Here is a 67,284-nt window from a genome sequence, read left to right on the forward strand (position 1 = left end):
CTTGTGGGAATCTCACAGGACCTCCATTTCTGTCGCCACCATCCAGCCAAATGCCACATGGAGCACACCTGTGGTCACACAGAGGTGGGCGCACCGGCCCGTCGCCAGGGCTCCATGGAGCGCCTCCAGAAGAGGGTGTTGGGGGAGGGCTCAAGGAAGTGGAGTGCGCTCTGGACTGGGCACACACTGCAGGCAGGGGCGTCTCTGTGTGCTAACACCCTCACCTGGGAGGGGCGAGGAGCCGAGTGGGCGAACACTGCACTCACGCCAGCCAGAGACACGCAGGGAGGGTTGGCCGTGTTTCCCTCCCCAAAGCCCCAGTGCGTGGTCGTATATTCTAGTTGGAAGTCCTCCCAGTTCTTCTATGTGAGCCCCCGCAGCACAGCAACTGACATACGGGTGGTGTGGTTCTGCACCCGGGAACCGAGCTGGGCCATCGAAGTGGGGGGAGAGCCAAACTTTAACCATCAGGGCTGGCTTGAGGTTTGGCCGTTTTTGTGGCTTGAACAAAGCCCTGTTTTTGTCTGTGGTCACACAGACGGAGGGTTGTTTTCGTCTCACTCCATCCTGGCCAGACTGGATACTGATGTCCCGTGAGGTGATGTTCCACAGGAGGGCACACGGCTCAGCTGTGGACACCAGGCCAACTCCCAGCCGACCACAGTCAGGGCCTGCTTTGTTCTTTCTCGCTTTACACTCACCACCCAGCCTTTGCACATGCTGTTCCCTCTACCAGAACGCCCATCTCTCCCTTTCTTCACCCACCTCTTCTTAAGTGCCACCTCCCCCGAGAAGGCCTCTCTGATCAGGCCGGCTTCCATAACCCACTCTCAATCGAGGCATATCTTCTGGCCACAGTTAAGATCATAATTTTTCGTGGGACTTCCTGACTTTGAGGCCGGGAGACCAGGGACCGAGTCTGTCTCATTTGCCGCTGTGTTCCCAGCACAGGCGTGCAGTGGGTCCCTCATACCTACTTGAGAGTGTGGGCATCTAAGGGCTGTAGAACATCGGGAAGACAGAAGCCAAGAGTCCTCAGGACAGGGAGCCGGGCTGCGGCGGGGGTGCCTGGGACGCGGCAGAAGTCAGCCTGCAGACCTGGCTTGTTCCGGAACGATTCACTTGACCTGCACCCTCAGTTACGTCAATACGAGGCAGAGGCTCCCTCCCCCAGGAAGGTGTGACAAGCCTGGCTCTCTTTTTTATTGTCTTTGTTTACACCTGGCTCCTGACCACTGGAAGGTCAACTAGGTGTTGCCTTTGTCATCTCCTCGCCCCCCGCACCCGGATACTCAACAGCAATAAATGTTTATGTGATCCCCTTCTTCCTGGTGACAAACACCTTTCCAGGCGCTCAGGCTCCATCCTCCAGGCCTCACAGCCACGGCAGAGACAGAAAACAGGCCAATAAACAGACGATGTCAGTGGATGGAAATTAAACAGAGGGCGGGCTGGAGCACCAAGCACCCGCGGAGGCCGGAGGTCTTTCTCAGGAAGGGCCATTGGGGCCACGGCCTAAAGGAGGTGAAGAGCTGACCAAGGGAACAGCTGAGGGCAGAGGGAACAGCACGGGCAAAGGGAACAGCACGGGTGACACCCCTGAGGCAGGAGCTTCCCTGGCAATTTGGAGACAGGAGTCTGGCGTGGCTGGGGCTGAGGGAGAATGGGGAAGAGGGGAGGGGAGATGAGGAGGTGGGGGGAGTCTGCAGGGCAATGGGGACCCACGCTAGTCCCTAGAGCAGGGCAGGTACACGGTCCGACTGAGGTCCCAGCAGTGTCTCCGAGGTTGCCTTTCAGAGGACAGACTGTGGTCAACTCGTCCTGCCTGAACTGCCCCCAAATCCATACCCTGTTCTCTCCCCACAGCCAGGCCCAGCGTGACCATCCTCTGGCCCCTAGTACTGCCATGTTTTCATATGAGGACACTGAGGCTTAGTAAATGCAGAAAATCTAAAGCGTGGTGCCAGGACAAATTGGCCCCCCAAACCTAACTGTTGAACAAAATAATAAAGTGCAGAATATTGCGAGCTGTGTGTGTTGAGGGAAGCAATCCAGGAGGAGGGATCGGCGAGGTATTCGAGCCACTCAAGGTTACATTTTAGCCAAATTCAACTCGTGGTCTGCCTGAGCCTGTCTCCCCACGTGGACGGCGGGGAGTGCCTTCCTTTCTCTGCCCCCTTCCCTGTCCCCCCTCTCCCCAGCCTCGCAGGAGGGAGGCACAGAACGTGGACGAGGAGAGCGCCCGCACAGCGCGGAGCGCGGGCTGCGGCGCCCGCTGGCCGACGCCGCCGGAGCACCGGTGAGGCCGAGGCCGCCAGCCTGCCTCCGGGCAGCGGCCGTCTTGGTAAAGGCAAGGCTCTAGATTGTAGTTTCTACCCGCCCCTCCTGGCTCGCCAATATCTGAAGCAGGCGCAGCGGAGGAGGCTTGATAAATTTTCCGCTTCCTGAAGAGGAAATGAAACGGCTCACGACCCTAGCCCGGGTTGCAGGCCAGCGCAGCGTTTCCTTTACCAAGATGGCGCCGGCGCCGGACGTCATCAGCGGGCGCCGCCGGGAGCGCGCCGCGCAAGCTCCGCGGTGACGTCACGGAGGCGCGACCGGGCCGGCGCTGAAGGCAGGAGGTAGGAGCGGCCGCGGCGCGGGCGGAGCCGGGGGACGGCGGCGCGGCTGGGTGGGCCCGGCGTGGAGGCTCGGCGTCGGACGACCCCCGCAGGAGAGCTGGAGGTGGGGTGCTCGGAGACGGAGGCACTCCCGGCGCCTAGTCTCGCCGGCTCCCTCTGGGGTTGTGCCCATTTACCCGTGCGGGTGACTGAGACCCAGAGGGAGCGTCATGTTCGAGGTCACCCAGCTCCGGCCCTGCCCCTGAGCAGCGTCCAGGCTTGGGGGTGACAGAGATGGATATGGACGCCCCCCGCCTCTTGTAGTGGGATCAGGGTTGGGGAGATGGACGGCGGGCTGGGGGAGCCCAGAAGGGATAGCGGGAGGGCTTCTTGGTGGAGGCGGCGTTGAACGTCATCTGTTTTTTACTTTCACATCCAGTCAACCACTTGCGTCCCGATTCCCCCTTAAATGTACTCTTTGCCCAGCCAGAGCCACTCCCCGCACCCCTGCCTGAGCTCCCTGCTTCTGTCTCTCACCTCGAGTTCACCTCCTCACCAACCCCAGGGGGCTCTGACCTGCAGATCGCCCCCTGGCTCTAACGCCCTCCGCACCTTCCCATCACCCTGGAATACAAATCCCCTCTTCCCAGCCTGCCTCCCCCACACTCCTGGGGGCTCGGGCCTCCCCACTCCTTTAGGCCTTTTCTTAGATGCCTCCTCCAGGAAACCCTTTGAACCCGCCCCCCCACACACACACAGGCTGGGTCAGAAGTCCCCTCCAGGCTTCCCCAGGGCCCTGCGTGTCCCCATGACAGCTCTGATCACGGGTTGTCACTCTCATTGTCTATCTCCCAGCCAGCCTGGGAGTCCCATGTGGGCAGAAGGCCCAGTGGTGCCTCCTTTTCCCCAGAGTCCCACACAGGCTTGGTGCTCGGGGCGTGTGAGTGACTGTGTGTGAGTGTTTGCCACACGGAAAAGAAAGGCTGTCTGTCTTAGTCAGCTTGGACGGCCATAACAGAATACCGCAGCCTGGGCGGCTTAAACAGCAGAAATGTATTTCTCACAGTTCTGGAGGCAGGAAGTCCAAGATCAAGGCGATAGCCAATATGCTTCCTGGTGTGGGCTCTCCCTGACTTGCAGACAGCACCTGCTCACTGTGTCCTCACGTGGTGGAGAGAGGAAGCTCTGACGTCTCCTGCCCTTCTTCTAGGGGCCCACCCTATGATCCCATTTAACCTTTATCACCTCCTCACTGGCCCTGTCTCCAAATACACTCATATTGAGAGTTAGGGCTTCCGTGTGGGAATTTTAGAGGGACATAAACATTCAGTCCTGGCCTCAAGAAGGGGTCAGAGAAACCCTATCAGGCTTTGGGGTGGAGTTGGGGGTCATGAACAGTGGGCGTGGGAGAAGGGGTTCTGGGGAGAGCCCCGGTGAGTGGGCCAGGTCACAGGAGGGGACGGGAGGGTGGGTCAGGCAGAGGCACAGCAAGAGCGAAGGCCCTGGGGTGGGAGAGGGAGGTTGGTGGGAAGAAGGGTGAGAAGCTGAGTTTGGACAGTGCGTGAGGTAAACACTGAGGGAACCCTGGAAATAAACACTGTTCATTCATTTGCTCAAAACAATGATTGAACCCCTACTGTGCAGGGCACTGGGGCACAGTGGTGGCCAAGGCAGTCCCGGCCCTCCTCTCACGGAGCTCCCAGCCTTGTGGGGAAGATGGACATTTGGTGAATCATCATATAAATGAACATAAGATCGCAACTCAGGCGAGTGCCTCAGAGAGAAGTTTGTGGTCAGAGTCAGGGGGTGTCTCAGGGAAGCCTTCCTGGAGGCGGCAACACCTGAGCTGAGCCCTGAAGTTTAAATAGGAGTTAACTGGGTAAAAAGAGGAGTGAAGAGCAGTCAGGTGGAGGGCACAGCAAGTGCAAAGGCCCCGGGGTGGGAACCTGCTTGTTATGTTTGAAAAATGGCAAGGAGGCTAGTGTGGCTGCTGCTGAGTGAGTGTGGGGGACAGGGGAGAGGAGGGTGGGGAGTTTCCTCATCTGTAACTTGGACAGTGACCCCCACTTCTTGGCACTCCCCTGGAGAATCCAGGAGGGGTTTCCCTTGGGGTACGTTGTAGACGCTCAGTAGTGAATGCTTGATTTGGGGGCCATGGAGCAGCTGGGAGGAGCGTGGGATCAGGCTGGCAGAGCCGACCCCACAACAGCCCCAGCATCCATGACTGAAATCAGCCCTACATCCCAGATGAGGACACAGGCTTGAGGGGAGCACTTCAGCTACAACTGCAGAGCCAGGACTCACCCCCGAGGCTCTGCCTGGAAGGGGTGCCCCTCCTTGTGGAGTGCAGGGCCCCGGAGGCCTCAGAGTTCTGATCTGCACTGATGTCACTGAGGGGCCCGCCGGGACCCTGGGGTGGGCAATGGTTAGGAGCACAGAGTCAGGACTGAGGGGCTGGGCCTGTGTGGGAATCCAGGCCCCTCCACTAACCCCCTCTGTGGCCCTGAGCATGTCGCTTACCCTCTCAAAGCCTCAGGCTCCTATCTGTAAACTGGGGCTGAGAGCCCCACCCCTGCCAGGGATGCAGCGGTCAGGATGCCCGTGGCGTGGAGGGCAGTGTGCGTTGGTTATTATCATCGCATGGCTCCATCCCACGCCAGACCTCCTCGGCTCTGCCCAGTGCACCTTCGTAATTCCCAGTGTCTGGCTCCCACCCTCAGCCCACGTGACAGCCAGAGGCGGCTTTGGAGCAGCCTAAATCAGAGTGTGGTTGTGCCCTGCTCGAAGCTGCCTAACAGCTCCCTGGTGCCCACAGAATAAAACCCTTGCTCTTCCTCATCCTGTAAGACCATGCCCTGTCAGCCCCGTGCCCTCCCACCCTCTTCCCCCTCCATCTCCTCCTCACTTACCTACTCCAGCCTCAGTGGCCTCCATACTTCCTATAGCGCATGGCCTCCTGCCTGCCCCGGGGCCTTTGCACCTCCTATGCCCTCTGCCCAGAAATCTCACCTGTGCGTCCTCACAGGGCTGCCAGGACCCATCCTTCAGGTCTCAGCTCAGCTGCCGCCTCCCTGGGTGTGAGTCGTCACCAGCACGCTCTGGGTAAAGCTCTTGGCCCAGTGCATGCAGCTGCTGCACCCGGGAGACGGTGTGAGACTTTCCAGGGGCTCCACAATGCGAGCCCCTGCCCCACGAGTCACACAGCTAAGAGGCTGGAGTGGGAGGTTGCCTGGTGGACCTGAGTCAGGATGGCCCCCACACTCTCTCCCCTTCATTCTTGGATGCTCGCCTGGTTTCTCTAAGGTTCAGCAAGGGGGCTGAGTTGGAGATGTGCCGGGTGGGAGAGAACGGCCCAAGACTGAGGGACACCAGCCCGTTTCCCAGGTGAGGACAACTGAGGCTCGGAGAGCTGAAGGCCCGTGCCCTGGAGCGCACGGCGCGTGCGTCCTCAGTCAGCATTCTGAAGGGTGCTCTCAATTTCTCCGCCGCACAGCCTTCCCTTCCGCTCCGGAAAGGCAGGCTTTCCAAGTGAGACTCCAGGCTCAGCCCCTGCCTCCCGGCCGGGTCCCTTGGCTTCTGCACCTCAGTACGGGAATAAGGACCGTCCGCCTGCTTAAGACTTGGGGGGCATTCGATTGAGTTGGCCCATAGAAAGCATTTAGTGGAGGGCCTGGCGTGGGGAGGGGGCACCTGCCGTCTGTGTGTGTCGTCATTGCCCCCGGCACCCAGCATGGGCCTTGCACAGGCCACCTGCCTGCGGGACAGCAGCATGGCGATTGTTAGAGCATCTCCCCGCCACGTGGCCCTGGGCCGGGTCACTGGGAGCGGTTCACGGCAGCTGTTTACCCAGGAGGAGGGGACTTGGCCTCAGGGCTGGCGGACCTGGGACTAAGGTCTCATGGGTGGCAGAGTGGGAGGGGCCCCACCCAGACTGGCCCGCAGGGGTCCACAGCAGCGTGACTCGTAGGAGCCGAAAAGTGGAGACCACCCGGGTGTCCATCAGTGGACAGATGGATGAACACAATGTGGTCCCTCCACATAGTGGAATAGTGCTCAGGCACAGAGAGGACTGAAGCCCCGACACATGCTACAACATGAACGAACCTTGAAAACCTCACGCTGAGTGAGAGAAGCCAGACACAAAAGGCCACACAGTGTGTGATTCCATGTCTATGAAACGTCCAGAACAGGCAAATCCACAGAGACAGAAAGCGGATTAGTGGGTGCCAGGGGCTGGGGGAGGGGATGGGGAGTGACTGCTCATGGGGATGGGGTTTCCCTTTGGGGTGATGGGAATGTTCTGGAACTAGACAGAGGTGATGGTTGCACAACATTGTGAATGTGCTAAATGCCACTGAATTGTGCACTTTAAAATGGTTCGTTTTGTGTTATGTGAATTTTGCCTCAATAAATTTGTGTGTGTGTGTGTGTGTGTGAGGAAGATCAGCCCTGAGCCAACAGCCGTTGCCAATCCTCCTTTTTGCTGAGGAAGGTTGGCCCTGGGCTAACATCTGTGCCTGCTCTTCCTCTACTTTATATGTAGGGACACCTGCCACAGCATGGCTTGATAAGCGGTGCCTGGGTCCATGCCCGGGATCTGAACCCGTGAATCCTGGGCCGCTGAAGCAGAGCACGCAAACTTAACCACTAAGCCAGTGGGCCGGCCTCTCAATAAATTTTTTTAAAAAGAGAGAACACCAAGTCCGAAGCCCTCATTTTACAGACACGGCCATTGAGGCGTCAAGGGAGTCTTGGCTGTGCAGGTGTGAGTCTGGGGGTGCTCATGGTGGATGCCCCCGCTCACTGGTCCCCGCCCTCCTCCTGCAGCCTGCTGAGGGATGCCCAAGAAGTTCCAGGGCGAGAACACCAAGTCGGCAGCGGCCCGGGCACGGAGGGCTGAGGCCAAGGCGGCAGCTGATGCCAGGAAGCAGAAGGAGCTGGAGGATGCCTACTGGAAGGACGAGGACAAACACGTCATGAGGAAGGAGCAACGCAAGGTGGGTGAGCCCTGGGCTCCCATGCCTCTGGGCGAGGCAGGCAGTCAACATGGAAACAGGGTGGAAGGGGGCCGGGGGATCCTAAGGCTTTGGCCGGAAGGGCCTCAGACATGGAGCAAGGGCAGGAAGGGGGGGCAGAAGCAGAGGCAATGGCTCGTGCAAAGGCCCTGGGGTAGCCAGGACTTGGCATGTTGAGGGGATAGTGAGGCAGCCACCGCCCTCCATGGGCTTGTTTCTCTCCTTTGTGTAATACCAGGGTTGGGCGAGACTGGCAGTTCTCACCCTGGAGTCACTCTGCACCCAGGGGACACTTGGCAAAGTCTGGAGACAGTTTGGTTGTCACAACCGGCAGGTGGAGGGTGCTACTGGCATCTGGTGAGTGGAGGCCAGGGGTGCTGCTCAACTCCCTAGAGTGTGCAGGATGGCCCCCAGCACAGACTGAGTGGGCCCCAGACGGCAGCAGTGCCGAGGTTGGGAGATGCTGATTCGAGCTTCTAACCTGGGGCTTCCAGGCGCTTCCAGAAGTGGGCAAGGATGGCTGGCTGTCCCCTGATGGGCCCCAGTGCCAGGCACACAGTGGGGGCATAATTGGTGTCTGGGGAGTAGTTCAGGGCTGATGCTGAACAGCTGGGCCCAGTAGGTGACACCAGAGACTCGTCTTAGCCCACATTCCTGGTTCCCTGGGTGAGTCACACACCGCTGCCTGGAGCCCAGGGGCTGCTCCCTGACCCAGGACATGACAGAAAAAATCGGTTTCTCCATTGGGAAACTGACAAAGGATGCGGAAAATCTTGGTGGCGATGCCCCGTCCCTGCCCGCCCAGTTATGGGGCACCTGGGTGCGTCTGCATGCGAGGTTTTCCCACTGTCTTTCTGTGCTGGATCCTGCCTTGTTCTTATTGGACACGTCACTGTGCACCCCGCCCCCCCCAGTCCATGGGGGTCTTTAAATTGTCTTTATGACGGTCAACATTTTGACAATATGGGAAAGTTGAAAACCCAAAAGGAAAAACAATGTCCACCAAAGATCCATTACCCAGACAGAAAAGCCAGAGAGCTTTTGACAGTCCTAGAGGCAGAAGCCCAGCCCAGGCCTGGGACCCTGGGGTCGTCCCCCTCCTCCAGGTGAGGAAACCGAGAGAAGGCAGGAAGCCGGGTCACAGGGCTGGGGGAGGGCGGCACTGGCCTGAGCCCTGGCTCTGCTCCGGGCTTGTGAGCTTTGAGGGCGGCCAGGCCCCAGGCTGGGGCTCAGAGAGCACCTGTGCGCTACAGCGAGCAGAGGCTGGTGCGCAGCAGGGGCAGCCGGCTCACAGCGCTACCTGGCCTGCACAGTAGCCCAGAGCCACCATTCACAGACGGGCTAAATGGCCAAAGCAGGTGGAGGGCCAGAGTTGGCCAGCCTCTGCTCTCTAGAACACTCCCGGCCCCTGCGCCCTCCCAGGCAGGCCCTCTTGACTGTTTTGCATGCAGCAGCTGATGGTTCTTCGTCACCGTTAGTGGTTTCCTGGGGTTTGTCTCTCTCTCCTGCTGACAGGCACGCGGGGCCCGCAGTCTACGCCGTACACCTGGTCCCCCTTTCTTTTCTTACATGAGAGCTGCTTTAGAAAGATATTACTGGGCCGACCCGGTGGCACAAGTGGTTAAGTGCGTGCGCTCCACTGCAGCGGCCCGGGGTTCGCCGGATCGGATCCTGGGCGCACACCGACGCAGCGCTTGGCAAGCCATGTTGTGGAGGTGTCCCAAATAAAGTGGAGGAAGATGGGCATGGATGTTAGCCCAGGGCCAGTCTTCCTCAGCCAAAAAAAAGACGAGGATTGGCAGATGTTAGCACAGGGCTGATCTTCCCCACAAAAAAAAAAAAAAGGATATTGCTTCTATTAAAAAAGCAACTCCATGCTTGCTCCAAAACACTAAAAAACAATACACCTCCCCCCTGTAACACCAAAGGCCTTTCTCACCCGATGCCTGAAGCCTGTGCCCTCCATTAAGTGGGGTCCCACAGCCATATTTCCCCCAGCCGACGGGCAGCAGCCACAGGCTGGGCCATAATTCAGCGCCCGGCCCCAAGGTTGGCATTTCGTCTCACTTGTTCCATATTAAGCAGTGCAGCGATGAGCACCTGACTCTCTGGATTCCATCTCCATTTTTTATGAGGCTCATTTTTGATGGCTCCAGAATATTCCACCAAATGGACTCATCCTTCACCCATCACCAGAGGCTGCCAGTCGCTAATTGCCCTTTTTTAAAAACTGCAAGTAACTTTTTATTTATTTTTCCCCCCAAAGCCCCAGTAGATAGTTGTGTGTCACAGCTGCACATCCTTCTAGTTGCTGTATGTGGGACGCGGCCTCAGCATGGCCCGAGAAGCAGTGTGTCGGTGCGTGCCTGGGATCCGAACCTGGGCCGCCAGCAGCGGAGCGCGTGCACTTAACCACTAAGCCACGGGGCCGGCCCCTGCAAGTGACTTTTTTAAAAAATGTTGCTGAATGTCACAGCATAAATGCCTGTGCTCCCTCCTCAGTCCCATGTCCCTAGAGACTCATGGCTGCATGCTGCATGTCCTTCCTGAGTTACTGGAGGCTTCTGGAACTCATTCATTCATTCCACACACTTTCACCAAGCACCTGCTGTGTGCTGAGCTGGAAGGCAGCTGTTCACAACCCCAGCCAGGGCCTGCCTCCTGCCTTCGGGAGGAACCAGATAATGGGAAGACCAGAAAATGGGGATTTTCAAAACACAAGAAAGAGCTGTGTGGTGGAGAGGGTGGATGGGGAGCCAGGAGCTCAGGATGAGCCAGAGTTAACCAGGGGAGGAGGCCGGCAAGGGCACTCCAGGAGGCAAGAAGAGCTAGTGCAAAGGCCCTGAGGCAGGGCCATGTGGGGGCAGAGTGAGCACGAGGTGTGCTGCACCACGGAGGCTCGGGGAGCCTTGGGAGCATGTTCCCTCTGACCGACGGGGCAACAGGACTGTCCAAGGTTCCTGAGTACAGAAGTGGGAGCCTCGCAGCTGTCCTCGCACACCTTTGACCTTTAACCACCCCCCACTTTCTTGCCTTGCAGGTGAAGAGGAGGTAAGAGGCCCAGTGGGTGCCCTCAAGCACAACATCCACCTCTCTTCTGGGACACTTAGACCTGCTGTGACAGTGTCACAGGGGGCACTGCAGGCACAGGGGCCGTCCCCGAGGCCTGGGAGGCAGAGGGCAGAGTTTCGGGCAGTGGGAGGGTAGGCAAGGGTACCTGTGGTGGAGGGCCCGTGGGAGCACTGGGTGGGAGGCGCCAGGACCTTCCAAGCCCACAGCCGAACTGCCATAAGGGAACCAGCACCTCGCTCTGTCCCCCGGAGTGGTGGAGGGGCAGTGGCCAAGGACAAGTCCTGCAGGCGAGATGTCTCCTTGTCCCGCTGGCATCAGGGCCTCCCTGGGGAGCCAGGGTGGAGTCAGGCCCAGCCCCTGTGACACATGGCTGGGGACTCCGACCGTGCCTCCCCCAAAGTCTCCTGGCAATCAGGGCAAAACCCCTGCCCCAGCTGGTCCAGAGCCTCCTGTGGCCCCTGTGGCCTTTGGAATCCAACAGAGACCCTCCCCGGGGCCTTGAGGCCCCCTGTGGCCTGGCCTTCGCCCACACCGCCTCTTCTCCCTCCCTGCTCCCTCTCCCCACTCCAGCCACACCAGCCTCTGTGCTGCTTCTCTGTCGTGCCTTTGCAGTCACCACTGCCACCACTAAGGGCTCTCCCGTGCCCAGCTCTCCCGCTGGCTGGCTCCTCCTGCAGCCCAGGCGGCACTTTTCCGCCCACCTGCCCTGGCCCAGGTTCCTTGTTGTTCCCACAGTCATGTGGGATGGGAGGCCCGTGGTGCACCCAGCACGGGGTCCAGCACACAGCAGGGCTTCAGTCTACGTTGGCTGAGGTGAAACCTGGATGCCGAGGCGGCAGGGAGGGGTCCGAACCTGACCACCCCGTCCCCCAGGAGGAGAAGGAGAAGCGGCGCCTGGAGCAGCTGGAGCGCAAGAAGGAGACGCAGCGCCTGCTGGAGGAGGAGGACTCTAAGCTCAAGGGCGGCAAGGCCCCCCGGGGGGCTGCTCCCAGCAAGGTCACCCGCGCCCAGATTGAGGAGACGCTCCGCCGGGACCACCAGCACAAGGAAGCCCCGGACCCAGGTGGGGCCGCGGCGCACTCTGGAGCTGCCCTTTTACCCGCTAAAGGATAGGCGGTGGGCCCCACCCTCGCCCCCAGAGAAGCTGCCTGGGCTCTGCATGGGGCAGGGTGGGTGGGCGGCGTCCTGGCAAGCCTGGCTCTGAGCACGGGCAACACGGGTGTACACACGCATGTACTCACCTGCTCTGCACCCGACCCCAGCTTGTGCCCCCCGGGGTCGCCAGGGCATTAATGGGGTGCCCCTAGGCTGAGGAGACAGCAGCCACGTCGGGGGCGCCTCTTGTGTGCTCCGCTGCAGGGAAATTAGGAGGGCAGCACCGGCCACCCAGTAGGGCTGTCGTGGGAGAGCTTCCCAACTCAAGGGGCGTTTCTCTCCTCCCGGCATCATTCTTTGCCTGCCCGCTTCCCTCCCTCCCCTCGCTTCTTCCCTCACCGTGTCTCTATCATCTCCCTGGAACTCTGCATATCTGCGTATCTCTCTCTGTCTCTGTGTATGATTCTGTCACCCGCCCGCCCCCAGCCGAGAAAGCCAAGAGCCACTTGGAGGTGCCGCTGGAGGAGAACGTGAACCGTCGGGTGCTGGAGGAGGGCAGCGTGGAGGCGCGCACCATTGAGGATGCCATCGCCGTGCTCAGGTAATAGGGCGGGGCGGGGCTTTGGACCTGGGCGGGGCTAGCCCCCCGGAGGTGGGGCCGGGCCTCCAGGGGGCGGAGCTAGTCCTCTGGGGGCGGGGGCGGAGCCGCCCCCCAGACCCCTGACGCAGGTGTCCTGCCCCAGCGTGGCGGAGGAGGCGGGCGACCGGCACCCCGAGCGGCGCATGCGGGCGGCCTTCACCGCCTTCGAAGAGGCGCAGCTGCCGCGGCTCAAGCAGGAGAACCCCAACATGCGGCTGTCGCAACTGAAGCAGCTGCTCAAGAAGGAGTGGCTGCGCTCGCCCGACAACCCCATGAACCAGCGGGCCGTGCCCTTCAACGCCCCCAAGTGACCCCGGAACTGAGGGAGCCGCCCCGCGGGCGGTCAGCGTCGTGACCCCACATGCCCTCCCGCTGGGGCATCTCCGAGGGTGACAGAGAGGTTCAGGGCCCCGGTGCGTGTCCTGGCGGCGATGTGGCATCATCGGCCACTCCTGCTCAAGGGTCCCTGCTCCGAGTGACACCTCCCTTCTCACGCGCGCAGAGCCCTGGGCTGAGTGCCCAATAAAGGCTGTCGGTGAGGCAGCGTGTGCGCTTGAAATCCACGTGCGCAGGCGGGGGGTGGGGAGAGGAGAGCTGGAGTGAGGGAGTGCCCTGGCACAGCCAGAGAAGTCACGGGCCCCCAGGGTCCCTCCTGGCGCAGCAAGCTAGCTGAGAGCCGTGGCTGGCTCCCATGGCGCCCCCTCCTTTGGGGGCGCTGGCCCTTTGTCCAGTGAGGGGCCTGTCCCACTATCCACTGAAGCCTTGCTGGGTTGTTGCAAGTAGGCAACTCAGAGAGGTTGAGGCACTGGCTCCAGCTCACACAGCATTTCAGGGACAGAACTAGAGGAGAGCTGGAGGCGAGTTGTTGGCATCCTGACATTCTGGTTCAGAGTCAGGGCCAGGTCACATACTGCTTGGGGTCAGGAAATGCTGGCTGCTCTGCTGTTATTCCAACCAGGAGGCATCTGGGGGAGTCTTGGCAGGCTTCCTGGTGGAAGAGTTCTTCAGAGTGGGTCTTTGTGGGCGATGAGTCAGATTCCATCACAGAGGCAGGGCACGGGGCAGGCAAGGGCCTGGGGCTGGAGCAGGCAGGTGGGTCCGGGTAGGAATGAGCGTCCCATCAGAGGCCAAGTGTCTGGGGAGGGTGGGGTGCCATCTGAACTGGGTGCCAGCTTCCTAGAGCTTGGTCAGCCTCACAGAGTGGGCAGAGAGGGCCGCCTCTGGGGGTGGGCCCACATGTGTGGGTGGGGTCCAGGCATTTACCAGGTCACTGCTGTGGCTGCCACTCAAGTGACACCTTCCCTGTGCCCACGAGGTTGTCTCTCCGGCCCTTGGCCCCCATTCTCCCCACTCTCCACTCCCCTCTCAGCTTCTCCAATACAGTAGGCTTGTTCCCCCTCGGGGCCTACACCCTCTTGGTTCCTCCTGCCAAGAACACTGTTCTCCCTGATCTCAGGTCTCAGATGCAGACCTTCTCAGATGGCCTCAGCTGTGTGGGGCCAGGCTCTGCCCCAAGGGAGGAAGGTAGAAGGAATCGTGGAGGGAGGCCTTGAAGGATGCATAGGAATTCTCCCTGCAGACACAAGGGACAGAAGAGACCAAAGGAACCACACGTGCAAAGGCCTGGAGGTCACAACTCTCCTGTTCAAGGAAGGGGTGCCATTAATAATTGCGTACAGCTGAAGTGCAGTATGGAGGGGCCTGAAACAGTGGTAGGTGGCATAAAACTAACCAGCATGTCCTGAGTGCTGGCTTAGTGTGGGGATTCCCCCAGGAGCCCACGCTGAGACAAGGACCAGAGGCCATGTGAGGCATGCAGGAAGGGCTCCATGGGGGTTAGGGAAGTGAGATGGAGGAAAGGAGCCCCGCAGAGTCCCTGCCAAGGAGTGGGGGATGGGAGCTGTGAGAAGCGTCTGCTGGATACTGAGTGCTGGCCTGGCACATGGTACTATCATTTCACTGAGCCCTGGGGCAGCCCTGTGACATACTGCTTCCCTTTACAGATGGGGAAACGGAGCCACCTGCCTGGGGCACACAGCTAGCAAGCGCCCAGAGCTCGGGGGAAGCCAGCAGGGGCAGTGGTAGGGCCCAGAATCAGGGCCGAAGGTGTCAGCCAAATAACAGGAGCAGGAGCCCAGATGGCTCCTCCCAAACGGAGGCCTCGGCCTCTTACCTCTGGGGCCTTCGGCCAGGGCTTTAATGGGTCTGAGCCTCAGTTTTGTTTTATATAAAATGGGACCAAAACCAGTATCTAACCCTATGCTATCTCAGGAATCAACGGAGATGGTGCCTGGGAAGGGCGTATCCTGAAGAAGGGCTTTGTGCCGCCAGCCCGTGGCTTAGCGGATAAGTGCGCGTGCTCAGCTACTGGCAGCCCGGTTCCGGATCCCGGGTGCGCACCGACGCACCGCTTGTCTGGCCATGGTGGCGCAGCGTCCCACATACAGCAACTAGAAGGATGTGCAACTATGACATGCAACTGTCTACTGGGGCTTTGGGGAGAAAAAGGGAAAAAAAAAAAAAAAGGATTGGCAATAGATGTCAGCTCAGGGCTGGTCTTCCTCAGCAAAAAGAGGAGGATTGGCATGGATGTTAGCTCAGGGCTGATCTTCCTCAAAAAAAAAAAAGGGGGGCTTGGCAAAGGAGCCTCCTGCAAGGCCACGTTGGGGTCTTTGTGGCCGGGAGAGGAGGGGGATTAGGGAAGGTCGGGGACCAATGGTGATGAACTCGAGGGAAGAAGCCATCTGGGCTGAGGACGCCAGGCCGAGGAATGGGGCTTCATCCCAGGGCAATGGGGAGCCAGGGCTGGTGTGTGAGCGTCATAGGAAGGGTATCACAGCTGCGCGTGGCAAGCTCTGCCGGGAACCTGTAGAGGGATGGCTGGTGGATCAGAGTGAAGAGGACGGGTTGAGAGCACCGCCTTCAGTCCTGAGACACAAAGACGTTGGTAGTAACGTTTGTTCCCTTCCACAGAAAAGCCCCTTCTCTCTCCGGCCCCGCCCCCGCGGAATCCTGGGCTCGCGCTTGCGCGCAGGCGGCAGGGAATCCCCAGCTCCGAAGCAGCGCGCGGGAGGGGGCGTGAGACGGGAGTTCCTTGCGCTCCCAGTCCTCCACGCGCGCGTTGCCAAGACGACCTCGCGGGACCGCGGGGGACCCCCCCCCGAGCGCGCACTGCGCCTGCGCCTGCGCCGGGGTGCTCTCTTCCCGCGCCAAGGCTGTCCCGTCGCGCGCGAGCCAGGCAGAGAACGCCGCGCTCAGCGCGCGTGCGTGGACTCCCGCCCTGTGGGCCGGGGAATCCTCACCCGCCGCAGGGCGCACTGGGGGCGGAGCGGGGAAACCGGCTCAAACCCGGGTGGGGTTCGCTGAGGAGGTGGCGGGGGTGGGAGCGAGAGCCGGGTCTTTTCGAGCTTCCCGCTCCCGCCCTCGCCATCGCCTTGGCAACCCAGCGCGCGGGCCGCAGTGCGGGGGTGGCGCGGGCCTCGGGGAAGCCGGGCCGCTGTGCACCTTGCGTGGGGCTCCGCGCCTGCGGCCGGGGTTCCCCCTCGAGGGCCCCGGGGATCGGCTGGGGAGGGTGTGGAGAGGCGAGGAGAGGGTCGGCGCCGAGGGAGCCTCCAAGCACGGGGAGAGGGCTGTGGGGGAGGGGAGAATGGGGAGAGAAGAGGAGGAGGGGTGGGTGCCGGAGAAGGTGGGGGAAACGCGAAGGGTCGGGATGATAGGGAGAGGGGGACAACAAAGGAAGAGAGGGGAAACTTGGGGAGCAGCCAAGGGACACGGACAGTGTGACGGGGACAAAGAAGCCCATGAAGGGGACACTGCGGGTGTGGGGGTGACGGGAGGGGAGGCTGGGAAGAGGGCAGGCACCTTCAGGACCCCTCCTTCCGCAGTTTGGGCTGGGGAGGAAGGGAGTTTGCTGCCCCAGAAGATCGCGGGCTAGAGTTTCCGGATTTAGAAAAGAAAAAAGACACCGAGTTGAAGTGGACTTTCAGATAAACAAGGAGTAATTTTTAGAAGTATGTCCCATTCCGTGCCCTGCCTTTTGTCTGGCAGTCCTCATCTTGGTCGCCTACCCCCACACCGCCTGTCCCTTGAGCCTTTCTGAAAGCCGTGGGGACCTCGCCGGATGATGCCTTTGTCTCCCACCTCCCTGGTGCCCACAGCCTTGCGCGCCGCGTGCCTCCTATGCCATCTCCCCTCCCCCTGGCCTTGAACACCAGCCTGAGGGCGAGTCCTGGCCAGGCAGTGAAGTGCGCAAAAGCGCGGCACCCGCTTACGCCTCCAGGGGCCTTCTCTCTCCCATAACCCTCCCACCCCACCCAAACTCTCCACCATGGGCATGGCCCTGCTGAGGTGACATGTCCCTGCCTGTCCCAGGCGCCATCGCCTCCTTCAGGGCTCTCTCTAAGCCTGCTACCCGGGGAACCCCCACCCGCCTGGCTCCCCCTCAATCTCTGGGCACGTGAGCATATAGTAGGTGCTCGACGAAACCTCGGAGGGGGATTTTGTGGACGCAAGCATTGGGGAGGGTTTGATTTCTCAGCATGAGAGCTGCGTTTTCCCTCCCATGGGGGCACATACCCTCTCTAGGCCTTCGTACCCTCCAACAGAGCGATTTTCCTTTTATCTTCTCCTTTGGTTTCAAAACGTGTAAGATAATAAAATATTATGGAAAAGCTAATAACAGAGGAAGATCAGCCTCCAGGGCCTTTCTCTCTCTTCACTTCTCGTCTTTGCATTTCATACTTTTTTGCCATCTGAACACTCCAACAGTCAGGCCTTGGGCCTGGCGTCTGCTTAACAGGCCAGGAACTCGGGCCCAGCGATCATTTTCCCCAGCGGCATGTTATTCTGGAAATGGCTATGCGGTCCCCCGGGGCGGGGGCGGGGGGGCATGTGGGTGCACCTTGTGTTTAGTTCCGATCTCCTCGGTAATGCCCCTGCAGAAGCAGGTCCTGGATCTTTTGTGCCATGTCCTAGGGGTGCTTTCCAGGGCGCTAGCTGGGCAGAGGGTGGTGCTGTCCCGTTATTTGGAGCTGGCTAACTCCTGGGGTGGTGCTGGGTCAGAGCTGGCCTCTCATCAGGCAGGCCGGGGTTGCACGGGCCCCACATTCCCCTGGGGGAGGCAGAAGGTGAACAAGTGAACAGACCACACCAGGGACTGAGGGCAGCAAGGATAGTAAACTAGAGTGACATGCCCAGAGAAGGGACGACTCTAGGCAAGAGGTGACATTGGACCAAGCTCTGAAAGACAGTAGGGGGTGAGGAGACCCAGGGAAGGGTGATCCTGGCAGAAGGAACAGCAGATGCAAAGGCTATGAGGTTGGACCGCTTAGGGCAGACGCTGGGGGTGGCCAGAGTGTGGTGCGCAGTCTAGGGAGACAGTGGAAGGGCTGGGACAACGCTGGAGTGGAAGTCAGATGGCGCGGGACTTTGGGGGGTCGGGGGGAGGGAGTCAGGGTCCTCCTGTTGGTGCAAGGAGGAGGGTGCTGGTTATGCGGGGCAGGGATGTGACCAGTCATATGAGTGAGGATGGAATTCTGTGGCTGCATCAGGAAGAGACTGTGCGGAGACAATGGGGACAAGACGAGCTGTGGGACTGGCAGGGGTGTTCTGGGGTTCGATAGGGCAGTTGTGGGGTTCAAGGGCAAGGAACCGCCCCCACCATGCGCCACCTTGTCACCGCTGGCTCCCGACTCTCCCTCCCTGTGTCCGACCTAGGCACGGGCCTCAGCCTTCCCCCACGGGCGGGGAGTCAACCCCATGGAGGTGCTGGGTGGCGCCCCTCTGTCGGGTCCCCGCGGTTCCCGCAGCCCTCCTGCTGTCAGCTCTCAGCCTCCATAACACAGACCCCGGAGGCCCCCCGCCCCTTTGTTCTTTTCCTCCACGCACGGTCACGGTCACGCTGGCGGCTCTCTCTGAGCGCGTCTCGCACACACAAGGAGGGGGATGCGCTCCCAGTGGTCCCCCACCCCGCCCCCGCGGTCCGCGTCCCCCAGCCCTGCCCGCGCCGCGGAATTCCGGCCTCGGGACCCCGCCCGGGGAGCGCATACCTTTCACGAGATGCTCTCGGCGGGGAGTGGGGGGGATTTGTAGGGGGAGGGCTATTTTTAGAATGGATGGAAGAAAAGAGGGGAAAAAGACAACAACAAAAGAGGATGGAGGCTCGTAGAAGCCTTCTGGCTCCCAAGAGGACACCCCCCTCACCCCCGGCCAAGGCAGAAGGTGGGTGGGGGTTCAGAGACGGGGCGGGCGGGGCGGCGGAGGCAGGGGCGGCGAGGGAGAACACGGTGGTCTGGGAAGGCGCCACGCTTCCCGCAGTGGAGCGGGAGCAGAACAGCAAAATGCAGCCGGCAGCCCCACAGGCTCCCGAAAACCGCAGGGACCCCCAGGGGTGGGCGCTGTGCAGTCGCTGGAGGGAAACCGAGGCTCAGAAGGCGGCCTGGGCAGGGCCAAGGTCACGGGAGGGGCCGAGCCGCGGGCTTCCCCCTCCTCATCACCTGGAGACCCAGCCCCCGGGAGCAGCATTGTTCTGATTTGGTACAATGACCTTCCCAGTCCCGCCGCCCAGGCCTCTGCCATTCACGTTCAGCGGGGTCCCCAAGTCGTGCAGGAAGACGGGGGACGTCACAGCCCAACCATGACATAGAGGAGTTTTCTGTGGTTTGTTTTCTGGCCACCCCGGGGTCCCCCTCCCTCACTGGGACCTTCCAGCCTGGGCAACGTCACCAGCTGCCCGAAGCCTCCGGGTTCCTCCTGGACCCCCCAGGCCCCAGAGCACGCTCAGGGGCGCGGGGGCTTAATTGCCTTCCTCTCTCTCCCCGGCTCCGCTCCTTCCCCGAACACCGGAGCGAGGCCCCCAGAGTCACGGGCGCTGGGCCCCGGCCAGGGGCTCCCCCTCTGGGTCTCAGTTTCCCCATCTGTGAAATGAGAGCCGGGGGCCGGCGGCGGCAGAGGGGCCTCCGAGCCTTTTGAGCTTTCCCGGAAATTTGCAGGCGCGCCCCTGGGGGAGGGGCTTGCGCGAGACCCGGAGGGGGATTCCCTCCAACCTCGGCGAGCGGCGGCGCGGGGCGGGGGGCGCGGCGGCGCGGCCGCGGGGCGGGGCCCAGGGCGCGGGCGGGGGGCAGCGCCGCGGCGGCGTGCACCCCCTCCGGCCCGGCTCGCACGCCCCGGCCCGGCGGTGCGCTTGGCTTGGCGCTCGGGCCGGCGCGGGCCCCGCCGCTGCGGCCGTCTCGGGCCGGTGAGTGGGCAGGGGGGTGGGTCGCGGGGCGCAGGACCCCGCGGGGCTCCCCTTCCCCTTGGTGGGCGTATGTCGGGCAGGGTGTGCCGGTCTCGGGGGATTCAAAGGGGGAGCTGCGGAAGGGAGGGAAACCCCCTCCATTTCTCCCCCCAACGCCAAGCCCCGGGTCAGCTCCAGAACCGCCTCCCCCCCGGAAGGCTCTCGCGCTCCCGAAATTTGGGATGTGCAGACATCCCCCAACCGAGGTGAAGGTGGGGACTTGGAAACACTCCCGCGCCATCCTCAGTGTGGGGGGGGGGACTGGCCCCGTTGCCCCCTCCCCTTCTCCCCCGCCTGTCTCTCTCTATGTGTGGCGGGGATTCCCGGGCTGGCCCCGCTGCAGAGTGGAAGGGAACCCCCCACCTGCCAGCCTACTGTGCGTTGAAGCTCATGCTCTGCTCTGTTCCCTAAGCTTCTCCCCCACCGCCAACCCCCCAGTGACGGGGAGATGGGCCGGGGAGATGGGCCGAGGCCCAGAGAGGGTTAGAACTTAGCCAAGGTCACCCAGCAGGGCAGGGCAGAACTGGGTTTGTCGTGGACTCGCTAACCCCAGAATCCAGCTGGTGGTGTCAGGCCTGGGTTTACCGGTGAGGGTGGGGTGTGAGGGGCTTGTCTGGGGGCCCCGCAACGGGGGACGGGGGTTCCTTACTCTCTCCAAGTCTCTCCACCCTGCTGGAGGCCGAGGCATGACTGAATGGAGAAGCCCCTGCCTGGGTCCCTCCTCTGGGCTCCCAGGGCCCTCCGCTTCCCCTAGTGCCCCCTCCCACAGCCTCCTCAGGCTGCCCAAGACCTCGAAGGAAATAGGGGGAGGACTTCCAGAATAATCTGCACTCTGACGCACTGGCATGCTGGGTGACCTTGGACAATTGCCCTGCCCTCCCAGGGCCATAGTCAACTCCGAGGTCCCCCTGGCTGGAACAGGTGGCCATTGGCCCCACCCCAGACCCCTGTGGAAAGAAAGGGCAGCTGGGAGGTTCCCAGCTGGCAGTGTTTCTCTTTCTAGCCCTCCCCACCATGGGGCTACGCTCTGCTTCCTTCTGCCCCCTCCTCCAGGGCAGCCCCTGGGTACTGTGTGCTTGTAGGGGGATTCTGGAAAGAGCCTGTGTAGCCAGAGTGAATGCCGTGAGGGACCTCAGACCCCAGGGCAGCTGCAGAGAGGGAGGATTTGGGGGTGGCCAAGAAGATAGCTGGTGCAGCCAGGGATTCCAGGGGTCCTCACGCCAGCTCCCCCCCTCACCGCCCAGGTCTCCCCATGGTGAGGGAATTGGTGGGGACATGGGGGAGGAGGACAGGGAACAGCATGGGGAAAGGCAGACAGAGCCTTTAGTGTGCAGTGTCTGGTGGAAGGAGGTGGGCCTCCAGGGAAGGGGCCTGGCATGGGAGAAGATGTCAGCCGGGGCTCACCGAGGGCCCTGAGGGAGAAAACAGGGCCCACTGGGCAGACAGTGCCACTCATCTTACGTTTCCTTAAAACTCGCAAGGTTACCCAGCTCGTGGGAGCACAGATCTGCTCTGCAGACCATTGCAGTCTGTGGGCTGTCCGCATCCCCCCGCCAGGGCCCTGCCTCCACCCCACACCCCACGTCTGGTCCTTACAGGTGGAGGGGGAAACAAAGGTGGCCGCAGCCCCCGCCGGCCACGTGGTGACCCAGCAGGACTGAGGGACAGGCTCTTTGGTGGAGACTCATCTGGGAGACCCTTGCATCCCAGGGTGAGTGAATCTCAGACTCGCGTCACCCTTGGGGGTGTGGGTGGCCCAGGGGTTGGATAGAAAGATTGGTGACTTAAAAAAGTGCCAACGTTTGAAATAACGCTAACAATATAGTAATAATAATAATAACGACTCTGCTTTCTAGAGCCCCCTCAGAGTCACTGTCCACTTTCTCTCGTCACCGGTGGTGGGGAACCTGCTCAGAGAGGCTGCGTGACCCTCCCCGTGTCACACAGCCAGAAGGGGGCAGTTGAACCAAGTGGAAGGGCCCTGACCCCCCCAGTTTCCACCACCCAGTTCCCTGCTCCACCCAGTCAGGAGCAGCCCTTAGGGACTAGCTCCTTTGCTCCGTCTTCTCCTGTGAACATTGACTGACATTCTGGGGTCGGCAGGAGCTGCCGATGAAAGTGTGGAGAGGACAGAGGCGCCAGTCCCAGACATGTGGGGTCATTTAGTCCATCGACAAACACCAAGCAGTTACTGTGTGCCAGGCCCTGAGCTGGGCACTGGGGACGCAGTGGGTGCTGAGGTGGGCCCAGGTCAGCTCTTGTGATATGTGGGGGAGGACAAGAAAACATGGTGACGTATTAGAGAATAACCGGGGTGGGGGCAAGGGGGAGGCTTCCATAGGTGGGCAGAGGGGCCTCTCCAGGGAGGTGACCATGAGCTGAGACCTGAAGGAGGAGGAGGAGCTGGCCAAGCAAGAGTTGGGAGAATAGCATACCAGGCAGAGGGAACAGCATGTGCAAAGGTCCTGAGGCAGAAAGGAGATTGGCACGTTTGAGGAACAGTGAAGAGGCTGGTGTGGCTGGAACAGAATGAGCAAGGTGGAGAGAGGAGCAAGATGAAGGCAGGGAGGTCTGCAGGCAGGGGCTGAGGTGACGGAGTAGACTGCAGAGCAATGAGGAGCCATGGAGGGTATATGAGCAGGGGAGAAACACGGTCTGATTTATGATTTTCACAAGCTCCTCTGGCTGCCGTGGAGAGCTGGGCTTGTCAGGGCAGGAATAGAAGTGGCAGAAGGCCACAAGGGAGGCTGAGGAAGCATCTGGGTAGAGTCAGCTGGGCCAGGACCAGAGTGGGGGCCTCGGGGATGGAGAGAAGTGGGCAGATTCTGGAATTGAGCTGGGCATGGAGGATGGACTGTGTGTGGCCCGGTTTCTGCCTGATGCTGACAAAGGAAGGAGTCATTGTGCCAGGGGAAATCTGGGAAGGCATCCTGGAGGAGGTGTTCTTGCTCTTTGAGCTGGGTCTGGAAGGGCACGTAGGAGTTCGCTGGTGGCCAGCTGGAGCTGTACCTGGGATCTAACTGTACCATGCCATGAGGGCCACGGGGAGCCACTGAGCACTTGGACTTAGGAGCAACATGATCAGATTTAAGCAAGGAAAGATCCCTCCAGGGAGCCTGGCAGAAACTGGAGTGGAGTCAGAGAGGCCGGAAGGCGCTTCTGAATTTGTCCAGGCCGTGGTCAGAACAGCAGCCACTCGGAGCATCCAGTGAGCGCTTGCTGTGTGCCTGGCACATTTGAGGGAGATTAGCTCCCTGGCCCTTCCCCCTGCCCTCAGGGGCCCTCACTGCCCTGCTGAGGAGATGATGCTCAGAGACGGACAGCCCCTTGTCCATGGCCACTGTAGGAGTGTCCTGGGGCTGTGGTCACAAATGACCACAGCCTGGGGGACTTAAACCAGGGGACTGTATTCTCTCGCAGCTCTGGAGGCCAGCAGGCTAAATCTGGATGCGGGCCGGGCCACGCTCCCTCCGGAGGCCCCAGGGGAGAGCCCTTCCTGCCTCTTCAATCGCTGGGGGCTCCTGGTGTCCCTTAGCTTGTGGCTGCATCACTCCAGTCTCTGCCCCTGCCTTCCCATGGCCTGTGTGTGTCTGTGTCCTCAGCTGGCCTTCTTATGAGGACGCCTGTCATCGGGTTAGGGCCCACCCTGATCCAACATGACCTTTTTTAATACAACTACATCTGCAAAGACCCTGTTTCCAGATAAAGTCGCATTCTGAGGTCCTGAGTGGACATGAGTTCTGGAGGGATGCTGTTCAAACCAGCATCGCCATGCTGCGCTTCAGAGTGAAGCTTCTGCCCCCAGGGCCTGTGTAGAGGCAAGGGCTGCAGGGGTGGGGAGGGAGGGGCAGCCTGGAGGGAATCCAGGGCCAAGGATGGGCAGGCCTGGGGTCCAGGATGTGGGGCTCACCGGCAAGGAAGAGTTAGTCTGGAGCCTTCCAGCCTGAACATGAGGAGGGAGGGGACGCTGGTGTCTGGGGCAGGGAGGCCACTGCCAGCAGAAAGGACAGGACAGCCCCAGGTGGGTCCCCTGTGGGTTTGGCAGCAGCTCCAGGACCCCCGCTGCACTGTGGGGACTCCGTGCTTATGACAGTCAATTCCCTGGCTGCTTGTCACCCCCAGGCTTCCCCCTCCTCCAGAGCAGGGACAGAGGGCTCGGTGGCTGCCCATGGCGAGGACCAGGGGTGCCAGGTGCAGCCCTCCCCACCCCTCCCCGGCCTGTCTCCTCCGTGGGCTGTCTGCAAGGGCCGGGTATACTTATTTACTGACTCAACATCTGATCTTGCTCGCTGTCGTGAAACATGACTTTGGGGAATTTTGTGTGTCTTCGTCATCACAGTATCCCCACCTCAGGGTACAAGCATTGCATACAGATGCTCAGTAAATGCTGAGAATGAAGGATGCTTCTCCGAGTCCCTGAATCCTGGAGGGCCCAGGAACAAGCCCCCTGAGATGCCTGCCCCAGCTCCCCTGGCCTCCTCTTCCTTCCTGCCCCAGCCTGTTCACCCACCCTAGGGGCTTACCCTCCATGAATTCCCTCTGCTCGGTTCTCCCGCACACACAGCCCTGTGGGGAGACCCTGCCTACCTCTGTGACCCGCCCCACTGTTGGCCTGTTCACTCTAGCCACCGGTCTCCCTTCTCTTCCTCAAAAGTGCCCCCTCGGTCCCCCCTCGCTGCCCTTGCTGTGCCCTCTGCCAGGTGCACCCTTTCCCCACCTCCTCCAGGGCCGGCTCCCTGGCCCCTTTCCAGCGTCGCCTCTTCTGAGAGGCCTCCCCTGACCACACTAGTGAAACCCTCCTCATCCCCGTTCCTGTCTTTCTCAGCTTCATTGGATCTGTTTCCAATGCATTTGTGTGTCTGGGATTCTTACTGGTCCCTTATTGGAGAGGGTCAGTTCCCTCTTCTAGAAGTTCAGCTTCAAGAGGGCCAGGTTTGTATCTGTCCCAGACTCTGCGTCGCAGCACCAGACTCAGAGAAGGGCTCGGTGGGTATGTGAATGAATGAACCAATGAATGGGTGAATGAGTGAGTGAACACCTTCCCCGCCCTGCCGTCCCCACAGTCACAGGAGACTCACAGACCAGCCTCCTTCCAGGCAGCTGTCAGTGAGACCCAGGATGGGTCTGAGATTTCTGTGGATGCACAGCTGGAGGCTGGGGGAAGGGGGCCAGGCCGTTTCCCCTCAGGCCTCTGCCTCTGGCTCCTACAGCTCCCGTGAGGTTCTCCCAGGTCGCCTGCAGCTGCCCTGACTTGCAGCCTAGCCCTCAAACTTTTGGAGGAGAGCGGCCACCGCTCCCCTGCCCAGTCTGCAAGACATGTCTGAGGTGCGAGTCCTGGGGGCTTCCCAACCCACAAGCTCATTTGCAGGCTCCTCTGGTCCCCTCCACCCTACCGTGAGCTGAGAGAGACTCTGTCTGGAATGGAGACTCTGGCAGCCCCCACCTGGAGCCCACCTCTGTCCACGCCTGACCCCCATCGACACTGCCAGCTGTGTCTCAGAGGGGTGAGGTTCAGGCAGGCCACGGGGCAGACTTGGGCAGGAGGGGGTTGCTCACCAGGTCGACCATCCTAAGTTAAACCCCTTGGAGGGGGTCCCTGATCCCTCAGTGCGGGGGAACCCAAAGGGGAAAGAGGGATCTTTCCAGAGAGAGAAGGTGGGTGCAGAGCCTGGGCAGGGCAGGAAGCCTGGAGGGGTCTCTGGGGGCTGTGGCCAATGCTTTTGTGAATTTCGGGACATTTACATGTTGGGCTTGAATTCAGAAAGCATCAGATGCTGCAGGAACCCCACAGCAGCCTGTGCAGGCTGGGGTCAGCCCATGGGCACAATGTGAATGCTTCTCGTGGGGCAGGGACCTGGATGTGGGGCCAGGGATGGGGGCGGGTTGTGCAGGCTCCGGCCATCAGGGGCTGGGGCAGTGAATGCGGTGCGGGGATGTATGCCAGATCCCAAGGGAGACGTGGGTGGCTCCATCACATTGTGCTTTAGATAGAGCCCCCAGCAGCCCAGGCAGGGGAACAGCAAGTGCAACACCTGGAGGGTGAACGGGCTGCAGGGAGCCTGGGGAGGCCTGGTGGGGGCCGGCGAGTGGATGCGGGTGCAGGAGGGATGGCAGCTGCTCCTGCGTGCCTGGGAACGCATCCCTTCAGGGTCACCACAGCCCAATTCCTGGTGCCCCTGTGGATGCAGCGGGGCGTGGATGGTCCCCAGGCCTTCACTTGCCAACCGCCACAGCCCTGGGCACTGTCACTGTGGCCAGGCCTTCCTCAGGGTGTCCCCAGCAGGCTGGGATGAAGAACAGGCTCTTGAGAGGACAGAACTGTAGCCCCATCTGCCAACCCTGGGCCGTCACCTGGCCCTGCTTAGCCTCACCACTGCCACTGGCTCACAGGACCACCCCTGCTCACTCACTCACTCCTGTCCAGCTATATTCTGGATGCTGCAGAGGAAACAAAACATCAGCTGCCCTCAGGCAGTGACGAGCAATCAGATGTTCCTGACCAGTCCAAAGCTCAGAGCTAGGAAGAAAACAGATGGGGGGCTGGGAGACAGATGAGGGGAGCTGCTGCCCCCGGGGAGCCCCCAGGCTGGGGCCCACAGAGCCAGACGCAGTCACCCCCAGGCGGGTGGGGGTGTGGGGGACCACAGGGTGACGCCGAGCTAGTGAGGCTGCCTGGGGAAGGAGGAAGAAAGGACTCCCCACTGCCCAGTCCCCAAGGCTCCTTGCAGCCGCCATTAACGTTGAATGAATGTCACCCAAGGCCACCCTCAGTGCTAGGGGAAAAGGGCACACAGTCCCCATTTTGGAGACCCCTAAAATAGCTCCCGCTGTCCTGCCATCCTGCAGTTGGTTTGGGGGGTTAGGACTGGGGGAGGCTGAGTCCCAAGGAAGGTGGCCTTGAACCCATCTCCCCAGCAGGCACCACTGAACCCCTAGAAGCCCCCACCCCTGGCTTCTAGGCACCCCCTACTTGGCAACATCCTGCTTCCCCACCCCAAGGCTCCCCCATACGGAGGAAACGTCTGAGGAGGTCATTTCAGGAGGGAAGTGTCCAGTCGTTTTGCAAAGTTGTCCCCTCAGCAAGTGCGCGTGGAACCATCAGCCCCCAGGCGCGCAAAGATTGAGGGGTGGCTGGAGTTGGGGACCCAATTTTGGGAAAGGGGTGGCTAGGAGGTCCCGAGGGCTGTCGCGGGACGGGAGTTGCCGCTTCGCTAAGGTCCCCTCCATCGCGCGGGGCAGGAGAGCGAGTTTGAGGACCAGCCTTGCGCTGAGGGGGCGAACCGCGCACCCGGGAGCGAGGCATCTTTAAAGGTGGGCGGGGCTTGTGGGGTCGCCAGGGGCGGTGCCAACCCAGGCTCGGCCAATCGGCGGCGCCGCCCGCGTCGTGCCGCCCCCTCCTCTCCCGGCCCGGGCGGGCACTCGCCCCCCAGCCGGGCCCGTGCACAGGGCGGCGGGGAATGCGCCCGGCCCCGCCGCCCCCGGGCCCCGCGCCCGCCCGCTGCTGCCTGGCCCGGCCGCGGCCCGGGCCCCGGCTCCCGCCCAGGGGGCCGCGGTCGCGCGGGACCCTCTGCACTCCAGCGTCGTCCGCCCGCCCGAGCCGAGCCCCGCAGGTACGAGGTGGCATAGGCAGGGGCACCCGGGGAGGGAGGCACGTCCCGGAGGGAGACGCGGTTTGGGGCCGGGGTCAGGAGGGAAGGTTTCCGTGGGGTCTGGAACCCAGGCGACGTGGGGAGGGGGGGATGTGTGTCTGTGCACTGCCTGAGTGAGTGAAGACTCACGAACTCCCCTGGGTTTGATTTGGGGGTGGGCAGAGCAGTGAGTCCCTAGACTCCATAGATACGGCGGCGCGGCGGAGGGCACTCTCCAGAGAGGGGAGCTCTCAGGGTGGAGGCAGTGACCCAGGGCTGACTTGGGAATGGGAGGGACCAGACCCTCACTACTGGTCCCTAGATCCAGCAGTTAGGGGCGCCCGGGCAGGGGTCGAGGAGCCGGGCCCTCAGCCCTCCTTGGACAGAGGTCGGGGTACCCAGCGCAGGGCACTGCACCCGCTGTTCTGGAGGGCGGGGCCGCAGATGTGAGTGCTGGAGGCTGGGGGCCGAGCCGGAGATGCTGATGAAGATGGATGGGAGTGGAGGGGCTGTGGAGGCCCCTGTGAGAAGGGCAGAGCAGGCTAATCGCACCCTGCTGGCTGCTGGCAAGTTCCTGTTGGGTGGTACGCCTGAGGGGATCGGGCAGTCAGCCAGCGCCTTGCTGCACCCCTCCAGGGCAGCCCATGGGATCCTGGTCCCCCTGCAGAGGTAGGGCCCAGAGAGTGCTGGGGGGAGGGGTATGTTGGGGTCCTTCCCCACCCTCCTCAGGGACACATGACCCACTTCTTGCCCACACATCCTGGAAGGTTCTGCAATGTGCTGCTCTGCTCGTGGTTCCTGGGAGCGGCAGGGTGGGCATTTCACCCCACGGGGGCTCTGCCTTGGAGACTGATGGGCAGGGGGCACCTTCTCCTGGTCCAGCTCTGAAGGACGGAGCGTGGCATCAGGCAGCAGCGTACTGGTGGCCAGGTGCTAAGCATTTTCCCTGTGAGACTTCATTCCATTCTGGCCACCAGCCCTACTGGGTGGGCACCAAGATGCCCCTTTATTGAAGAGGCAGCTGAGGAGGGGCAAAGACTTCATCCTGGCTGGGATGCCCCAGGGTCCCTCCCAGGCAGCCACTGCATCCAGCCCGTTGTTTGTGAAAGGGCCTGTGGGGCCTGGTGGATTCTCTCACTTCCTGTTGGGTGGGAAAGGTCAGAGGAGCCAGCCACCCTGCTCCACGTCGCCTGCCCACCCTCCTCCGCTCCTCAGGAGTCCTCCTGGGTCCTCTCTGCTCTGCTTGGCCTACAAGGTTCCCCCACAATGTCTCCTGGCATGGAGTGAAAGGGGAGACTCTGCTCATACCCCTGCCTCAGCCTTCAGGGAACGGAGGTCTCGTGCCCCCAGACACACAGAGAGTTTTGGGAATTCCAGAAACCCTCAGAACCAAATGCAGCCCCTAGGTGTTCCTAACCTTCTAGGGGAACTCCTTGGTGAACCCAAGGGCCTTCACCCAGAAAAACACACTCTTTCGTGGACAGCCAGACCTTGGCTGGGGTTTCAGAGGGGCTCCTGGTTCTTTGGGAATCCCTGAGGGTCCCAGGGACCCCAGCATTAGGCCCACGTTGCAGCGGGGGAGGAGAAGGTGGCCCTGGGAAGGGCTGGGGTCTCGTCCCCAGGGCCCTCTGGTCCCACTCAGCCTGTAGGAACAGTCTGCCCCTTTTTCCTCTGGGATCTCAGGCAGGCCAGTCAGTCTTTTCATTTCCTCTACAGTCGTGGGAGGGGTCAGGCACTCATCACACCTGTACCCTGAGCTCTGTGGCCCCTCAAGGGCAGGGCCAGGCTGGCTCCCTTTCCAGATGGCAGCTCGTTGAGGCTGGGCAGATCTGCCACCCACTGCCCCAGACAGCGCTAACTTGTTCTCTGCCCTTCCTGGCTGTGTGACCTTGGACAAGGTGCTGAACCTCTCTGAGCCTTGTGTCCCGTCTGTAAAATGAGAGCAGGAACGTCACCTGCCTCGCTGAGTGACAATAGGAATTAAATTCGATGATTCTGATGAAGAGCTCAGCCCCCAGTCAGTGCAGGTACACGTTAACGTGATGGGCACTGGGAAGGCCCTCCACTCCTCTGCCCTCCCAGAAGTCACCTGCTGCCTGTCCCCACCCCCCACCTCCTTCCTGCCCAGGGCACCTTAGGACGCAGCTGCCAGGCCAGGAGGAGCATGGCAGACACTCGGCTGAATTTGGCCTGTGTGGTCGGGTGGCTGAGTCACATCCCCAAATTGCATCTCCATCAGTGCATTTCGGAAGGTCGTTTGCAGTGCCCCCCACCCCCTCCCAGTCCTGGCTGCCAGGCCACCCGCCTCTCCCGCCTGTGCCCCCCGAGCCCTGGGCTGGGACCTTCTGCACCTTCAGGAGGGATGGTGGGAGGGGTGCCTGCAGGGGCTGGGCTGCTGCGAGTGTCCCTGGTGGCAGGCAGAGGCTGAGCCCAGGGGTAGAGTGGTACCCAAGGATGGAGAGAGAGATCAGAGCCAAGGTCGGTGTTATAAACTGTGAAGTGCTGAGCCTGCGGGAGGCCTGGCCTTGTGAACTATGAAGTGTCAGGCCACAGGTGGCCATGGCCTGGATGATGTGATGGGTGGGAGTGGTGAGGGAGGGGACGGTCCTCAGACTCAGGAGGTCCCTCAGCTGTGGAAGCAGTGTTTCTGGTGCTCCTGCTGTGGGCTGGCACCAGCGTCTGGAGCCATGTAGTGAGTGGGACGGAGACTGTCTGGGGGCCCAGACAAGGGCACAGGTGGTCCTGCAGTGCGTGGGGCAGACGCCCTGGCCAAGGGGGGCTGTGTCTTGCCCGGTAGCACCGCTCATCTCGGCGTGTCCTGGCGCGACACTCTCCGTGTCTGTCACCCCCCGGAGCGCGGGTTCAGGGCCAGGAGGTGTCCTGTCTGTGCACACATCACCCTCCCACGTCTGGCACATGGGCCCCCCGTGCATGCTGGCCTGGCCCTTTCAAAGAGGATGACACTTGGCCCGCTGGCTGGCCCTGCCTGGTTTGTTGGGAGAAGCCCAGGAGGCAGCCCGGACCAGAATCTGCCCTGTGAGGAAGTGGTCCCTTCACAGCATGGTGCCTCGGTTTCCCCACCTGTAAAACTGGCCAGATCCCAGGACCTCCTTCTTTGGGGTAGTGTGAGGACTAAGGAGAAGCTCTGTGTGAAGGACGGAGCCCTGGAACGAAGTGGGATGTTCAGTCGGTGTCGGCCGGGGAGGCAGCGGGGTGCATGTGAGGCTGAGACGGTGGGCTGGGGCGGGGGACGCCAAGCTGGGCAGGGGAGGGTCTGGCAACTCAGGACGCGGGAGACTGGACCCCAGGCAGCCTCATCATGGCCATGTCACTGTCATCGAGGTCCCTGCTCTTGCACGTGACGCCACATGACACTGCCCTGTGCAGGGGCAGAATCCAGGGATGTCAGGGTGATCAGTCAGTCTGCTCCTTGGAGCCTGGCAGGGAAACTGAGGCTGGCCCGAGGTCACAGGGCTGCGCCGAGCGTGTCTCACGAGGCCCTGCAGAATTAGTTCTGGGACCCAAGAGTTAAATCCTGGATTGCCACGTTGGTTCTGGAATCTGTTCAGAGATCACGGCCCCCTCCACCCAAGGCAGGAGGGAGCTGAGGGTCTTGTAGCCACAGCCTTGGTCCCCAGTGTCCCCTGCAGCCATACCCTGCGTCTGCATAAGTGTGCTTAGGCCTTTGGACAACTCTCGTGGAGCACCCAGAGGCTCAGTACGGTGAGGTTCACTTGTCCAGGGGCCTGGAGCTCAGAAGGAGACAAACCTGGATTGGAACCGCCTCCCGCCTGCTGCACATGTACATGGCTTCTAGTCCTCCCAGGCAAACCCTGCTGGCAGATTCCATCGCCATCTCGAGGCATTCAGAAGTGTTTACTGACAGTCAGCTCTCTGCCAGGCATTGTTCTAGGTACTTGGAGACACTGAAAGTCAGTGGGCAAAGGTCCAGTAGGAGGGTGTTCCAGGCAGAGGGCACAGCAGGTGCAAAGGCCCTGAGGCAGGACCAAGCTTGTTGGGATTGGTAATGGGGAGGTCAGTGTGGCTGGAAGAGTGACTCTGGGGAGAGTGAGAAGGATGAGGTGGGTGGGAGCCAGACCACAGAGCACCTTGTGGCCATGGTGAGGAGTTTGGTTTTTATGCAGCGGCGCTGGGGAGCCATGGGAGGGTTTTGAGCAGGGGAGGGACATAGGCTGACTTGGGTGTATCTGGGATGGCCAACCCACGTGTCAGCCACTCTGGATTCATGACCTCCTGAGCCTCAGAATGTTCTGGGGTGGTGGCAATGGTCCCTGGCCGGTTGGCGGGGCCCTGACGTCACTGTGTCCCCTGTGCCCCTGCAGGTCAGCACAGGAGCCCAGCCTCTGAGCCATGCCGGGCCCCGGGCGGCCTGCAGCAAGCCCGACCCCTGCACCCACATAGTCATGAACAGCCACAGCCACAGCGGCTGCGGGGGGCGGCCACCGGGCAGTGGGCTGGGTGCCCTGGGCCGGGACCCTCTGGACCCCGAGGCTGGCCGCCCCCCGCAACCCCCGCATGGCCCGGGCCTCCAGGTGGTGGTGGCCAAGAGCGAGCCGGCCCGGCCCTCTCCCGGCAGCCCCCGGGGGCAGCCCCAGGAGCAGGAGGAGGAGGAAGACGAGGAAGAGGATGAGGCGGGCCGGCGCAGGGGCTCGGGGAAGCCTGTGAGTGTGGGCCACCGCCTGGGCCACCGGCGGGTGCTCTTCGAGAAGCGGAAGCGCCTCAGCGACTACGCCCTTATCTTCGGCATGTTCGGTATTGTCGTCATGGTGACCGAGACGGAATTGTCTTGGGGCGTCTACACCAAGGTAGGCACCCAGGGAGGCCTAGGGGGCCCCTTGGGCGTGGGGTTGGGGACCACATCCGCCCCAGGAGAGGATGGTGGAGGATGCTGGGGAGGCTCTGGAGGTGGGGAGCGGTGCAGGGGGCTGCCGGGCCTCTCACTGTGCCCACTCCTGGGGGTAGCAGGCAGGCTGCAGATGGGGGCAGAAGGTTCCAGCCCATTCCTTCTGCCCTGTACCACGGGGCCACACCCTGGCTTAAGGTGGGGAGGGGGCTGCCCCCAGGACAGGCCTGGGCCAGAGAGTGGAGAAACAGCTTTCCCCCTTCAACAGTGGTCATGGCCCGGTTGTGAGCCTGGCCAGGGGTCCCCGAGTGTGTGTGAGGACGGAGACAGGGCAGGGCCATGTTAACCTCTAAACTGTGAAGTGCCAAGGCTGGATGAGGCCAGGCCTTATAAACTGTAAATGCTGGGACCACAGGAGGCCAGGCTTTATAAACTCTGAGGTGTTGTGCTTGCCTGAGGCCAGGCCTTATAAACTGTGAAGTGCTATGTCTGCCTGAGGCCAGGCCTTATAAACTGTAAGGTGCTGTGGCCCTTTGAGGCCAGGCTTTATAAACTGTAAAGTGCAGAGCCTGCCTTGCTGTCAACCCAGGCCCAAGGAGTAAGGACAGGAGCGTTGCTTCTTGAGCAGAGCGCCTAGGTGGGGTCAGGAGGGCTGCCTGGCCCCCCTCCTCCCACCGTCTGCTCTCTTTGCCCAGGAGTCCCTGTGCTCGTTTGCTCTCAAATGCCTCATCAGCCTCTCTACGGTCATCCTGCTGGGCCTGGTCGTCCTCTACCACGCCCGGGAGATCCAGGTCAGTGCCCAGCTGGGCCGGGCAGCCCCGTCCTGGGCCCCAGAGCTCTCCACACCAGCCACCAGGGACCCCAACCCCCTAAAACATAAAAGGACAAGTAGACTCCTTATAGAAAAAAAAGACCTCCGTGAAGACCCTGTCTAGGTCACTCGAGATTTCCTTGGAACGCGTGTTTTAATTTTCACTGACGTTTGAGAGAGCAAGCGGCTGGTGCGGGAGTGGTGGTGAGTGGGGCTGGTCTGCTGGGCCGTTTCCGCAGCTCTGGGGTCCTCGGAGGTTTTGCCATGGGAAGCAGTGTGTGTAGCGCCAGGCCCCTTTTCCTCTTTGATTGAATGCCGAATTTGGAAAGATTTATTACATACCAAGGAGTTTGTTCTCTTGTTTCGAGGATTAATCAAAAGCAGGTTGGACTGAGGGAGAGCCAGCTCAGGGCGTGTGGGGCGGGTGTGCCCATGGAGGGCTGACGTCACTGGCCGGGGCTGGCACCAAGACCCAGGGATGCCGGAGGTCGACAGATCTGGCTTCTGACCTTTGGCCTCTGACTCCTGACCTCAAGGAGCCATGGTCTGGTGGGAGATGGGTGTAGGAAAATCCTGCCTGGCTCGCACTGTGTGCAGACATTTGTGGGGACACCCAGGGTCTGGTGCTCAGGGGGACCCTGGATGTGGTGGGGGCAGCAGAGAGGGAGTCGGTGACTCCTGGGCTGGAAGGAGGCAGTTGTGAAGTTACAGGCACGGGGGACAACAGTGTGGTGGCTCCTCAAATGGTTAAACACGGAGTTACCACGTGACGCAGCAACTCACTCCTAGGGAGAGACCCAAGAGACGGCGCCCACGTCCACGCAGAGGCTGGTACACGGGTGTTCGTAGCAGCACTGGTCACAACCACCAAGAGGCGCGACAGCCAAGGTGTCCGTGAACTGCTGTCGAATCAGTGCAGTGTGGTCTGTCCACACGGTGGACTGTTGTTCAGCCAGAGAGGAGCGAAGACTGAAGCTCTGGTGGGGCTGCCTTGACGAAGCGCCCCAACTGAGTGGCTTGCGGCGCAGACACGCTGTTGCGCGGAGCCCTCACGTGGCCTTTCCTCCGTGCCTGCGCGTGCCTTGTGTCTCTTCCTCTGCTTATGAGGACGCCAGTCCTCTTGGATCAGGGGCCCCCCTTACAACCTCATTTAACCTTAGTCACCTCTTTAAAGGCCCTGCCTCCAAATACAGCCTCATTGGGGGGTTAGGGCTTCCACACGGGGATTTTGAGGGTCACAGTTGAGTCCGTGACACTGCACCCTCTGGCCCGTCCCCACGTTCATGTCCTTCTCCCATGCAAGATGCAGTCACCTCATGCTGACAGCCCCAAAGCCGTCCCCATCCTGCCTCCACTCAAGTCCAGAGTCTCGTTTCGGTGTCATGTAAGGCAGATTTGGGTGAGCCGGAGGCAAACTCCTCTCCACCTGTGAACCAGATGGGTCGTGTTCCTCCAAAAGACAGTGATGGGACAGGCCTGGGATGGACATTCCCATTCCAGAAGGGAGAGCTCCGCAGGAAGGAGGGAGGCGCGGGTCCTCAGCGAGTCTCAGAGCTGGCAGGGCACATTCTGTTGGATTGGAAGGCTCGAGGAGGGCCCTCTTTGGCTCGGGGCTCCCCTTCTGGGCCCTGGGTGGTGGCCTTTTGTGCTGCCTCCTTCACTAGTATGGCGTTTTCGAGGTCCGTGCCCGTTGTAGCACAGGTCAGGGCGGAGTACCAGCCCGGTGTGCTGGCCGCACTGTTGGTCCTTCGTCCGCTGAGGGACAGCTGGGTGGCTTCCACTTTGGCGATTGTGAGCAGTGCTGCTGTGACTGTCGTGCACGAGGGTTTGTTCCGACTCCCATGTTTATTTCTCTTACCTACACGCCCGGGAGCAGGGTGGCAGCGTTGTTGGTAACTCTAAGTTTTGGGGAGTGCCCGTCACACGTTTGGTTTGAGTCGTGGCCAGCCCCGAGAGCTAGGGAGCGTCCCCTACAGGCCATGTTTGTCCTGGAGGCCGAGCCCACGGGTCGGCCGGGGTCTCGAGGGGGCCTGGGCATGTGTCCGAGACCCACGGCCATCCTCCGCAGCTGTTCATGGTGGACAACGGGGCAGACGACTGGCGCATCGCCATGACGTGTGAGCGCGTCCTCCTCATCTCGCTGGAGCTGGCTGTGTGCGCCATCCACCCGGTGCCCGGCCACTACCGCTTCACGTGGACCACGCGCCTGGCCTTCACGTACGCGCCGTCGGCGGCCGAGGCCGACGTGGACGTGCTGCTGTCCGTGCCCATGTTCCTGCGCCTCTACCTGCTGGGCCGCGTCATGCTGCTGCACAGCAAGATCTTCACGGACGCCTCCAGCCGCAGCATCGGCGCCCTCAACAAGATCACCTTCAACACGCGCTTCGTCATGAAGACGCTCATGACCATCTGCCCGGGCACTGTGCTGCTCGTCTTCAGCATCTCCTCCTGGATCATCGCCGCCTGGACCGTGCGGGTCTGTGAGAGGTGCGCCCCCCACCCCCACCGGGAGCCCCAAACCCAGGCCCCGTCACCTGACCCCCGACCCCAGTGACCCCATGCCCACCCACAACTTCAGTGACCCAGGCTCCCCCGGCCATCGCTTCCATCCCCTGACCCCCAGCCCCTGCGATAACCCCCTCCCTCTGTTCCTGGCCTCAGGGACGGTCCCTCACATGCAGCCCCTTCATCCTGGGGCTCCAGCTTTGTGTCCCCAGCCCACCCCGACCCACACCCCTCTGAGGGACCAGCCCTTTCCCCTCCCCCTGCCCCAGGGGGTCTTAGGCTTCTCCCCCCGCCCCTACTGCAGGCAGCTGACCCCTGACCTCCACCTCTGACCTCCGGCCCAGGGTGGTGGAGGCAGCAGGAACAGGGCCCCCCCACCTGCCTGTCTCCCCCACAATTTAACCTGCTCTCCTTCTCCCCTCTGCCCACCCCGACGGACTGTAGGGAAAACATGTGAGTCCTCCCCTCGGCCGGCCGAGCTATGTGCTGTGTGCGCAGAGCTGCCGTCCTGCCCGCCCGCCACCACCGCCAGGAATTTAAGATTAGCTGCTGCGAGGGGGAGGGGCCGCCAGGCTGCGGGGGTCAGGCCCAGGGCTGCAGCCTCGGGGTCCTTGTCTCCCAGGTCGGGGGACAAAGGGCTCAGCTTGGGCGTCTCCTCCGAGAGTCCAGTGGGTCTAGGCTGAGTGACAACTGACCCAGCTGTGGGCACCCAGCACGGGGTTTGCCCTGAAGTGCCCTGGAAGGTGGCGGGCTGTCAGCCCAGCTTACAGATGAGGAAACTGAGGCTCTAGGGGCAAAGGGGTTTTCCCAAGGGTCCGACTCCTGCTCGGCTTCAGAGACCCCAGGGGGTTCCTAGAGAGGGAGTGGCCCCACTGGGCCTCTTGGGGCGCCGGGTGCCTTGTCCTGGGGCACCTCCCCTGCCTTGTGCCTAGCTGGGGAAGGCCCTGGAGGGGTCTGTGGTGGCTGGTGCTGGGACTGGGTGTCCTGGGGGGTTCCCTGGGCTGGACCTGCACCCCCCAGACCCTAGGCCTCACCCCTTCAAGCCCCACGTCCACGGCCCTTGCCTCGGCCTGACGTGAGGCTCATGGGGGGTGGGTGAGGGCCCAGCTCTTCCTGTCATAAGGCTTACCGTCCTGGGGTCACACGGGGTCTCCTTGGACCCCTGATACACCCCACACCAGTTCCCACAGCCCCTCCCCACCCCGTCGGGCAGGTCAGGATGGGGTCTAGGGAGTGGGAGAGAGGTGCCCTCGTCAGGCATCCCTGAGTCATTGCAGGGGTCCTGGTGAGGGGGGACGGGGCAGGGCCAGGGGGCAGCCAATCCTAAATTCCGAGCCCCGGCCTCTGCTTGATGCCCCCTCGCCTGCCTCGCTCCCCCCCGCCCCGCCTCCTGCATGCCCCCACTCCCAGGTCCTGGGTGGTCCTCCCACACCCTCCAGAGCTCCCGCCGGGCCTGGGGCTCCCCGCCAGCTGCTAGAGGCCCGTCTTCCTGCCTCCTGGGAGTGGGGTGCTGGTCTCCCAAGAGGTGGAGGCCTGGGCAATGTGGGACTCAGGTGCCTGGGTGAAAGAGGGGGTTCAGTCCCTGTGCTCCTCAGCAAGCAGGCTGGAGGGGCCTGGGACGGTGTCCGACCCGCTGTGGGCGGGGACCCCAAACGTCAGACCTGCTGGGGAGGCCTGCATCTCTCCCGCTGTCTTTTGGTGTCTCCGTCTCCGTCCCCTCTCGAGCCTCTGACTCCAGCCCCATCTGCCTGGAACAGCCCTGCCCCGGCCGGGGGACCCCCCCCACTGTGCCACCTCAGTTGATCTCTAACCTTGCACCCCCACCCGGGGAGGTTTCCACCCATGGAGATCAGGTGGCCTGAGGCCTGGGATGGAGGGAGCCAGTGGGAAAGGGCTCCGGCCCCTCCGGGCTACAGGGGCCGAGCAGGTGGGAGAGGGCTGGAGCAGAGCCTCGGGGCCCAGACCCGGAGAGCCGGCCCTCCGCCCCGGCGGGGCTGACCACAGGCGGAGGCCGCTCATTTGTGTCGTGTGTGACCAGGACAAAATCATGTCCTTTGTGAGGCCTTGGGGTCTGTCCCCCTGGATACCAGAAGTTGAGCCCCAGGCCTTTCCCCGGGGCCAAGCGAGCTGCCCCTCCCTCCAGACCCAGAAGACCCTCAGGCCCAGAGTTGGGGGGACGGGGGCTACCCTCTGTCCTTTGCCTTTCCTTCTTTTCCTGAGTCCTGGGGCATGACTCTCCAGCTTCCTGCCTCCCCGCATAGTCCTCCTCCCTCCTCTGGGCCTGCTAGCGGGGGAAGTTCTTCCTGATGTCTGACCTAAATCCTCACCTCCACTCCCTGCCGCTTCTGGCGCCCATGTCCACCCGTGTTGGCGTCTGTCTATGTGTCTGTTTTGGGGAGGGGGACTGTGTGCAACAAGTGGACACAGTGGCTGCACCCTCACCTGGGTCTCTCTCTGCCCTGTAACCGGGGCCGGGGAGGCCAGGTGTCATGGGCAGCTGCTTGGGGGTTCGGTGAAGGGAGAGGGCTGGAAGGGATGCTGGGGAGGAGGGTGCGGGTGCTCCTGTCCTGTGGTGCCCTTAGGAGCATACGGGGCTGCCTGGGCCCTGATCCCCTCCCTCCCCGCAGTGGCGCCTCTGTCACTGTGACCCCTCAGAGGGATCAGCTCCCCGAGGTCGAGGCCCCCACGCAGCTGGGTGGACCCGGGGCCCTGGTGTCCTGGCGCTGCCCCAGGGGGTGTGATGAAGGCAGAGGGAGCAGCGTGGACTGACCGGGCCCTCTCGCTTCCCCAGGTACCACGACAGACAGGAAGTGACCAGCAACTTCCTGGGGGCCATGTGGCTCATCTCCATCACCTTCCTCTCCATCGGCTACGGTGACATGGTGCCCCACACCTACTGTGGGAAGGGCGTGTGCCTGCTCACCGGCATCATGGTAAGGGTGAGGGCCCTCGCACACCTCCCGCGATGGGGAGCTCACCCCATGGCAAGCTGTACCAGGTCAGGCTTCCTCCTTGTGTCAGCCCGCCCCTCCATCGCCCTGCTCCTTCTCCCATGTGTTGTGGAATCCGCACCCGCAGGCATCTGGGGCTGTCTCCTCTCAGCTTTTTCAGCCCAGATGTGCAGCACCTGCTGTGCCTGCCAGGGCAGATGCTGTGGTCCACTCTGAACAGAGTGTCGCTGTCACCCCTCTATTCTCGGTCCACTTAATTCGCAGCCCTTGGGTCCAAAGTGAGGGCTTGGAGCTTCTGTGCCTGTTTCCCCGGCGGCAACCACGGCCTGCTTCCTCTGCTTGTTGTAAGGACTGAGTCCATTCATTTCTGTGAAATGCCCAGAACCGTGAATGCCCCGGACACCCCGTCAGCCTCCTTTGAGCCGTGCCTTCGCAACACGATTCCCCACCCTGGCCTGACTGTCGGGGTGTCCTGGGACCCTGCTGAGCCCCTATGATGTGACTTGGTGGGCTCAGGCAGTCCCCCAGCTCCCCCAAAGACTTCTTGAGTCCGTCTGTGGGTGTGGGCGACCTTTGACATCTGGTGCCTTCTCTTTTGCCTGATTGGATCATCAAGTTCCCTGCCCATCCCCACCTTCCAGAACCTTCTTTCTCTCCAGGCTTCTTTCATCTCCTCCACAAATGCTTTTCCGTGTTTTGGATTATGAGTTCGATGCATGGTGGGAACTCTCCCCACCCCCCAATTAATAACACGCATATTTGTGAAAAATCAGTGAACACCGACGGGCGAAAGGATCCAGCCTGCTCCCTCCCCAGGGCCCAGGCCAGGCCGCTCCCTGGAGGGTGGCCTCTCCTCAGCACAAAGGGAAGCATTTGTTTTTGAAAAATATGACACCTTCCCACCGATTCCTTCCTCCTGCAGAGTGCGGGGGCATCTCGCGGTGGCTCAGCCCTGCCCCCTTGGCTGCATGTAGACTGTCCCTGGTTGTCACTGTCTCCTGAAGCCGCGGCTCTGTCCCTTCTTCACCTCTAGTCTGCTCCTGTTTGGACGCAAGCTGGGGGTCCATGTCCTCTGGCTCCCCCGGGGCTCCCTTCTCAGGTCCAAACAGACAGGGCCCCTCTCTTAGATAAATGGCATCACGCATATTTACTTATGTGAATGCACAAGAGAGAGGAAGGGAAGAAACTAAAGATTGGGCAAACCCCCCAACACCCCTGCCCCCAGCAGAGGAACTTTACAAACGAACCAAGAGAAGCCTGCAGGTAAGACGAAGTCAAACCCAGAAAACCCACAAGGAAACAGAAAAGCCGTGTTCCCTCCTCTGGGACTTGGCTCCTTCCGGAAAATTCTTCCATGTCTAGCCTGCAGCTCACTCCCTGCCCTCGGCTCCAGCACACACACCCGTGTTCACGCCGGGGTCCATGTCTAGCTCTTCTGTTAGCTTTCCTCCTCCATCCTTCCCAAGTGTGTACCCTCTTGGTCACTACCCCATGGACACACCACCCCCCCCCGCCAGTGTGTTTCACCAGCCACGCGCTTACCCGTTTTTGAACTTCAGGGCATCCCAGCGTGGTCTCCTTCAAGCCCAGTGTGTTTTGCTCAACACGGCATCCGTGCTGTTGTGTGGAGCCGGCAGCTGTTCTTTTTCCTTGCTGTGTAGTATTCCACGTGGAGTTTTCCCACGTTTCCTTGTCCTGGTTGATAGGGCTTATCCTGAGAAGGGGCTCCCAGGACCCCCCAAGACCCTTGTCCTGCCTGGGAACCTGTGACAGGGTTTCCTTGGGGAGCGACTTTGTGCGCACCCCACCCAGGCTTGGCATGTTGGCATCCAGACCCACCCAGAGCAGTCTGGTGGAGTCCCCAGCCCTTGCCCAGCCCTCCCCATAAATGTTTCCTTCTGTCCTTGAGAAAAATGGAACTGCTGCTCAGGCGCCCCACCCGCAGGGGCCGAGCCTGGGCCTCTGGCTCCTTCCATCCTGTGCACAGCAGCCGTGGGAGAGGGCAGCAGCTGGCGGGTGAGGGCCGGGGTGAGCCTCCAGCGCATGCGGGGAGCCATCTCCACCACCCCTCACCTGCCCCTGCCCCTGGTTCCCACCCCTCCTGGGGCTGGTGACGCCTCCTGGTGTCCTAGGCTCCCTGGCCCCCGCTTCTTGGCGGCAAAACTTCTCTCTTCCCTTCCTCCTCCTGTGTTGCTTTCGCTGCCTCCCACCCCACTTCTCAGCCCTCCGCTCCCCTCGAGTCCTCCTCTTGCCCTCTCTGTCTCGCAGCAGCAACCAAGGGGACAAACAAGTCCTCTGTGACCTTCCCTGGCCAGGGTCTGGCTGCATGTGCAGCATCCTGGGGAGGGCGGTGCATCTAGCGGGGAGCCTCCATGGGGAGCCCCCCACGCTCCCCACCTCCTGGCACCCACACTTTGCCTCCTCCCTCCTGTAGTGCCCCGCGCTGCTCTCGCCTCTCTCTGACCCTGCCTGCTGACGCCTGTTACTGCTCGGCCACACGTCGGCTGAGTCTTTGTCCCCAACACCTAGTCGCTGAAGCCTCGATGGGAGTGTTTTCAAACTCTCCCACCTCCATGGTCGTCAGCCCCGCCTGTGCCTGCAGATCCTGCCCGTGTCTTGTACCTTTTTTATCTCCAAGCCTCAGTTTCCCCCTCTGCCCAATGGAGATAAGAGTTGTCCTACCTTCCAGGGTTGTTGGGGATTGAATGGACTAATCTGTGGGACGTGCTCCCCAGATGTTCGATGGGCTCAGGAGCCAGTGAACCCGGAGGGGTGGTGTGTGCCAACACTGCAGACTTGGAGGGCAAGGGCAAGGGTGGAATCAGGGCAGGCTTTCTGGAGGAGGGAGGGTGTCCTGCCCACGGCCTGGGACCTCCGTTAGGTGGGATGCTGACGTGCCCCCTCCGCCCCACACAGGGGGCCGGCTGCACGGCGCTCGTGGTGGCCGTGGTGGCCCGGAAGCTGGAGCTCACCAAGGCGGAGAAGCACGTGCACAACTTCATGATGGACACTCAGCTCACCAAGCGGGTAAGGATGCCGGCCCCACCATGGCCACCTACCCTCCTGGTCGGCAAGGGCAGACCCTCCCCCCTTCCCCACAGGTCACTGCACTGCCCTGTGCGTGCCAAGACTGCTGGGCTCTGCTGCCCACGCAGCCATCCGTGAGCCATGCACAGGGACATGGTGATGGCCACAGGTGTCCATCTCTGCCCAGCCACAGCCCAGCTGTGGGCCACGCAGCGTGAGGCAGAGGTTCTGTGGCCTGGCAGCCAGGTGCAACTTACAAGCTGTCTGACCCTGGCAGGTTGACCTCTCTGTGCCTCAGTTTCCCCATGTATAAAATGAGGAAGATACTGGGATATGTAGGTTCACTGAGTTAACATTTGCAAAGTATGTAGAAGGGGCCTGGCCAACGGTGAGTGATGTAAGTGTGTTAGGCACTCATCCACGCACACACACATGAACACACACGGCACAGATGTGGATGTGCAAACATGGTCCTGCCTTAGAGTCTCGGGACCCCAGATGGGCGTTTCCAGGAGTTTCTAGAGGTTTCCAGAGCCTTCCGTAGTTTTGCACCTATCCTGAGAAACTGTTCTTTCTCTGGCCCCAGGTAAAAAATGCTGCTGCTAACGTTCTCAGGGAGACGTGGCTTATCTACAAACACACCAGGCTAGTGAAGAAGCCAGACCACGCCCGGGTTCGTAAACACCAGCGTAAGTTCCTCCAAGCCATCCATCAGTAAGTCCAGCACCTTTCCCACTCAAGTTGCTGTGTCCCCCTGGCACAAAGGCAGCCATGGCCCCCAGGAGGAGGCCGTAGGCCCGGCCAGGCATCTCAGCGTGGCCTTGTCATTGCCACTCCCATGCTAGGTGGTCACTTGGGGCCTACAGCTTCTGTGCAGGGTGGGATGGTGGGATGGTCAGAGGGAGGCAGGTGATGGGCACAGCACTCATTCAGGACCTCTGATAAGTCATGCAAACCAGCCAACGTAAGTGGCAGGAAGCATATTTTATTCTCTGGAATAGCCAAAATGACTTTACCCCTTGGACTTGGAAGCAATTTCCCCTTTTTGCTTTGGCTGCCAGGAAGCTCAGAATTAAATTTAAGGCCCGATCATGTGATCATGTGGGGTAATTAGAAATTACTTAATTTCCTCTGTTGTCCCATTGTTCTGAGAATTATTTAATCAAGTGGTTCTCATCCTTGGCTACTCATTGGATTCACCTAGGGGGCTTTTAAAAATCCCACAGGCCACACCCAACACCAGTTACAGTAGAGTCTGAGATGCAGCTAAACTCAGGTTTAAGTTCCTCAGGTGAGTCCAGTGTGCAGCCAGAGTTGGCAAACTTTTTCTATAAACAGCCAGATATTAAATATTTTAGGTTTTGTGGGCCAGAAGGTCTCTGTCACAACCATTCAACCCTACTGTTGTAGTGGGAAGGCAGCAAAGATGAATGGGTGTGACTGTGCTCCAGTGAGACTTTATTTTCCAACACAGGCCGCTGTCCAGCTTTGGCCTGTAGACCATGATATGTCCATTGCTGTCCACTGGAAATACCATGTGAGCCACATATATGATTTTAAATTTTCTAGTAGCCACATTTAAAAAAAGTGAAAAGAAACAAGTGAAATAAATTTTAATATATTTAATCTAATATATCCCAAATATCATCATTTTACGTGGGTAGTAATCATCATTTATGTGAGTAATGTAAACATCATCAATGAGATATTTTAGAAAGGTTTTGTACTCAATCCTCAAAGTTCACTGTCTATGTCACACGTCTAGCCTGTTTTACGCAGACTAGCCACATTTCAAATGCTCGGCAGCCATATGGGCAGCACCCTGCCTAGAATTTAAATAGCTCCAAATTCTCTGGAGTGGGGCACTCAAATATAAATTACAGTTGAGTCGCGTGGTACCCAATTTAAAATAGTAAAAACATGTTTTAAGGCACTTTTCAGAATGAGCCCATAGCTTCCCAACTCTCACATCCTGGGCAACCCCATTCACAACTGGGCGCCCTACACGAGTCAGATGGATCCCTGCCCCAAGAACCCCCAGGCCAGACTCAGGGGCCGATGAGTCAGAGAGCGAGGCAAATGGTGTTAGGGTCTGACTAGCAGGAAGGCAGCTGTGTCAGCCGTGGGAACAGAGGTGGAGGCAGCACAGAGAACCCCAGTGTGAGCAGTGGAGCAGGGCGGTGGGCTGGCAGGAGACCCCAGCATGTGTCTGGGGAACCCTGGCGCCTGGGGCACCAGAGGGTAAATGAGTGTGACCATGGAGAGACCAGGCCATGGGACAGGAAGCTCAACCAACTGGACTTTAATTTTTTAATCTTGTTTAATCATTTTTGCCTCTTTGAGAAAAAGCTTTATTGACATACAGTCAACTGCACCTATTTAAAGTGTACAAATTGATCAGATATGGACACACCCATGAAACTATCACCACAGTTAAGATAATGAACAGATTCATCACCCCAAAAGTTTCCTTGTGCCCCTTACATCCTTGTCTTTTAGCTAAAGTTTAGTCCATTTACATTTATTGTGTTTACTGTACCATCCTTGTCTTCTAACTAGGCAGTTTAGTCCATTTATGTTTACTGTGTTAACTGTTAGAATTGGGCTGATTTCTAACGCTAACAGTCCCTACTTCACAGGACTGTGGGGAGGCCCAAGTGGGATGATGTGCAGAAATGCCCGGCACAGTCCCTGCACAGAGCAGGGGCTTGGTATCGCAGGGACCCCCCAACCCCTGCTCCCTGCCTCTGCTTCACTGTCACTTAACAAGCAGGGAGAGGGGCTGGTGCCCCACTCACTCGACTTCTCTGTGCCCAGGTGTTAGTCCTCGTCCTCATGAGACCCCAAGGCCCTTGAGGAACCCTCCTTTTGACCCTTCCGCAGTTGTTAGCTGAACACTGGGTCCCAGGTTGATCTCTGCCACCTAAGTGGGCAAGTGACTGTGCTGGTCTAAGCTTCATTGTCTCATCTGTAAAGTGGGGGTGACGGTAATGCATCTTCTGTAGGAGGAGGACGTGGGGCAAACACGACTGAGTGACCAGATGACTCGCTTGTGCCTGCCTGTCACACAGTATTTTCTAAAACCAGGAACTGCCCTGGTTGCTGTCACCACCCTCAACATATTCATTCGGTCATTCCACAAGCATTTCTTGCACCAGCTGGTGTCCCAGGCATGGGGGACACAGACATGGCCCTGCCCTGGACCTTGCTCCAAGGGATGTTCCAGAAGGTTCTTTGGGGGAAGTGGGGGGGTGAGAACTGAAGGAGAGCCAGGTCTGGGGAGAATGCACCTGCTCTGTGAGTTACCCGTCCCTTTGTTCTGGAGCAGGACTGTCTCCCTCACCCTTAGGTTCCCCTGCACTACCACCCTCAAAAAAGTGACTCTGCTGAAATCAGGCAAGTTTGAACTAGGGCCTGAAGGGTGGATAGGATTTGGGTAGGAAGCTGAGTGGGCAGGCATACCAAGGAGTGTCCACAGCCTGGGCAAAGGTGGGGAGGCGGGAATGCGCATCGTGCCAGGGAGACTGCAGGCACGAGGGAGCCATGGCACGGTCTTGAGCTGGAGAGAGTCCCCATGATGGGAGCATCCTATGAACACCAGTGAAAAGGAAGAAATGGTGGCAGAGAGAACGGATCCAGGAGCACAGCATGGGTTGGGGGAGTGTCTGCATTTCCTAGGGTTGCTCTAGCAAAGGACCACAAACTACGTGGTTTAAAACAACAGAATCTGTCTCACAGTGCTAGAGGCGGAAGTCCAAACCCAAGCTGTCAGCAGTGTCCTTGTCCCTCGGAAGGTGCTCGGGGCCGGGGTTCTGCCCAGGCCTCTGCCTGGCTTCCGGCGGCTCAGGCGTTCCGGCCCGTAGACGCCTCGCTTCAGTCCCCCATCTTCACACGGCCTCCTCTCCACGGCTGCACATCGTCCTCCCCCTGTGTGCGGCTGTCCACGTTCCCGCCTTCTCATAAGGACGCCCGTCAGTGGATTAGAGCCCCCACTGACCTCGTCTTCGCCTGGTTAGATCTGCAAAGACCCTATTTCCAAATAAGGCCGCATTGTGAGGTACCAGAGTTAGGGCTTGGACGTATCTTTTTGGGGAACACCATGCCACCCGTAACAGGGCAGTTCCAGAGCAGCCAAGAGCGACTTCCCCAGGAGAAGGCATGCAGGGCCGCTCGGCACACCCCTGCTTCCTCTCCAGGGCACCCCAGGCCTCCCAGGCTGGGCCGTCCGTACCCGTGTCCCTGCCGACGCGGGCTGGCCCTCTCGGGCCGGGCAGCGTCTTGGGGTTTGGGCGAGTGAGGCGAGTCCTGCGGAGACGGCCTCCCTGGGCTGGTGTAGCTCCGGGAGGGATGGAGAGGAGTGGGGGACACACTAGCCAACCCCCACCCCCTCTGTGGGCAGCTGTCTGGGGGCCCGAGGCCTCGGAGGCTGAGGGGCTGGTGCGGTTCAAATCTGCCGCAGGGTTCTAGGCAGCGGCTTTGCGCCTCGGCCTTGGCCTCGCCCTCGGGAACCGGCGCGGGCAGAGTTTTCCAGAGTGAGGGCCGCGTCTGGGGCCGGGCCGGCCGGCTCACGTGGAGCGGGACTGCAGGGCAAGGGCAGCTGCCTTTGCCGGGCGGGCGCTGCTGGAGGGAGGAGCCGGCACCACCCCCTCGGAGGCTGGGCCCCTTCCCGGGGCAAGGGCAGCAGCCCCCCGGCCGGCCTGCCTGCCTGGCTCCGGGGTGGCGCACGTGGGAGGCGGCAGGGCCAGCCCGCGCGGCTGTGCTGAGATGACAGTTGCCTTGTGGTTTCTCTCTGCTCCGCTGGGTCCTGCCAGAGCTCAGAAGTAAGTCTCTTCCTGGGGGTCAGGGTGCATGGTGGTCCTGGGGCAGGGGCACACCCGCGCAGCTCAAGGAGCCCCACCCCAGCCCAGGAGGCGGCCAGGGCGTGTCTGTGCCCAGGGGGTTGGCAGAGACCTCACCTGGGCCTGGAGGCTCCGGTCCTGGGACATCCTGAGTCATGCCGTGTGGACACGGCCGGCTGGTGGGCACTGGGGGTGGTGGTCTCGCTGCCCCCATGCGCCGGGAGGGAATGGGCTGCAAGGACCCCACCCAGCTCCCGCCTCATCCCCAGCTGCATGTCCACAGAGCAACCCCAGGGGGTGGGTGCATAGAGGACCCCCTCCTGCAACCTCCAGCCAACCCCGCCCGCCCCCCGTCCCCCAGGCTCCGGAGTGTGAAGATTGAACAAGGGAAGCTGAACAACCAGGCCAACACGCTCGCCGACCTGGCCAAGGTGAGCAGGGCGGGGCGGGGCAAGGGTGGTGGCTCCCCGGGCTGGCAGGGGCTGGTCAGGCCCCTGGAGGAGGATGGGGGACGTTCAGCAAAGGACAGGGCCCAGCTTCCACCAGGGGAGGGATAGCACTGTGCCCACAGGGCAGGTGGGTGACAGGCAGGGGGTGCAGGGCAGGCAGGGGTGAGCCACCAGGGGACACCTGCAGGGGTCCACTGTGACCAGAGGCTCTGATTGGGAGAGAAACACTGGGGATCCACATCTGTGTGTGAAATCTACTGTAACGTTGGCAGCTATTTTATTTTTTAAAAAATTAGTACCTAATTAAATAGCTTTAATGAGAATCTATAATTAGTGGGCTAAGTTAGTGAAGTGGTACTTTTGTATTTAGATATATCTACACACAAGCTCTGAAATTTAAGAGAAAAACAAAATTCTTTTGCTATGGATATAAATTCAAATTATAGCATCAGCAGAAAGCTTATTTATATGGCAATTAAACATCTTTCAGGACATGAAAGTCGATTTCAAGAGTTCTGTAGGGGCCCGGCCCCGTGGCGTAGCGGTTAAGCACGCACGCTCCGCTGCTGGCGGCCCGGGTTCGGATCCCAGTGCGCACCGACGCACCGCTTGGCTAAGCCGTGCTGTGGCGGCGTCCCATATAAAGTGGAGGAAGATGGGCATGGATGTTAGCCCAGGGCCAGTCTTCCTCAGCAAAAAGAGGAGGATTGGCAGATGTTAGCTCACAGCTGATCTTCCTCACACACAAAAAAAAGTTCTGTAGGGTCAGTTTGTTATAAATAGGTCTACTTGTTGTCTTTGCTATCAGGTCCTCCCCTCTTTCCGCTGTTTATCCCTCCGTTAGAAGACGTGCTGGCAGACCTGACTTGGGCAGGCTCTCAGAATGTCTGTCACACTCTTCCGAGCTCCCTCCTGCCCCGTGCGCCCGGCCGCATCAGACCCAGCTCCTGCGCGCTCGTCTTGCGGGCCCACCCCCTGGTTGGTTCATCAGGCTGGGCTTGTTGAATATCATCTTTGGGAAATGTTAGGTCCTGCTCTGGTCTACTGCTTATGCCCCGGGCATTCTGGACTTACCCTCTTCATCATTATCAAGAGAATGCAGTATAATTTAATATGAACTACATAAATGTAATTTGGAAGGGAGCATTACAGAAGAAAAAACCACTCAACACCCTGAAAAGCCTTCAGCTGGCAGGGGAAAGCGCACATAGGAATCCGTGGCCAACGAATTCACGGTCATAGGAGATGATAGCTATGAGTACATATAAAACGCCTTTGAAAAACTCGGATCCTAGGTATTCTAATTTCGGTTACCCATATCACACTTCCCTCCTAATGGAATTTTTTGAATTTTTAAAAGTTATTTAAACCTCGTAACCACGGTGGTATACTCTCAAAATACACTTAAAGGCTTCTTGAAGTAAGTCTGTAATTGGATTGCATTATATGGGTTTCTAATTTTTAAAATTTAACAAAGTTAAAACATTTTCCAATGTTAAATTTTAATGCTTTCCTTTCCAAGGTTGCTGATTTAATTTTCTCTAACAAAAATAAAATATACATTCTAATAAAAAAGTTTTTAAACTTCAGAGAAGGCCAAAAAGAACCATCAGAGGGCTGAATGCCTCCAGATGTGGCCCTGAGGACGGTGGCCCCATAGGCAGGTGGGATCAGGGTCAGTGGCCCTAGGAGGGGCCCCGAGGTGTTTGCCCACCCTGAGGGGCGGGGTCGGCCTGCCAGTAACGGAGGCCCGGGCGGGGGCAGGGCGGAGGCAAAGGCGCGGAGGCTGGAAGGAGAGCCTGCGCGTGGGGCGCAGCAGGGAGGAGCTGTGGCAGGCGCCTCATCCTGTCTCCTTCGGCGGAGCGAGGGGTGGGGGTCTGCCCGCACCTCAGCCCCGAGCTGCTCCGTCCATCCTCCGGTTCGAGGAGGGAGGTGGGCTGCGATCCGCCGAGTGGCTGCCCCCCCCACCCCCCCGCCGCTGGGGTGAGAGACGCGGGACGGTGTTCTAGCACCGCCTGGTGGCGAGAGTGGCGTCTGCACCGGGGTCTGTCCCTGTGGCCGGCCTCCCCTTTCGCCGCCGGGTCCCACCTGGCCTGTAGCAGAACCGGCCCTGCTTTCTGGGTTGTGGGGTGCAGCTGAGGTGGTGGGGACAGCCCGCTGCCTGCTGTAGCAGGAATTGTTGTGGCTGTCGTGTTCCCCAGTCTGTGACTGGCTCAGATCCTTGGGTGGTCACCTCTCCCCAGATCCATGTCCCCTCCCCAGTCTAATGTGGGGTGCAGGGGGCAGTTCACACCTGAGCCTCCTCCCCCCAGCCACACCCCCAGCCTGGAGCACCACCGGCTGGAACCTCTTCCAAGTCCCCGGGCCTTGGTTTTCCCGGGGAAGGCAGCACCCAAGACCACCTTTTGCTTCATGTCCCACGTGGCCAGTCCATCCCCCTGGGGCAGCTCCGGCCACGTCCCCCCACCCGGGACGTCCCTCAGCCTCCCCTGGGCTGCTGGCCCTGAGCCCGGTGTTAAAGACCCTCTCTCCCTCACCTGTGCCCACTCTTCCTGGGAGTCCGGCGAGAGAACTGCAGGGCTCGTGTCCTCAGTCACCCCTCACTTGGTCCCCGTGGCACCCGTCTCGGTCCCTCCCTCTCTCACTCTCCTCTCTCCCACCCTCTGTCTCCGGCAGACGCAGAACGTCATGTGCGACCTCATGTCCGAGCTGCACGCCCAGCACGAGGAGCTTGAGGCCCGCCTGGCTGCCCTCGAGAGCCGCCTGGACGCTCTGAGCGCCTCCCTGCAGGCCCTGCCGGGCCTCGTCGCCCGAGCCGTACGCCCGCCTCCACCTCCCCTGCCCCCCGGGCCCGGCCCCCCAGGCCAGGCAGCCCAGAGCCCCCCACGCAGGGGGCCTCCCGTGGCCCCCTGGGACTGTGGGTGACAGCCCTGCCCGCCAGCAGACCCCTCAATCTTGGCCATCGTGTGGCCGCTGCCTCCGTGCCGTCCAGGGAGCCCTGTGGAGCGGCGCCTCCTGAAGTTCAAGGAGCCGCAGCTGAGTTGGGCTGAGTGGCCCCGGGCGCGGCCCACCGGGACTGTCCAGGCGAGGGCAGGGCTGGCCGCTGGCCACTTCCTCAGATGGGGCTGGGGAGCCCGGAGCCTCCTCTGGTCCCCGGGCCCCCCGACTCTCTCCAGGCCCCCAGTGGGCATGGAGCAGCCGAGAGGGGGGTCCTTGTCAGTGCTGAATAAAGCAGGACCCACCCAGTTGCTGCCTGTTGTGCGTGGCTGGAGGACACTCATGGTCACCACGTGGAGGTGGACACTCGAGGGATGTGGGGGTCAAGGAGAGCCCGTCCCCATCACCATCCTAGCCTGGCCGTCTCCCCGCCTGAGCTCAGTCCGAGACACCTCCCTGAGGACATCTGTGCCAGTGCCACCTGGCCCCAATAGAGGGAGCCTTCAGGGCACGAGCCCCAGCCCTGGCCCACAGGAGGCAGCGGATAATCAGGACGTCCTGCCCTCTGGCCGGTTACCTTTGCTGGAGCAGCCACTGTGAGCCCGGCTCCAGGGGGGCCATGGTCGCAGTCTGTGACGTGAGTGAGGAGGGCCATTCAGTCTTTGTTGGGCATGTATTGAGCACCTGCTGTATACAGGGAATGTAATGTAAATTACTGACTTTTCACCAGAACCTGGCCAGGCTGAATGAGGAAACTGAGACTCAGAGAAGTGAAGCCACCTGTCTGGGGCTGCAGAGCTAGAGGAGTGAGCCAGGATTCAAACTCCGGGGCCCATAGGACTTGGTGGAGGGCTCCCCATGGGGGGGTCATGAGTAGGGGAGGGTGTGGTGTGATCCTGGGGTTAGAGAGGCCCCCCTGGGGTGGGCTGGAGGGGACGGTCCCTCCAGCCCTTTGGCTCGGGGTGCTGGGGTCAAGCAGGGGCAGCGGGCACTTGGCCAGTGCGTGCCCCAGGTGGGGAGGGGAGCCCTGGCTCCAGGGGAGGTTAGTCTGGGCCCAGCGGAGAACCCAGGCCCTGGTGGCCTCTGATAAGGCCACGGCCACCTGGCTTAGGGTGATCGGTTGGGCGCGAGAGACAAGGGTCTGGGGAGCTGCTGGTGGGCTGCAGTCAGACCTGGGTTCAAGTCCTGACTCCGCCACTGCCCGTGGCCTCTGGGCAGTGGCTGCCCCTCTGGGGGCCTCAGTTTCCTCATCTGTAAGATCTGGTGAGGAGAATAGAGCACAGTGTCCACGCTCGGGAGCACTCAGTCTGATGGAGGAGGCCCGGTAAACGTGGCAGACACAAACACAGCCACCAGGGCCATGCAGAAACAAGGCCAGAGCATGACTGGGCGATGCTGAGGTGACATTTGGGCGTGGGATGGGGTGGGAGAGCGAATCCGGGGAAGGGCGTTTGTAGTAGCAGAACAGCCAGTGCAAGGGCCAAGAGGCAAGACCTGAGCTCAGTGTGTGCCAGGAGGTGGCAGGGAGACCAGTGGGGAGGCTGGGGCGGCGCCGGGGCCAAAGGTGCAGGGTGGAGGACGATCGACGGCAAGACAGAGCCTGGTGGCCGCCTCCGCTGCGAGTCGGCCACATCCGCCCCCGCCCGCCTCTGACTCAACAGCGCCAACCCTACCAAACAGGGCGGGCCCCGCGCTGGGGGGTGGTGAAGTCAACAGCGCGGGCACGCGGGCGGGACTTCCCCGGCGGCCGGTGCGCGTCACCGGGGCGGGCGCGGAGGACCAGGAAGTTCGCCGACTAGCGCCTGCCGGGGGCGGGCGGCGCCTGCACGAGTCCACAGAGACCGGGACAAGCTCGGAGGCGCCCGGGGCTCGAGCACGAGGGCTGAGAGCCGGGAGGTCTGTGCGCCCCGCGAGCGCGCCCTCCCGCCGTGCGCGCAGGCCCGCGCCATGCGCCCGGGGGGCGTGCGCAGCTTCGCGCTGGAGCTGGCGCGGGGCCCGGGCGGCGCGTACCGCGGCGGGGAGCGGCTGTGCGGCCGGGTGCTGCTGGAGGCGGCGGCGCCGCTGCGGGTGCGAGCGCTCGAGGTGGCGGCTCGCGGCGGGGCGGCAACGCACTGGCTCGAGGGCCGAAGCGTGGGTGTCAACGCGGTGTCCTGCGACTTCGCGGCCGCCGAGACGTACCTGCGGCGGCGGCAGCTGCTGCTCCGAGGTGAGCCGCTCACCCCTCACTCCCCAACCGGGATCCCCCGGGACCCTCTCCCCAGGTCTGGGCGCCCCTCTCCAGAGCCGGGAGCCTTTCTACTTAGAGGCTGGGAGGTTGGTGATCCTTCTCAAGAAGGGGGGGACCTCCTCTTCAGGGTCTGGACCCTCCCACCGGAACACACATCCTCCCACCTATCCCCCTCCAAAGCTCTCTTTCCCGGGAACCCCTTCCAGAGTCGGGATGCCCTCGACCTAGAAGCTCTGCTGTGGGGACCCCCTATCCGGAGTCTCGGGGAATCCCTGGGTGGAGCCGGGAGATCCTCTTCTTTGGACCACACCATCCCCCTTTAGCCCCAGGCCTGGGGACCCAGAAGACCCAGATTCCCACAGAAACCCCCGTCTCACGTTCCGCCAGTGCCCCTCCCTCGGTTAGCCCACAGTGTTGGCAGAACCAGTTCTCCCCCGGGGTAGGGGTTCTGGCGGGGTCTGCGGGTGAAGGGTCGGAATGCCTCCCGGCGGAGCAGGTGGGATGGGGCACGTCAGGCTGGGAGTCTTAGGTCTTGGTCGTGTCCCTACCTGCTCCGGACCTCGGTCCCCCACCCTCAGGCCACGCGGCCAGTCAGGATTAGACCAGGGGCCACAGAAACCTTGCTGTGTGGCGGAAGAGGATGTCAGCCTCTCTGGGCTGCCCTGGCTGCCTCTTCCCGGGTGAGCCAGACCCCGCTCTACCCGTCTGCAAAGTGGGCAGAGGCAGAAGGCAGCTCAGACCCCGCCCTCGCCCGCAGCCTCCTGCAGCCCCCCTCCTTTCCAGCCTGCACACAGCGGTTGCTCTGCCTACGGCCTGGCAGCCTGGTCCCGACCGCCCCAGGTGCGGGGACTCTTGCCTGACCGCTGTGGAAACCGAGCCGGGGCCGGCGAAGGGCGGGGCAGGAAGGGGCCCCGGAGGCACTTCCCTTCCCCTGCGGCTCAAGGGAAACTGGGGCTGGTCTCCCCCTGCAGTCCCCTGGTCCTAGCCACAGGCGGCTTCCTTAAGACACTGGACCCGAGAAGCTTGCAGAGCTGCTGTGTGACCTCGGGCGTGTGACCTCCCTAGACCTCTGGGGACCCATCTGTGAAATGGACTGAGGGAGGCGCTGATCCCCCAGGGTCACCTCATCCCCCATCTCTTCCTGGGTTTATGGCCTCCTTCCCTCCCTCTAGGCTCTACTTGGCCCTGGGAGAAGGTCCCAGCCCCTTATTTCAGTCCCAGAGCCACCTCTTCCAGTCAGCCCCCCCAGGCTGATCAGTTAGTCGATAGTCTCTGCCCCTCCATTCGGTCCTGCTCTGACCCCTATCACGGGCTGCAGGTAACGGTGTCAGGTTGTGGCCGTCCCCCACTCGGGGTGCCAAGGCCTCAGCGGGGTCCCAGCATCGCCTGAGCCAGACTCAAAGGGGACCGCCCGCGAAGAGGGTGGGTTCGAGCAGCAGTGCATCCCGCTGCCACCAGAGGGCGCCAGCGCCCCGCAGACGGCGAGGAGGCAACTCCAGCCCTAGAAACCCTTCCGTGCGGGTCTTCTCTGGGGAAACTGAGGCCCAGAGAGGGGTCAGTACCGCCCCGAGGGCCCACCGCAGCCCTGGCCCCGGGGGTGCCTGGCGTGTTCCCTGCAGTCGGCTCTATGAGGGGACCGGGGCTGCGGGTGCCCAGAGCGGGCACAAGGCCAGGCCTAGGGGGCTACTAAGAACTTGCCAGAGAGCTGAAGTAGGGAAGGGAACGTCGGGTGGCAGGAACAGCTTAGGCAAAAGCGCCGGGGCGCGACCTAGGGGCAGCGTGTCGGGAGCGGATTGAAGACGCCAGAGCGAGGCTCTGGGCGGGGTTGAGTTGGGGCTACACCGTGATTCATGCACAACCCTCTGGGGTCGGGCCTGATCTCCCGGCTCTACAGACGTGGACCTAGGCTCCAGGAGATTGTCGCTAGCCCCGGGTCACCCAGCTGAGCGGGGTCCGAATCAGAGGAGGGGGGCAGCAGGCGCCCTAGTGGAGGGAGGCCCCCTCACTTCCTCCTCTCTCGCCCATTGCACAGAGGGGGAAACTGAGGCACAGAGGGGTAGTCCTAGGCTCTGAGGGCCCCGATTGAGGCCAGGCCGTTCCCCTGCAGCTCGAGCTGAACATGCCTCGAGTCACGCCTGCAAGTGGCGGCTCGTTGGTGATTAAGCCGAGGGGCAGAATGGTCTTGCTGGGTGACTTCAGGCCCTGGCCCTGCCGCCGGGCTCCAGTTTCCCTTGTTTATCCCCGGGAGACCGGCTCTGGCCCTGTTTCACCCCAGGGTCCACGACGGCTGAGGGCAGCCAACTCCCAGCCCGCGAGTTTGTTGTTTTGCTCCACGCCTGGGCGGAGCCACGCCCCTCGCCGCACCATTGGTGTATTCCTTTCCGGGGGCGTGGCCAGAGTTTCGCCCCGCCCCGCCGTGCCGTATAAAGGCGGCGCCGGCGCGGGCCGCAAGGAGTCTCAGGCCCGGTCAGCGAATGCGCTTGCGCACGACGAAGGGTTAGCGTCCAGAGGCTGTTGCGTACGCCCATCGCGCCGCCGCGTCGCGGGTTCGAGGCCAGGTTTGCGCGTCGTAGGTTCGCCTCTGGGCGGGATGCTGTTCGACAAAGTGAAGGCTTTTGCGGTGCAGCTGGACGGCGCGAGCGCGGGCGCCGAGCCGGTCTTCAGCGGCGGCCAGTCCGTGGCCGGCCGAGTGCTGCTGGAGCTGGTGGGCCCCGCGCGCGTGGGCGCCCTGAAGTTGCGCGCGCGGGGCCGCGCCCACGTGCACTGGACCGAGTCGCGCAGCGCGGGCTCGAGCACCGCGTACACGCAGAGCTACAGTGAGCGCGTGGAGGTCGTGAGCCACCATGCCACGCTGCTGGCGCCAGGTAGGGGCTGAGGACGCCCGCGAGGCGCACGTGCTGCGCGCTCCGGGAACTCCGCGCAGCCACTGAGCCGCCCCCTCTTGCTCCTACCCGCAGACACCGGAGAGACCACGACGCTGCCTCCTGGGCGCCACGAGTTCCCATTCAGCTTCCAGCTGCCCCCGTAAGTAGCTAGGGTGCAGGGTTGTGGGCGCTCCCTAAACCTGCAGCCCCTTCCAGGTTTGGGACTCCGCTGCTCGGGATCTGGGGACCTCTGAGCCCCAAGACTGTCTCTCCGGCTGGACAGTGTCTGTGTGTGTCTCATCCCCCCGAGTCTATGGGCATCCCCCCCCCCCCCGGCTGTGTATCTCGCTCCTGAAACCCATTCCTCCACCCCAGGACCCTGGTCACGTCGTTCGAGGGCAGACACGGCAGTGTCAGGTATTGCATTAAGGCCACCCTGCACCGGCCCTGGGTCCCTGCCCGCCGGGCAAGGAAGGTCTTTACTGTTATCGAGCCTGTGGACATCAACACGCCTGCGCTGCTGGTGAGTGCCTGTGCCCCGCCCCCGGAGGTGGGATGGGGCAGTGCAGGCAGGGGTCTGGCTGCTGGGTGACCCGGACCACTGCTCACCCCTTCACACAGTGGGGGCCACAGCTGGGCCCTGGCAGGGAGGGAGGCAGGCATGGGAATGCCTATGAAGTCCAGTGGAGCCAGGTGCAAATCCCAGCTGCACCAATTTGCTGTGTGGCTCTGGCCAAGTTTCTCACCCTTTCTGAGCCTTAGATGCCTTGTCTGTGAAATAGGGCACAACCAGGACTTGCAATAATAATGGCTTACTGAGCACTAATTACACACTAAGTGTCTGGTTGTTTATTTACAGTGTAATGAGATGGGTCGTAATTCTGGATCCATTTTATAGATAGTTCCTAGGTTGTTACCAAGAAACCAGGAAATTAGTCCCTGCCCCGAGTCCTCCCTCGGCGGGGGGTGGCTCGGGAGCTCCGCAGGGTCTATGGTTTGCACGGAGTGACGTGTTTGTGTCCCCACCAGGCCCCTCAGGCAGGTGCCCGGGAGAAGGTGGCCCGATCCTGGTACAGTAACCGAGGCCTCGTCTCCCTCTCGGCCAAGATCGACAGAAAAGGCTACACCCCAGGTAGCAGGCGGGAGGGGCTGGATGGGGCCTGGCCGGTGCCGGGCTGCAGGCGGGGCACTGAGGCCTGCTGCCCTGCCCCGCAGGCGAGGTGATCGCCGTCTTCGCGGAGATCGACAATGGCTCCACGCGCCCGGTGCTGCCTCGGGCGGCCGTGGTGCAGACACAGACCTTCGTGGCCCGAGGCGCCCGCAAGCAGAAGCGGGCCGTGGTGGCCAGCCTCTCGGGCGAGCCCGTGGGCCCCGGGCGGCGGGCGCTGTGGCAGGGCCGGGCCCTGCGGATTCCCCCGGTGGGCCCCTCCATCCTGCACTGCCGCGTGCTCCACGTGGACTACAGTCTCAAGGTGGGGCGTCTTGCGCACGGGGGCTGCGTCTGCTCGGTCCCCCACACGGGAAGGGCCCCTCTACGGAAGGAGGCTGTGGCCGAGGCTGCCCGGGCCCCTCCCTTATGGCTCGTTCCCCCAGGTCTACGTGGACATCCCGGGCACGTCCAAGCTGCTCCTGGAGCTGCCGCTGGTCATCGGCACCATCCCCTTGCACCCCTTCGGCAGCCGCTCGTCCAGCGTGGGCAGCTACGCTAGCTTCCTGCTGGACTGGGGGCTGGGGCCGCTGCCAGAGCGGCCTGAGGGTGAGCTGCCCGTCGGGTCCGGCCGCAGAGGGTGGGCGGGCAGAGAGGTGGTGCCGGGCTGACTCTCCATCTGCCAGCCTCGATGCCCCCTTCCGTAAAAGTGCACAATAACGGTCACGTTCGCCCCGGAGCTCCCAGAATCCCAGCCTGGGGGCACACAGCCCGCCAGCAGCCCCAGGACGGGCACAAGCCACCTCCCGGCCACTGCCCCCAATTCCGGGATGCCCTCCTTCCACCAGCCTCACCCACCCTGTCTCGCTTCCAGCCCCTCCCGAGTACTCGGAGGTGGTGGCAGACGAGGAGGTGGCAGCTGTGGGGCAGAGCCCCGTCCCACAACTGCAGGCCCCTGACACGAGCCTCGAAGGCCCGTTCTTTGCCTATCTCCAGGAGTTCCGGTACCGCCCGCCGCCCTTGTACTCTGAGGTGAGCTGGGGGTCCAAGGAGCCCCCATGCCTTCCAGGCCCTGGAGCCAAGCGGGGGTAGGAGACACAGAGGAGTTTTAAATGTCAACAGAATTCGTGCCCATTCGTTCAGGGCCCTCAGCCGCCCTGCACCCCGTCTGCGTCGAGTGTTTCCTCTGGGGCTGAACGTGGGAGTCTCGGACGAGCGGGGCGGGGTGGGAGGCTCTGAGCCACCGGGCCCCCTGAGAACTGATGGGACTCTTCTCTTCAGGAGGATCCAAACCCACCCTCACAGGCCATGAGGCCACGCTGCGTGACCTGCTGATAGGCAGGTAGATCCATCGAGGGGTGAGGTTCACGTGTGCGTCCGGCCGCCGTGGATGTGGGAGTCACTAGAAAAAGGGCAGACCGGCATGACTGCACTGAAGTTGGGGAAACCGAGTCTCAGAACCAGCAGGGCTGTACTGACGTCACATGGGACAGAGGAAGAGCCAATCTGGAACTTACCTGCACTGGTCCTCATAAGGCATCAAATGCCTTGTGCAGGATTCGAGACACTGTACTACCTGTCTGTGCCAGCCTGTGGAGAGGGCTGGGGTCCCCCAGGAACCTCCAGTCTGGGAGACACACAGCCAGACATAAGTAGTTCCAGTCTTGTGGGACCAGAGGGAGGTTCCCGGAGCTGGAAGAGTCCAAAGGGGGAGTAGAGAAGGCTTCCTGGAGGAAAGGGCATTTTAGCTGAGGCTTTGGCATATGAATAAGAGCTCAGCAGGCAGGCAAGCAAGAGAGAGGAGAAGTCGGAGAAGGTCAGAGCTGAGTGATGTTTGGAAACTGGCCCCTTTGTTTTAGAACTGGGGCTCAGAGGGCAAGTGCCTCAGCTGAGGCCACCGCTGCAAAGTTCAGAAGGCGAGAGGGCCCAGGAATGAGGCATCCAGGGAAGCAGGTCATGGGAACGACTGTGGGGCCTCTGAGTGGCAGGGGCAGTGGCATCAGCATTTGCAAGCAGATTCCTGGCGCAGGCTGGGGCTGCCTGGGTCGCCTCCGAGGGCCCCAGGACCTGAGAGCCGCCTGGGTATTGTCAGGGCCCGGGAAACCCAAGTTCAGAGTGGGACACGCCAGACCCGGCTACATAACTTCCAAAATGGAAACGCAGGGCCCCTTGTTCAAGAATGATTAAGAATTTGAAGACTGACAGCAGAGCATTAGGGTAGGCCCCAGGGACTAGAGGACAGCCCCCACGGCAGGGGACAGCAGGGCCCGTGTGCTCCCGAGACCCAGTGTGTCCTGGAGGGACAGCGTGAGGGGCCGCTGGGCAAGCCCCTAGTGCAGAGTCTCAGCCTGGCTGGGGCGGGGCCCCACCTGGGACTCGGCATTTCTGATGAGCCTTAAATCCATCTCTTTTGTACAATTACTTTTTAAAAATAAAAACGTGGAAGAAGACGAGGAGCCTGTTTGTTTCTTTCCTCTCAACTGCCAAGGAAGCTGGGGCGGCCTTGACCGCTGTCCCAGGTCAGGGTCTCGGGGGATTAAGTTCAGGCAGTGGAGGGCTGAGGGGCCTGTTGTCCAGAAGGGGAGACCCAGCTCCAGTGGGAGCCAGGGCCTACACACCCCCGCCTCCCGTGCAGCGTCAGAGGCTGGGGCACGGAGGTGGAGGGCAGACAGACCCTGTCCCTCGGCAAAGAGAGGAGGGGGCTTGGCTGGGCAGGGGTCCCAGTGCAGGAGGATCCTGCCCATCTGAGTCTAGGCTGTTTTTATTGAGATACAATTCATATACCATAAAACACACCATTCTCAAGTATACAATTCAGTAGCGTTTAGCACATTCACAGTGTTGTGCAACCATCACCTCTGTCTAGTTCCAGAACATTCTGTCACCCCAAAGGAGACTTCCTAGGCATCCCCCTCCAGCTAATCCACTTTCTGTCTCTGTGGATTTCCCTGTTCTGGACGTTTCATATGAAAAGATCACACCCTGTGTGGCCATCTGTGTCTGGCTTCTCTGGCTCAGCAAGAGGTTTTCCAGGTTCATCCACATCGTGGCACAAATCACCGCTTCAATCCTGTTTATGGCTCAGTAATATTCCACCGTGTGGCCGGACCACGCTCTGTTCATCAGTCCGGTGCAGACCGCCATCCGGGGCACTTCCTCGTCCCGCGATCGTGCCGAGGGCAGCTGTGGACATGTGCCGACCCTTCGTGTGCATACTCACTGGGCTCTCAGGCAGCCCTCGGGGGGTGGGGCTGTCACCCGTCTGAAGCCGCAGGTGGCTCGCCCAGGATCCCAGTCCGGAAATGCCACTCAGAACCGCCCCTGGGCCTCTAGTGTCTACGCCCCCCCCCCCCCGCCACGTGACACGTGCTCAGGCTCTGCCCCAGACCACGAGGCCCCGCCCACATGGGGCGGGGCCCAGTTAGGCCCCTTGTCTGAAGGCCCAGCCTGCCCGCCTGGCGGCCCAAGGCGGTAAAGGTTAGCTGACAGTCGGGCTGGACATTGGCAGGGCCGAGGGGCAGGGATGGGGGCAGGGGGACCCAGGGGCTGGACACTGGGAGATCTGAGTTCAGGCTTTGCTCTCTGTGTGACTCTGGGCGGATCACTTGCTTCTGAGCCTCAGTTTCCTCATTTGAGACTCTGGGACACCTCCCCTCCACAGGCTCAATCACGCCCCTCCCTGGCCTGAGTTTAGGCCCTGATTTTCAGCTGCTCCCGGTCCTGGGGTCCACTCAGTGCCCCCTGACCAGCAGTGTCTGCTCTGGGCAGCTCACCTGGCCTCAGGCTTGAAGCCCACCAGACGTGGAGATCTCTGGGGCCGGGCAAGGGGAGAGGTTCCCATGGCACAGTCACCTAGACCCCAAATTGGCAGCCTCAGGAGGGGGTGAGTTCCCTGTGACCCTGGGTGTTCGAGATGTAAGATCTGCGTTTCCAAACTGGGAAGAGTCTAAGATGTGTATTGCAACAGCAGATGTGGGGAAAGTTCACAAAGTTTCTCCCTGGCGAGCTTGGGGGACAGGCCACCCGTGTCCCCAGGACTCCTGCGTCTGCAACTACAGGGAACCTGATCCCAAAAAGCGGCTGAGTTTCTGGCCCAGAGAAATGACAGCCAGGACGGCGTGGCTCGGCAGTCCAGAACTCAGGGAACTCCCTGAGCACAGCGGGGCACGTAGGGCCCAGAGGAGGGGAGCCAAATATTCTCCTCAAATAAAATCCCACCCCTCCCCGGGCCCCTACGACGTCCCACCCCGTCCGCTGCCAGCTCCCCCTCCGTCTCTGGCTGCTGCTCAGACACCCTAAGCTCGTTCCCACCTCAGTGACTTTGCACATGTGGTTCCCTCTGCTGAAGGCTCTTCCCTATGACCAGCTCCTCTTTATCCCCTAGCCTCAGCTTTTCAAGGACACCCCAACCTCCTGGCTGGAGTCGCCACCCCCTATGACTCCCTCTCCCATCCCCCTGTCCTGTTGTCTTCATAGCCCTCATCACCCTCTGAAATTCTTATTTAGATATTCACTTGTTTGTCTGAGCCTTTGAGGGCGGGGCTGGGTCAGGGCTGTGTCCCTGGCCTTAGCGCATCTCGGGCATGAGGGGGGTTGTTGACTGACTGAATGACTGGAGAGGATTTCCCTGCTACTCTGGTGTGGACGGAGATTCTGATGGGGTGGGAGTGTCGCCACCTGGCATTTGTACCCCCTAGAATCAGACCTGTCACCCGTTCAGGGAGGCAAACACCAGGTCTCTGACTCTCGATACTGTCTCTGTCTCTCCCAGTCTCTGACTTGCACCATCTTTGTCTCCCTAGCTCTGCCCCTCCGTGCTGCTTTCGCACTGTCTCCTTTGCTCACTGTTTCTCTGTCACTGGCTCTCATTGTCTCTGGCTCCCCTGTCTCTGTCTCGGGTTCACCATCTCTGCGTCTCCGTCTCTCTCACTATCTCTCTGTCTCTGTCTCTTGCTCACCGTCTCTCTTGGTCACCAGCTCTGTGTCTCTCTCAGTCTCTGAGTCTTTCACCGTCTCTGTCTCCTGCCCTGGCCCGGCCAGGTGGGGGCACAGGGTGACAGGCAGGCAGGCCACCCTCGGCTTGTTTTCCGCCCTCGCTGGCAGGGAGCCTGGCTGGGCTGCTGTTCAGGAATCCTCTGGCCACCCCACTCCAGCCACCAGGCACAGCAGCCGCCAGCCTCGTCTCCCGGCACATTCTGTCCTGAGCAGGGAGCGCTGGGGGCGGGTGGGAGGGGGTGCATTCCTGCTGGGCTCCAGTTACAGGACAGCCTGTCCTTGTGGCCCTGCTCCCCACCAGCGCTGCCCCCTGAAGCCTCCCCTCCCAACTCTGGGCTTAGATCTTCCTGAATGGGGCCCCTCTGTCAGCTCATCCACACCTCAGGGCCTTTGCACCTGCTGTGCTTTCCACCTGGAGCTCCTCTCCCCAGATCTCCCAGGACCTCCCCCTGCAGGCCTCAGATCACACATCACCTTCTCAGGAGGCTCTCCCTGTCCCGAGGCTGGAGTGCCCTCAGCTCTCCCACCCCTGCCCTGACACATTTGCTTCCTGATCTTCGCCCCTCCCCAGATTATATATTTATTTGGTTGTGGATGGGGGGTGGCTGTTACCCTTGCTCCAGGCACACAGAGCAGGGGCTCAATGGATGAATATTTTAGAATTGATGTCAAAGCTCAGCTCTGTCAGAGCTGCCCAGGCTCACTCGGCACCCCGGCCCCTCAGCCTGCCTGCCCTACCCTGACCCCACGGCATCCTGCCCCTGCGTCCCCCGCTGTTCCCCACGCCCCCCCCTGCTGTTCCCCAAGCCCCCTGCTGTTCCCTGCACTGCCTGCTGTTCCCTGTGCCCCCCTCCCTGCTGTTCCCCATGCCCCCTGCTGTTCCCCGAGACCCCTGCTGTTCCCTGCACTGCCTGCTGTTCCCTGTGCCCCCCTCCCTGTTGTTCCGCATGCCCCCTGCTGTTCCCTGCACCCCACAGCAGTCTCCCAGACTTCCTGCCTCAGCCGGGGGAGTTCTCTCTGCCGGGGGCACCCTTTCCAGCGCGGGCTGGGTTGCCCTTGGGCTCCACACACGGGGCCGCCGTGATGGACACACGCACACGCACACGCACGCGAGTGCACACACACAGGAACCGGCCAGTGACCTCAGGCACACGCGGCCGAGACTCGGCTGACGCAGCCCCTCGTGCACAGCGTGAAGTAGCTGACACCTGTCCCCACAAGTGTGACAGTGGTGACCGCCCTGGCTGAGGGTCTCAAGGTGCTCACGTGGGAGTCCCCTGACTCTGGGGGAAGCAGTCATGGCCTCCGGCCTGCAGGTGGGTCAGACGCGGGACCTGACCCCACGCCAGGGTGTGCCCGGACGTGTCCACGCGGCCTCCTCCCCGGAGCCGGCCCTCACCTCGTGCTCACGTCCGGGGAAGCCAGGAAAGTCCCCAGAAAGCACCGGCCAGGCATGGGCCAGGGAGGAAGCGGTGACTCAGTCGGGGCCACCAGGGCCTGCCACGCCCGGCAGACTTGTCCCAGGGGGTCACAGAGAACAATAAACGGGGGGCATACGGGACAAGCAGGGCCCCAGCAGGGTGGGCGCGGGGCACGCCTGGCTGGGCTCTCTGTGCTCCACACTCCAGCCCTGCGGAGCCCAGCTCAGAGGTGGGGAAACTGAGGCGCAGAGAACAGCTGACTGACTTGCCCAGGCCCTCCAGCCAGGATGCAGCCGTCAGAGACCCCGAAGTCCTTGATAAAAGGGTCTTAGGGGCATCGAGTCTCCCTGGCCACCTCTTGGTGGGCAGAAGGAGCCAGGGCCACTTCCTGGCTCCAGATGTGGACATATGACGAGGTGGGGCCCATCAGAGCCTTTTGTCACCACAGATGCAGGGACTGGTCCAGGGATGGGCATGTGACTCTGGCTGGGCCATCACTGTGGGAGTTTGGGGGCTCCCTGGAGGTGATGATAGGGGCCCTCTTTGCCACCACAAAGAGGACAGCGGAACAGAGTCCTGAGGACACTGTGGTGGGGTCCACAGAGCCCCAGCCCCAAGGAGTCAGGCCGGAGCCAGAGGAAAGGATGGGAGCTGGAGGGTCCCAGGAGGGCTTCCAGGAGGAGAGGACACCGGAGGTGGGCTTTGATGGCTGAAGAGGAGTCCACCAGGGAGCTACGGAAGAGCATTGCAGGCAGAGGGAACAGCTGTGCAACCACAGCAGGCAGGACAGAGCCAGGCGTGTGCTCAGCCATCCCCATGGCTGGTCTGGAGCAGACGTGCTTGTTGATTTGCTCCTGTCTGGGTGCCCCCCGCCACCAGCCCCTAAGGGTGAGGCGGGGTCTGCTCCATTAATGGGAGCAGTCATGGCCTCCGGCCTGCAGGTGGGTCAGACGCGGGACCTGACCCCACGCCAGGGTGTGCCCGGACGTGTCCACGCGGCCACGCCCCATTAATGTTTGTGACGCAGGTGGCCCTTCCTTTGGGGACATGGACGCGTGGGATGGGCGTGGTGGGTGGTGAACAGGGGATTGGATTCCTGGGCGGGAGCCTGGGGCTGCAAGGGAGTGGCCCCAGAGGCCTGGGAGCCAGGAGGGGCCTGGCCGCCGTCTGGGCAGAAGCGGGAGAGTCCCGGTGTGAAGGCTCAGCCGAGGCCGCTGCTCCAGGGGAGGCAGCTCAGGGCTGGGGGTCTGGACTCCCCCCACCCCGCTTCCTTCCTGTGTGACCCTGGGCTGCTGGCAGCACCTCTCTGAGCCTGTTTCCTCCTCCGACCTCACTGTGGGACAGAGCGGGTGCAGGGTCTGCGGGGCTGCATGGGGAGCTCTGAGGCAGTGGGGGAGAGCCAGGGCCGTCCGTCCAGAACATTCTGTCAGCAGTTCCCAGCCTCTTTGAAAACAGGAAGCCGGCTCTTGAGGGAGCCCCAGCAGCGCTTCCTGAGCCGCTGCGTGCTACGTGCTGCGTGCTGGGGGGCACGCACACATGTGTGTTCACAGGCGGCCCGGGAGAGGCGGAGCTGCCGGGGTGCACGTGTGCGTGCCGGCTGTGTCTGTGCAGTTGCCCAGAGGCGAGTGCACATGGCCTCTAGGTGTGGGGAGGTGGGTCACAGTCTCGGCCGTTACGAGAAGCCGACGGGGGCCGCTTGGTGTGTTTACGCGTCTGGGTCTGGGTGCTGGGCGCGGTGGCCATCAGCAGGGGGTGCCGGCGTGTCCCCGGGGTGTCCTGGCATGTGCCGACGCGGTCTGCCAGATGGGATCCTGTGTGGCGGCCCCGGGGCCCTGGATCCCCAGCCCTGAGTCAGCTGCTGCGGGTCACTCCACCTTCCACCAATTCCGGCTCCAAACCCCTGTGGCTCTTGCTGGCCCAGAGTCCTGCCTGGTCCCGGGACCGCCCCGCCCTCCTCTCCCTCCATGGCCCTTCACTCATCAGCTTCTGGCCCACCTCCCTCCTTGCTGTTCTGGAGGCTGCCAGACGTTCCTGCCTCAGGGCCTTTGCACTGCCATCCCCACTCTTCCCTCCACACCTCTCCATCTCTCAGGCTTCAGGATACTGGCCTTGGGGGAGTCACCCCCTCCCGCTCTCCTCAACTGTCCGCTGCCCCTCTCCCCCGAGTCCTGACCATGCTCCAGCTCCCAATGTGACCACATCCCTCTGCATCCCAGGATGGGTGGCCTCCTCTTTAAGCCTCAGTTTATCCTCCTGTAAACTGGGGCCAATCTTGGAATGGCCTCACTTGCCCAGGGTCACCCAGAAAGTGGAAAAATCTGGATTCGAACCCGGGCTGGCCTGATCCCAGAGCCTTTGTCATTGCCCACATCAAGTGGGAGAAAAAACTGAGGGCTGTGGCCAGTCTGGGGTCACTCAGCCACAGGGGCCAAATGGGGCTGCCTACATGTTGTGTTCCTGGGATGCCTTTCTGTTGCTGGCAAACTTCTACTCATCCTTCAAAACCCCACCTCCCATACCCCTTTTCTCCAACTCAGTCCTGACCCCATGGACTGGGGGCATTCGTGTCTGGCCATGTCTGTCCCCTTCACACAGGCCAGAGCTGAGGTCTCTCAGGAGCCTGCATCACCCAGTGAGGAACACGAGGCCATTTTTCCACACGCTGACTTTCTGGAGCTGGCCCAGGTGCTGCTGCCACGCCTGACCCCCAGGAGATGCCTCTGCTGCTGTCTCACCCTCAGGACCTGCCAAGCTCTGCAGTTTAGAAGGACAGGCAAGACACTTCCACATGACCCGGAGCCTCCCTGACCACAGCCGCCCCTTCTCTCTCAGCCCCTCCCTGTGTTCCTGACAAGTCGTCATTACGACGAGGTATCGGCGCCTTCACGGCGTCCTCCACGTCCCCTGTGATGGGAGCTCCAGGAGGGCATAGCTGAAACGTGGTGAGTGTCCAGAGCACAGGGATCCAGAGCGTGCCCCCCGAGGTAGGGTCTCCCAGCCTCACCTCAGCCCCCAGACCCCCGCTGACTCCTCCCCAGAGCCGGCTGGGTGTTGGTGGGAGTAGAAGGCCCTGCCCAGTTATTCATGCCCTGGCCACTCCCACGAAACCCTCCTCGTGAGCCACAGCACCTTTTCCCTCCAGGCGCCGGGCCAAGAAAGGTCCTTATCTGGGCCACCTCAGTGCCCAGCACGCATGGGAAATCCAGGGTCAGGAGAGGCTCCGTGCCCACATCCAGGCTGAGCATGCCCTCCTCTGCGCACACACTGGCCACGCTCCCTGGCACCCGCAGGAGAGAGGCCGGCTCCTTAGCTCAGTGTTCCAGGTCCTGCCCACGTGTGGCAAGATCCTTCCTGTCCACTTTGCCTAATTCTCAGTCCCTCTTCGGTCTCATCTTGGTTGCGGTTCCCAGTATTAACTGTTGACACGGTCTCAGGACACAAAAACTGTTGTTAGAGACCAAATATTAGCCACAACGAGCACTTCAGCACATCAGGCCAAATGTGACTCTTGCAAAGTAAGGTGACACAGTGTCTGCACAGGCTGTACACACCGGGGACCACGGGGCTCAGTGTCTGCACAGTGTGTGCTCACGAGGGACCACGGGGCTCAGTGTTGGCAGAGTGTATGCACACCGGGGACCACCATGCTCAGTGCACAGTGTTTGCACACTGGGGACCACCAGGCTCCGTGTCTGCACAGTGTGTGCACACCAGCAACCACTGCCTGCTAACAGGAGACTACGTGCAGTCTAGGGAACAGGACTGCCTGAGAGCTTAGATCAGGAATGGACAGACCGTTTCTCTAAAGGGCCAGAAGATAATACTCGAGGCTTCGTGGGCCACACAGTTGCAACTGCTCAGCGCACTTGAAAGCAGCCGCAAACGCCACACAGATGAGTGGCCGTGGCTGGGTCCCCGTGAAACTTGATTTGTGGACACTGAAATTGGAATTTCATGTAGTTTTCAAGTCACCAAATATTCTCCTCTTGGTGTGTTTCAGTCATTTAAGAGTGTGCAAGCCACATCTGGGTGGTGACCAGAGCCGTGGCCAGCCGTCCTGGATGAGGCCCTGGCTGGTAAGAGGACTCCTTGTTTACAAAGTGTCAGAACCCCGGGTGAAGAGTCCAGGCCGCCAGCAGAGGAATACGCAGCTGGCTGATGACGACCGTGTCTCCCATTGATAAATCGCGGGTCCCAGGACTCGCTGTTCACAAAGGGTCAGAAGACAGCCAGCACTGACGGCTCCGGGCTGTCAGGACCGGGTCTCAGGGACGGGCCCCTGCCCGGCCCACACCGACCCGCGGGGTGCTGAGGCTGGGCCTCAGAGCACTGTTTACCAGGTGTCGAGTGACAGGCGGCGGGGTATCTAGTCACAGGGCAGTCACGCTGCCACTTGGGCGCTGTGACAACTCTAGACACTGTTTACAGTGACAGGAGTCTGGCTGTTTACTGGGAACCGGATGCCTGAGCCCAAGTTGCTGGTGGGACGGGCTCCTCTGCAGGTGTCTGCAGGGGCCCGGTCGTGGGACCCCTCTCCCGCGTGGCCTCCAGCACCGGGGGTGGGAGCGGGGAAAGGGTTCCCGCACCGGGCGGAGCTGGGCTCTGGCTCACTCAGGACTCCCCTCCCAAGGCTCCCTGGAGGCAGGAATTGAGTGCTGAAGGCGGTGGGTCCCCTGGTCCAGCTTGGATTCTCCCTCTGCCCAACCCCGGCTGTGCCACCTTGTACACATCACTTAACCCTTCTGAGCCTCTGCTCCTTTATCCGTAAAATGTGCCCAATGACGGATCAGGGCTGCCAGACAAAATACAGGATACTCCATTAACTTTGAATTTCAAATTAGCAATGACTGCGGCTGTAGCATAAGCATATCCCATGCAACACTGGGGATATACTTACAAGGAAACAACGTTTATTGCTTGTTTAC

At 61.4% G+C, this 67,284-nt stretch overlaps 3 protein-coding genes across 15 annotated transcripts; all 3 read left to right on the forward strand.

Annotated features, from left to right (window-relative positions):
• The first annotated feature begins 2,596 nt into the window (after nt 1-2,596).
• CCDC124 (coiled-coil domain containing 124) lies at nt 2,597-12,965 on the forward strand. 2 transcript variants are annotated; one of them, XM_058563720.1, is made up of 5 exons: nt 2,597-2,621; nt 7,428-7,597; nt 11,561-11,750; nt 12,269-12,383; nt 12,526-12,965. In XM_058563720.1, exons 2-5 carry the CDS (start codon nt 7,439-7,441, stop codon nt 12,731-12,733), a joined length of 672 nt encoding a protein of 223 aa, XP_058419703.1. In that variant the 5' UTR covers nt 2,597-2,621; nt 7,428-7,438; the 3' UTR covers nt 12,734-12,965. The 2 variants fall into 2 exon arrangements, with proteins under 2 accessions (XP_058419703.1, XP_058419702.1); XM_058563719.1 differs by lacking the exon at nt 2,597-2,621 and adding an exon at nt 4,678-5,984.
• A 7,414-nt stretch (nt 12,966-20,379) lies between these two features.
• KCNN1 (potassium calcium-activated channel subfamily N member 1) lies at nt 20,380-50,401 on the forward strand. Of its 8 annotated transcripts, none has more exons than XM_058563725.1 (9): nt 20,380-21,406; nt 31,667-32,149; nt 32,883-32,978; nt 35,067-35,485; nt 38,295-38,436; nt 41,371-41,481; nt 42,068-42,195; nt 46,681-46,750; nt 49,445-50,401. In XM_058563725.1, exons 2-9 carry the CDS (start codon nt 31,748-31,750, stop codon nt 49,691-49,693), a joined length of 1,617 nt encoding a protein of 538 aa, XP_058419708.1. In that variant the 5' UTR covers nt 20,380-21,406; nt 31,667-31,747; the 3' UTR covers nt 49,694-50,401. The 8 variants fall into 8 exon arrangements, 7 of the variants coding, with proteins under 7 accessions (XP_058419708.1, XP_058419706.1, XP_058419705.1 ...); XM_058563723.1 differs by lacking the exon at nt 20,380-21,406 and adding an exon at nt 27,164-27,305 and having other exon boundaries at nt 48,359-49,513; XM_058563721.1 differs by lacking the exon at nt 20,380-21,406 and adding an exon at nt 27,165-27,305.
• A 1,191-nt stretch (nt 50,402-51,592) lies between these two features.
• ARRDC2 (arrestin domain containing 2) lies at nt 51,593-58,393 on the forward strand. 5 transcript variants are annotated; one of them, XM_058563733.1, is made up of 9 exons: nt 51,593-51,911; nt 54,506-54,796; nt 54,890-54,956; nt 55,172-55,319; nt 55,826-55,928; nt 56,012-56,268; nt 56,390-56,552; nt 56,818-56,975; nt 57,225-58,393. In XM_058563733.1, the coding sequence occupies exons 1-9, from the start codon at nt 51,653-51,655 to the stop codon at nt 57,276-57,278; spliced, it is 1,500 nt and encodes a 499-aa protein (XP_058419716.1). In that variant the 5' UTR covers nt 51,593-51,652; the 3' UTR covers nt 57,279-58,393. The 5 variants fall into 5 exon arrangements, with proteins under 5 accessions (XP_058419716.1, XP_058419714.1, XP_058419713.1 ...); XM_058563731.1 differs by lacking the exon at nt 54,506-54,796; XM_058563729.1 differs by lacking the exon at nt 51,593-51,911 and having other exon boundaries at nt 51,919-54,796.
• Nucleotides 58,394-67,284: the final 8,891 nt, after the last annotated feature.

Source organism: Diceros bicornis, chromosome 20, assembly GCF_020826845.1.
Source record: "Diceros bicornis minor isolate mBicDic1 chromosome 20, mDicBic1.mat.cur, whole genome shotgun sequence".
Lineage (NCBI taxonomy): Eukaryota > Metazoa > Chordata > Mammalia > Perissodactyla > Rhinocerotidae > Diceros > Diceros bicornis.

Bases quoted from the DNA above. Each gene is read 5' to 3' on its own strand.
- CCDC124 (XM_058563720.1), top strand. From the start codon at position 7,439: ATGCCCAAGAAGTTCCAGGGCGAGAACACCAAGTCGGCAGCGGCCCGG. The intron at 7,598-11,560 runs GTGGGTGAGCCC...CCCGTCCCCCAG, and splicing joins TGAGGAAGGAGCAACGCAAG to GAGGAGAAGGAGAAGCGGCG. The intron at 12,384-12,525 runs GTAATAGGGCGG...GTCCTGCCCCAG, and splicing joins GATGCCATCGCCGTGCTCAG to CGTGGCGGAGGAGGCGGGCG.
- KCNN1 (XM_058563725.1), top strand. From the start codon at position 31,748: ATGAACAGCCACAGCCACAGCGGCTGCGGGGGGCGGCCACCGGGCAGT. The intron at 35,486-38,294 runs GTGCGCCCCCCA...TCGCTTCCCCAG, and splicing joins ACCGTGCGGGTCTGTGAGAG to GTACCACGACAGACAGGAAG. The intron at 42,196-46,680 runs GTAAGTCCAGCA...CCCGTCCCCCAG, and splicing joins TTCCTCCAAGCCATCCATCA to GCTCCGGAGTGTGAAGATTG.
- ARRDC2 (XM_058563728.1), top strand. From the start codon at position 54,052: ATGCCTCGAGTCACGCCTGCAAGTGGCGGCTCGTTGGTGATTAAGCCG. The intron at 55,320-55,825 runs GTGAGTGCCTGT...TGTCCCCACCAG, and splicing joins TCAACACGCCTGCGCTGCTG to GCCCCTCAGGCAGGTGCCCG. The intron at 56,269-56,389 runs GTGGGGCGTCTT...TCGTTCCCCCAG, and splicing joins ACGTGGACTACAGTCTCAAG to GTCTACGTGGACATCCCGGG.